Below are 72089 nucleotides of genomic sequence, written 5' to 3' on the forward strand. Positions count from 1 at the left end.
CAGGCAATCATTTTCGGTAAACGGGGTAATCAAGTATGAATAGTGTAAAAGGCAATGTCTTCATTCAGACCAGAAAAGTATGTGGAATAAAATCATTGAAGAAACACCAAATATTGTGACCTTAATCATAACTCTATTTTCAGATGCATGCACAAATGTCCAAATGACATGAAAGTACAGGTAGTTATACTACAGAAATTCCACATCCCATTCACACTCGCAATCTGACACATCCTTCTCACAAGCCCTCTAATGTGAGTGTGAACACAACCTCAGCCTTGCTGGGAAAGTCTCCCCAGGGGTGCTTCTCTGAGTCATGTTGAGGGCGTGGCCCAGTGGTAAGGTACATCATTACGACCCCTCTACCACATAGTATGCAGAAAAGAGCAATCTATCCATGGTCTGATCCCATCGCCATAACAACCACACTGTAGATCTCACACTTGATCTTTATTGTAGCGAAGAAAAAAATTGCACAAGTGCTTTAGGGTCATCCTTAACCACAAAACTTAAAGTTGTACATCACTATCGTAAACAGGGACTGTTTTGATTTTTTTTTTTAAATGCACATTCTCACTAAATACAATCTTACGGCAGTATAAATATATATCACTCCAAATTTTAATCCATGTAGGACAAAAGACACTCTCATTAAGTTAAAACAGGCAACACCAGACAGCATGCAGTTTTACTGCTATGAATAAAAACATAGATTTATGCTTGAAGACAGCTGCAATGTTTTGTTTTGTTTCTTTTCATCATGACTTTTTAGATTTAAATTTAAATTGTACTAACAACCACTTCTTCTTGCTGCATCACTGCTTCACAAAATCAGCTGCTCCTTACGATTATTATCCCCGTGTCAATCAACCTGCTATAAGAAACATGTACAGCAGTGGCCTACTTGATTCTGAGGTTAGTCTTCTATCAAGAACACAAGCAGCTGCCTTACAACATTTTTACTGTCACCACTGAAATCTTTTGTTCTGGGAAATCACTGTCAAAAGTATTGCCAAACTTCCCTATTCTTTTTCATTTTGTCTATCACCCATATGTAAAGAAGATTCATGGTATGCTAACAATTCAGATATGGACATATCACAGCTGCTGTAGGGCTTTATACATATCTTTTGTTTTTCTTTTCAATTGGAAAAAAAAAACAAAAACATCATACAAGCTATGTATACCCAAAAAGTTTTGTACATTTGCTTTTCACGATTGGTAGGAAGCCTTTCAAAACTTGTTGTACAGAGTCACACAAGATTGAGAGGAACTGGCAAGTCTCTCTAAAACTGCTCTTTCATTTGCGAAGACACACCAGATACATGTATCTAATGAAGTGTCTCGCCCATGAATCCGAGAGGAGAACTGGTGTCACTGTTTATGAGGAGAGAAAAGGTGGGACTCGGATGCACCTTCCAGCAGCGCACGAGCATTGCTCAACTCCTTTCACGACCCAAGTCACACAAAAAATTTCGACAGGAAGCACATTTTGCTCTATATTTGATAGACAATGTACACATATTGATACCTTTTCACAAGGAATAATCATTAAATATCTTTGTCATAGAATATGACTACATAACTGAGATTACATAATCTCAGCCTCGGCGGTGGGCCTACTGCTGCAATTCACAATTTGTTACTAGTTCTAGGCATTTTTATATCATTTTTTGTTTCTTAAATTTTGGCATGTTTTGCTTTTTGGTGGGGAGAGATTGACTTTGATGCATACGGAATCAAACCAGTACATTAGACCTGGTGAATAAATGTATGGATGGAAATAAGAAAGTATTCTGAAGTGTCAAATAAGTGAATGACATAATGAATGTGAGTTAATGAATAGATGAATGATACGATGTACATGAGTTAATGAATAGATAAATGACATAAAGAATGAATAAGGGATGGTTCAATCTCTCCCATCCTGATATAAAGTACTAAGGAGTGAGTTTTCCTCAATAGTTCACAACTTTCAATCATTATGAGGACCACAGTTACAGTCACACAGTTGGAATGTACTTCACCGAAGTTTTTTTTTTTTTTTTTGATATCCTTCAATAGTAAGGATTTTGCTGTTGTCGTCGTCGTTGTTGTTGTCTACAATGAACTTTTCTGCAGGTTTTTTTTTACTTTCCCATTTCTTCTCTTTGCATAACTGTACTGCTATAAAAGCTGAACAGATTTTAATTCTAGCTAGTTTCTCAAGATAGTGAAACAGGTACGCTACAGGTCACGACATGCAGGTGCAAGGAAGAAAGAAAATTCGATACATTAATCATTTTCCCACTCCAGCAGCTACACTGCAACAAAATTGTAGCACCATTTCTGTGTGTTTTTTTTTTTAATGGTTTTCATTTTATGTATCAATCGCAAAATCTATCTGTGGGATAGATTTTACCACGGCAAAGTTGCTCAAAAGAACCTTGAAGATGTAGATGAAAGTTCTTCATTCTGTTGTTTCACATCCATTCGATGAACACCATTGCATACAAACCAGCATTTTGTCTTTGTTCTTCATGCCAGAGCCTGAGCTACTCTGGTAAGCTAATGAGTCAAGGACATTAAACCATGTATTGCCTCTCACAACTAGGACACTTGTACTTTCCCTATCTTGCCACTCCTTTCCGATGGCGCCAATTCAGAAACCTTTGTAGCTGAACAATGGTACTATCATGTCAAAGATAAGGAAGTCTTGCTCCACCATGATGCATTCATTGCAAAAAGAGCTGGCCAAGGCATGGTCCTGTTGGGGCGTTCCCATGGCGATCATCTACTGGGTCGAATGTGACCGGAGGAGAGTGTCTCGTCTGCCTCCGGACGATCAACACATTTGGCGGAGGAAGCATTGCCCATTCAATGCGCCACTGGGAGATTCTCCACAGCCAGGGAAGGAGGGACTCCAACCAAGGTCAACAAGCCGAAATCAGCTGTGTGACACATGTGTGAACTCCAACAGACGTGTGTGCTCTTGTGCGTGTTGGAGACCCTAGGTCATCCCCTGAGATGAAAGAACGCCCTCCAGGGTTACGCCGACACTGGTAGTCCTTGAGCGGGCGGCAGTGGCTCCGCTTCCTCCTTGATGATGGGCATCCTGGGGAAAGACTGGGATCGTCTGGCAGGGCTCCGGCTGGCGTGCTGGATGGAGTTCTGTGGGTCTGGCCCAGAGGGGTAGAGCCTTCTGTAGGGGTGCGTGGGACTGAAGGTTGACGAGAACGACTGCAGGAGGTAACGAGAAACAAATGGAATAAAATTGAATTGAATTGAATACAAAATACATAAATCATAATGTTCAATCTACAAATAAACATTTCGGAAAACAATTGGGAAAAATAATTGGGGGAAATTATGTAACTTGTCAAAAAGTATCATCACACGTTATACGGTGGAATCTGTATAAACTCCAGCTTCACTGAAAGGTTGCTATATGCATTCTTTTGATGGTGAACGTCGGAAGGGGTTTAGTGGCAAAGGCTCAGAGATCGGCTACGTCACTCGAAGATAGTTGTAGGAATTGGACACAAAGTTTACAGCCTTGTGGCTGCTGCTTTCGACATTTGCTCCACCTCAAAAGGATAATGTGCCAACGCGGAACTACTTTCCATCAAGTCAATCCCGTTTGTTATGTTTCCATAAAGCAGTTTCATAGCAACGAGAATTTTGGTGATTCATGTCGACTGACTAAAAGCTGTTGCTGACACCACAGGAAGGAAGAGAAACATCATCACATAGTCATATCTGTCAAGATGTAGTCATAAATGTCTCTTTTTCTCCTTCTTCCTTCACATCCACTCATTCTCGCCTACCTGATCTGTCAGCATTCATTTTTTCCCAAAGCTTGCACCAGGAAGCCCTTTCAGACACTTCACCCGACCTTACACTTTTTGCCGTCTGAGATCGCAAGCCTTAAACCCTGATCATGAAATTGTCATTGTTTGTTTGTTTTTATTTCCATCTGACGAGATGGCTGGATAGCCCATTTTCAACTGCATTTAAATAGCTGGTCTTCCATGGGGTCCAGTTGTGAGTACTTGGGATGGACCACTTCACCAGACTATGCACCCTACTCCATGTTATGCACCTTACTGTATTCAGCTTTATACTCGAAAGTTATCCAATATATGTAGTGATCTTAGACATCGACCTTACCCATTACCCCATAACTCCTCACACATAAAGCACAAAAACCCACTGAATTTCTATGGTTGTATTCAATTCCATCCCATTCAATTCACTTCAATTCAATTTGTTTATTCATTTCAATTTGTGATAAAACAATACAACAGCACTGAATTTTACAATACAATACAATCATAATCGATTATTTACCTAATATAATTATGAAAATGAAAAAAAGAAAACTTGAATAAAGCCACAAAGGTCCTGTACAGTAAGTTCCCTTCAAAAAGGTGTGTATACAAAATAACTTGACACAATAAATACAAAATGTAGTATCTCTTTACACAAATGTCACTGAATCTTGCCAATACGAGTAATCCCTGAAGTATTGTACATGTAACAAACTGTAGCATTTTACAAATCATAATGAGACATTGACCTTAGGTCTTTAACCCTTATCAGGCCGGGCTTTTTTGGCTATGCTAAAAGCGGAGGGGGGCGGATTCCGTCTGTAGGAAATGTACACAAAGTCACAAAATTGTGCCTGTTTTGGGGCGACATGCCACTACAAAAATGGGCGTGGCTTCGAAAAAGTATGCCCAGATGTTGCAAATTTGGTCTCAAAAGTTGCGCGAGACTTGTACAAAGAAAGTCAAGAAGCCTCGCAACGCGGCCTTCTCGCGTTACAGAATTATAGCGCGAAACGTCGAGGGGGGGGGGGGGGCAGATTCTGCCTCCCCCCGGCTATCTTAGAGTTAAAAAGTGAAAATGTCAACCTCTTTTGCATGTATGAATATAACATTCTCTATCATATCTATACTTTATATAAACATTGATTATTTCAAAACATTAGAACAGGATAACATCAGCATTGCACTTGGACATTCTTCAGACCAATGCAAAATCAAGTTAATGAAGAATCGCTTGAGCATTCGATAATTTACTGATGCAAAAATAAAAAATGCTGTTGAATTTCAAAAAGATGAAGCTAATGTCTATGACCTTGACCCTTATGTCTACTGCACTACTGCACTGATGTCAAACTCACGTTGTAGTCTGTCACAAGATCGCCATCGGGGTCTCTGTCCACAGGATGAAACACTATCAGCAGAGTTAGGATCGGCACGATGATTTTGAAGAACTGATGAGAGGCAAGAAAGCAGGGGCAAAACACAAAAATCGTATTCAACTCTTTGTAACAGTGATTATTTTTTTCTGATCAATTATGCAATAACATTAATTTGATGAAGGGCTGCCAAACTTCTCCAGGTTCACCCCCTAGAAAGTCACCAAAAAATTTGTTACTAGGCCTCGATAACTGATGAACAGTATAACCCCCTCCCCCCCCCCCAAAAAAAAAACAACAACAACAACAACAACAACAACAACAACAACAACAACAACAACAACAACAACAACAACATCAACAACAACAACATATTTTGAAGGTTAAAAATTTCCATTCATACATAATGTGATATATGTATAAGCATACTTAATCAAATTTCTCAAAAGGAATAAGTATTGTTTTTAAAAAAAACACACACACAAAACAGCTCTGCTGCTGGTAAGCTGTATGCAATGTCTGTTGTGTATTTCTGACCAAACTGCATGTACATTGTAAATCTTCCATAAATATATGTATAATGGCTTCTTCAATCATGTCATGACCATAACCTGATTTTGCCAATGACATTGTACACAGAATACTTGATATGGGCAATGACAGGGTTAGGGTTAGGCCTCTGGCCTGGCATGGCCCCTAGAGGGCGCTCACACCTAAATGCACACATGCTATGGGAAGATGTGCATGTAAAATATTGCATCACACACATTCTACTCACCATTAGTACAAGGTAGACTATACTGTACGACACGTTGCTGTCATGCTGTGGCACAAGTGGGAGAAAGACAAAAACATCATAAGCACGATATCAAAAAATGTTGCATCACCAATATTCAACTGCATAAGGTTGAATTGTATTTGTACATTATCCCATTCTAGGTGTGACAAGAAGTGAACTACCACGACAAAATGTCTGTAGACCAATTCAGTTTGAAGACAGTCACACTGTAACTAGGACCCCGTTTACAGTGCAAGGCTCGGCCGCGGCTGAGCCGCGGCCGAGTCCACCTTCACTTCAGTGTAAACGCGCAAAAGGCCAAATGCGAGGCCAAAGTTGGCCTCGCATTTGGCCACGCTCTGGAGGTGGTCTCGGCCGTGGCCGAGCCGCGGCCGAGCCCAGCCTTTTCTCAGTGTAAACGCAAACTGGGCCAAATGCGCAGCCAATTTTAGTCTGGCTTCCAAACCCTCTGCCTGTACTATTTCGCTGTTCAGGATATTAACCCCCTCAACGTCGAAAACTAGTATAGTTTAAGGTGGTTTTGTCCTGCAAAGGATTTTTCCTTCGGCAAAGGCCTTTGCCCGACCGGCGACTTTGTCGCCATGGAATTCATTTGGCAAAGGGTCTGAAAACCTGATAATACCAAATTGCGTTTCTTTACAAGCAGAGCGCCACTACAACAAAATATTGAAAGGTTTGAATCAAAAGCGCGGCCGAGCCCAGCAGTGTAAACGGACAAAATCGCGGGGCCCGGCCTCACAATTGAGGCTGGGCTCGGCCGCGGCTCGGCCGCGGCTCGGCCCAGCCCAGCACTGTAAACGGGGTCTTAGATGTTGACCATTAGGCCTACTGGGTGGCTTCCACGATAAGAAGGAGAAGAAGGAGAAGAAGAAAAAAAAAAAGATGATTCACCAGGTTGTGCAATGAGTCATGTGCATTGCTATGTCAGTGGATGAATCAATTATTGTTTCTAGGCATAGCCTACTTGAAGCGCCCCCCCCCAAAAAAAACACCCAAAAATATGGCTGAAATACACACAAAAGAAAAAACAAACAAACAAACAAACAAGAAACAGAACAGCACCCAGACCGAACCAGACCAGAGAACAATAAAGACATAGAGCCTTGGTTTTCATGGTAAACGGGAAGAGCTCATCTTCTTGTAATCGGCAAGTGACATGGCAAATTTAGAATAAACCCTGGTGACCTTACAATACCCCTGCCCTGGGATCCTACCATATCGCGCGCTCTCTCTCTTTCCAGTCATTTGTGGTCTCTTAATTTTGTTGACAGAACAAATAGCGATTAAAAAACCCACTACCGAAGGGGTGCTAGTAATAAGGAACGAGCAGTCATTCTGTCATTCAACCAAACAGACACGTCTGCAATGATTGAAGCACACAACTGATAACAGATATTTCACAGGGTAAAGTATCAGTGGGTACTGTAGTCTCTCTTAAAAGTCCTCAACAAAGAGAAATTTCACAAGCAATTACTGTTCTTACAGTTGTTTATACTTTTGAATTAAAGACTAGGTAGTGCAGGCAGACTGTGTAGTGGGAGGGTTGGCCCGGCTGAATTTATCTTCATTTGCCAATTTGTGAGAGAAACGTGAATCTGAATCTTCAAAAATGTATAGCCATTCTAAAGAATTTAGCAAGTTATGAATCAAATTACGAGATGTCTGAAAATTCTGCAAACCAGACACAAATACTGGTGTACAAACGGTACAAATGAAGCTCACACAAAAGATGATTTTTCATTATTATTTTGCTTACTCTGGTACCTTCCACCTAAAATTGAATCTCAAAAATCATAATACACAGATACAGCACGAAGCCATAAATTCTCGGACCACATGCACGTACAGTAATTGTTCCCTGCTCCCGTTAAGTACCGGATTGATACTGACTGATACTGAATCTCGGTCCTTGGGATGGAGGTCAACGAAAAGCCAATCCATGTCAGTCTACATGTATGACTATTATAAATCTATCTAATACAATTTAAAGAAACTCACATAGTTCTACACACCAGAAACACCAGTTATCAAAGCATAACACGAACAAAACACGTTCTTTCACCATCATGTCATGGTGCTCACAGCAGAGCACAATATAACATCTTGAAGGTCTCTGTTATAACAGTTATGAAAATAATGGCCTTCTGCTTCTGAAACTGCTTCACAACTGACCTTTGTGAAACTCATATTGTGCGTGCTCTGTGACATATATTTTCTAACCTTGTCATAAAATTTTACTGCAAGCTGATATACATTTACTGCTAGGTTGTTCGGCATCATTAGACAATAAAATGTACAATAAAATGTGTATTAGCACTATTTACTCACGTAAATATCACTACATGTCCGAAGTCCATCCATACCTGTAATAGAAAGCAAACAGGAAAATGGAAAAATTTTTTAACACCCTGCTGTACCATTAATACCAAAGCTGTATCTGATCTCAAAAGCAGTACACAACCTGCAGATTACCACTATAATGACTGACTTTATACTATGACATTTCTACAAACCACAGACAGTTCCATTTCAACATGACAAGAAAACTACAATAAGCGGTTGCGAAACTGCATGTTTTGACAGAAGAGCAAAGTTTTCATTAGCAAGTTGGTGTGCCATCTGGAAACAAATGACAAATCCAGCAAAAAAATTGTAGCTCCTGTTGAAATGATAAATCCCAGGTACATCTGATAATGGTCTGTTTTTCTTTTTCTTTTCCGGTGTAAATTTAGGAGAGAGAAGTATAGGAGGAGGGGATGGGTTGGGGGAACAGCATCCTAAAATAGCCAACTGCAACTTGAAAGAGTACAAATGATCATGAAACAATGATTGTAATAAAGTAGTTTGCAGATCTAACAGCTCATGGCACACCGATAAAAAACAACCAAAATATAAAGGGTCAGGCTCTTAGCCGGTAATACTTACTTCCGAGCATATAGCTGTCGTAGATCAGCGTTGCTATTGACGACAGTTCGAAGGCAATTATAATGCTGTGTGAATGTGAACGGCAGTGGGATGAAAGGTGGTTAGACTATGGTGAGTGAAGATGTAGGATTTATCATAGCTGGTCTCTGTTCTCAGAACAATCCAGAAATTTGTCTGAATCAAATCCAGAACCTCTGAGGACAAAAGCAACCAGCGAGCTTGCCACCATTGGGCGATATTATCGGCCAGGCAGTCATAAAGCATTGACGCAATAAGAAACATTGCAGTGACTCACAACCATTAAAATGAACTTTCCTGATTTTAATAAGGACATGAGTGTCACTGTATCCCTTTGCACATATTCTGACCATAAATTTCTTCTTATTCCTTCATAAAGACAGTCTGCCATCACACACACTTTGAAGTTTGTACTGCTACATGTGCTTGCATGTTTGGTATCTAAACCTGTCCACTCTAGCAAATTCTGCACTGGCAGAAAATGTATCATACTGCTGTGTGTACATTTGTACACTACTATAAATACTCATGGCTTTTGTATACCATTAAATCTCAAACTATTTAAGATACAATGTAACTCTTCCATAATTGTGAAATTCCTTCATATTTTCTTCCCGTCAGTCATGAGGGCAAATCTAAATATGGCCAACAAACACAATCTGTATCAAGACCTCTCTATGGGCAGATATCTCAAGATGCCTTTGACACTGTTCACACACAAGCTGCCTACAGTAATATGAGGGTCAATGGATTGTGTTTTTTGGTACCGTTAATTCTGCCCTCAAATATTATCAAAACTGAACGTCCTAAGAACAGGAAAAAAGATCGACGTTACCTCCATAAATCTCTCTTCTGCTTCCATCTCGTACTCCTGAGCGTTGTGACCTCGTTGAGTTTCTTGGTGATGTAGACGCCACAGCACATGAACATTTGGACCAGTACACACTCCATTGCAGACAGCATCACCCAGAAAGGATCTGAAATACATCACAGGAGAGTGAAGTTTCATGAATACAAGAGATATCTGTTGATCCATCAAATCTCTAAAATAACATTTCTGGGTCTTGGTCTCTTCTTTTTTTTTTTTAAATATGGTGATGCATTCATCCAATATGACTGTTTATAGCATTTCATGAGGTAAAGTAAAAAGATATCATTCTGGAAAAAAAATATTGGAAACCACTTCTCATTCAAATATCATTTTCAAAAGCCTCTGAAATGCAAACTGATTACTTGATTCTTGAATTGGTAACACATCGTAGAAGATCAACGTTCCTGCTTTCTCTTCAAACCGGCAAACATTTGCAGTGTCTTTTAGATTTTGTGCACATTTGTAATGAACTGAACCACTTCCATCTCATCTTTCTCCAATATCAGGACTGCACTGCCAATTCACTGATGACAAAAAAAAAATAATAATAATGATAATAATCTGTGGCAAAATTCCATCCAGAAGTTCAATTAATTATGCAATGTTTAAGTTCCTATCTGTATCTATGTGGAAAACCACAAAAGGCAATAACAGAAGATTGAGCACTAACACTACTCCATACTGCAAGTGTAGTATGTACAAGTACGCTGACAAACACAAGAGTTTTGTCTTTTCGAGTTGAAACAGTTGCCACTTCCACCGTTGACCATTACAGGTTGCAAGCTTGGAAGAGTTTTTCTACATATATGCAATGTGCTAGAATCACATGCTGTATGACTCTTCATTTACTTTATTCTACTTTATAATTTTTAAAGAAAACAGAGATAGCATGAGCAGTATACATGGCACTTATGACCTACATAATATGTGACAGGAAATTACAATATATGGTTAAAAAGTGAAACTTCTGTACCTGTTCAAACTCACCACTACAAATTTAGAATAAAATGCAAACAAACATACAAAACAAAAGTCTGGTGGGACCTAAGATTATAAAGGATTGGGTTAGACGGGAGAACATGGAAGCTGTGGTATGTTGGAGTTTCCCTTGTTTTCATAAAAACAGTGCGACTTATTCATACCACAGATACAAATGGAATTTATGATTTATCAAAGCCTCACAATCTCACACTGACATTTGTTGCTTTATTCTTTTACTTCTGAAATCAGTCAAAAATATATATAATCCAGTTGCACTTTGAGATGGGACATAATAGCATAATACAAGGGTGTACATATCTACAATAGATCAACTACTGTATACGCACAATATTTCGCGAGATTTTTATTTTCTCGAACTTCGCTAGTCAGGTTTTATTCGCAAAATTAAAGACACACGAAAATAATGACTCTGATCCCGAAATGAATGTGACACACAAGGATTTCTCCATTCAGTACAGTACTGCACGATCACGAATTCAACCACTTGCAAAATCATCGGGAAGTCCTGATTCACAAAAATTTAGACTCGCTAAATATATGGCGTATACAGTACACTAATGGTGAGATGTTAACATCAGTTTAAATAATCATACCATACTGCACAGACACGCAATATGTTCAACATTTAATACAAGAGTGCTCTACACTGTATGGCATGCCCCAACATGGACTGTGTCATTGAGAAATCCCCCATACCATGAACAGTTCACGACTATCTGGGATTTAGACTGCTTTATCAGGTACATACTGGCTTGTTGTGTAAATAGTCTTATCAGTGACATGGGTAACTATGAATAGCTCAATATGTGAACTGATGTTCTGCCTATGAACAATGTCCAGATAACTGAGAGATTATGATTTCTAGGAAAAGACTGATTAGGACAAAACAGTTCCCCCCCCCCCCCCTTAACAAAGAGATAAAAGGAGAAAGAGTTGGAAAAACCAGTTACTGGTAAGAAAACATTTACACACAGAGTAGGGACTTCCATTTATTTGTAGTTGTTGACCTGGATGAAAGAGAAAAAATGTCCAGATTTATAACTGAAAGATATCCACAAGGATACTAACCTCCACAGGTATTTGACAGTGACTTGGTAAATATAATGCCAGCAACTGTGACAGCCAGAAAATATAGACCAAACAGCACTAGTACTGGTAGGACAACACTAAATGGAAAGAAACAAAAATGTAAATATGAAAAAAAAAAATAATGTGAATATTATTTCAAGAACACATCCCTCACTTGAACAGGATTCCATGTGTAAAATGTACAGATGATGTGGAATCATAACTGATTTGATTTGCTTGACTGGGTTTCCCCATCATCATGGTAGGTAGCTGAAGGTAGTGTTCTGTGTGTGATCACCACACTATTCAAGGTAAGCATACAAATCTAATTAATGTGTGAAACATACAAATTATTCAGAATGCATTAAACGTAAGAGAGCTCCTCCTTAAACAAAATCTTGATGTGCTTGCACCCCTTTCATAGATTGAAAATTACATGAGGCTAAATGAGGGTGACAAACAAATGTGATTTGCAACTCTGTGTGACATAGATGTTTGGGCAGCTTTCCATTTGGTTTATACACAAAAATTTACCAATTTCTATTATTCTCCTGAGAAAAATTTCCTCAGACCTGTTCTCGTTACAAAATAGAAGTAATATATGTGCAAGGGCGGGTCCAGGAATTCCGTACAGGGGGGCGGCAAAAATATTTCTGGTGCTAGTTCCGGGTTTCATTTCATTTTTTTTTAAAATGTTCATTTCTTTGTCTTTTGCCACTGATGTGTGTCCTCCTCAATGGATAAGTTTTGTCAACTTGTCAATCAGTAGCAATACTGTCTGTGCTCACATATTTGAGAAAGATAAAAATTAGTGAATTTTTGGTGTACGAAACAGATGCAAAAGTGCTCAACACATAGATCAAACAGAGTTGCCACTTTGTCTAACTCTCCAAACTTTTACAGGTCATAACTATTTTCTTATGTCTCCTTTTATCCCAAAATGTTAACTTTGTTGCTTTTTTACTTTGATAATTCCTAACTACTTGTTTGATTTTTTTTCTGTTTTCATTACAAAAAAAAAAATTATCATGATTATCAAGATGGAATTTTCCTTAAAGTCTTTCAGACAATCTGATCCATGAGGCAATGATGTGGTGTGTGTACTCACAGCTTATTGAGGTACTCCTTCCTCAGTAGACGCACTGAGCGGGCAAGATAAAAGTGGCAGACAATGACCAGCTGGGTCATCTTCAGGAACTGAGTGGCCAGCTCCATCCATGGGTAGCTCATGAACAGCCAGTGGAACATTCTGAAACATACAGCAAATACGGGGGCAAATTTTGATCATTTGTTTCAATGAGCCAAAAAAGGAACAAACAAAATTAATCAAATACAAAACAAGGAAATGAACACACACACACACACACACACATAGTTCATACATTAGTCACACACTTAAACATCGTGAAAGCCTAATTTCATGTGATTTGGGGTAGCAAATATCAACCTACATACAGTCCGACCTCTCCTATCCGGCCTCCCTTTATCAGGATCTCTCTCTTATCTGGATGTGATCTTGGCGCGATTTTGTTTTTTGTGACTTTTTTTGTGTTTTTTCTATCTAATAATTACAGGGAAAGGAGGGATTTCAAGCTCAAGCAAAATTCTCACACAAACTCATATTAAATCAGGGCATGGTACAGGCAACCGTTCTACGGCAGCTGCATGTGTACATGTACGTACACTAAACATCAAGTCTCCCATACCCGGCCAAATCCTTTATGCGGATTGGCATCGGTCATAACATGTCCAGATAGGAGAAGTTGGACTGTATAGAGGAATCTGCATGCAGCCATCTGCAATTACCTCCTAAAAACAGACGCATGCCCCTTTAATTTTCATGAAATTCTACAGACTTCAGATTGCTCAATTTTGACCATAAATCCCGATGTAATGGGCTGTATGACCCAATCAGTTTTGATGATTAATGTTGTTATTGGAGGGTAAATGTGAGCAGTTTCTCTGCTCATGCGATTGATTGAATATCACTTTCCACTTTTGTATAGTTTAATACGGAGCACAGATTATGCACTTGCTATCAACCACTATATATTAAGACAATTATAAATTAGTTTTGATGTTTTTGCTTTGACAGAAACTGAGTACACTTTCTCTGCTATTACTCACAACCAACTCTCACTTTCCACACCTTTTAAATACAAATTCATACGCAGAATAGATTATTCATTAACAAGGAATGTCAACACGGCCAGAGATACAAAACCATTCTGCTAAATACAGACTACAAACACTTGTTGAAATTTGTTAAAAACAGGATGGATGCTGGTGGGTGTAACAATACATTTTGAAAACTTTGTAAAGGATCTCGTAAGTGTGTATATATCGATCCTTTGTACGGTCATTACCATGTTTGTTTGGGTTTTTAAGTATTAATTCCTTCCAAGATCCTGGTTTTAAAAGACTGTAGTTCCCTCCTCCCCCCCCCCCCCCCCCCCTGCCTACGTAGATGAGATATTTTGGAAGATTTGACTTTTCAAAGAAATCTCATTTGAGCACATGAGACATGCACATAATAGGTATGGTGTGTAAATATGCATAGTCACTATGAGCTAATATCACAATTTTTATTTGAGACACCTACACCCCCCCCCAGCCAAAATTACTTCATAAATGACAGCTCACATGTTAATAGTACTACCAGAATAACACAAAGATCAATGTGAAAAACAGGAAATATAATCATAGTTGATCATGATCTGAAGACTTAAAAAGAGCAGTATACACTGCACCTCTGTAAAACATTATTGGTTAAAATTAGAACTGCAATTCTTATGATAACAAAAAATTTTCCCCCAAAAAATATGGGCTGTATCTGACCACAGAAACCCCTAAAATGCATGATTTGCAAATCTACATCTGAGCACATGTTTTATTATCAAAAACATTGTATTTGAAGTTGGTTTTTTTCTCTTCTTCCTGTTTTTGTTTTCATAATTTTCACTTCACAGGATGCAGAATATATGTCAGGATGCACAGTATACAACTGTGCAAACCAAATAAGAAAAGAACTCTGGATCTATTCTTTCATCTTTTCATTTTCTCTGAACTTTAAAGGGACCATACAGTTTTGGTTGAGACCTAATTTCAGGTTTCTAACATTTTTTGGTGAGATAATGAGAAACCTCTTAAGAAATATGAAAGAGCACGTTATTCTATGAGGAATTCAACATTTATTTGATGAAAATTGGTTTTAAAATGGCTGAGATATCCAAAAAAGAGCAATTCTAATAAAGTGTGGAACCCACACTTTATTACAACCGCTCTGTTTTACTTTGTTTTTGGATGTTTCTGTCATTCCAAACTCGATTTTCATCATATAAACATTGATTTCCTCTTAAAATGGTATGTTCTGTACTATATCATAAGTGTGTTCTTGGTATCTCGCAAAAAGTTGAAAGCCCAATTCTCATCTCCACCAATACTGTACCATCCCTTTAAGAAAACAAAACAAAACATCTAATGACAGATTATAAACTCTCTTCAGAATAAGGATTTATAACAACTCATGAAGGTGAGTAATAAAACATGGGTACCAGTCATGAATGTCTCTGAGGAGGAGGAGGAAGAAGAAGAACTGATTGACTCTAGAAATCAAATCTGCACATGTCATGTTTTGCTTTATCTTCTGGTATTCCCCAGGAATGGAATGCTTGCGGTCACAGTCATTCGAGTCTGAGGAACACAAACATCCTCATTGGCAGGTGCGTGACTCCATTGCTTGCCTTCTCTTCTATCACCCCCCCCCCCCCCCCCCCTTGACGAGAATACATCATGATATGCAATCTACTTGAAACCAGGGATGTATGTGTTACATAGATGGGAGTGGCAACTCTTCGTAATTCATGCAATCAAATGTTTGGGTTCAAAGCATTACAATCGGATGTCTAACATCCCACTATGCTTGCCAACACTCTCATAGTTGTAAGACAAAGTTTGAAGACGAAGAATGCATTTCACTTTTCATTGAATTATGAGCTTTATCTCACTGTGAAATTTTAAATGAAATGCTCGAATTGATCTAGAACAGTTTAGGGAAGAATTCAATATTATAAATATGTATTTCTAGTTTCTGCGTACATGCATATATCAAAATCAAATGAAAATTAGGTCCTCTTAAAAGCCTTATATTTTTCTATGATGCGCACATTTGAGCACATTAGTTTTCTATCTTTTAATCTGGGATATTTTGATCTTTAAAATAAAGTACTCAGCTAAAGCATGTTCCAGCGTGCTTTTAAACTTTTTACTGTTTCAACTGTCAGTTTGACACTGCATTTTGATTCACTGCTCCAATTGAAAGCACTCATATTCATATTTTCCATCACATTGAAAGAGAGAGCAAAGTGCAGCAGGGGGAAGTCTTTCCTATGTCAGAGTGCTACAAAGTGTAGTCCCAATAATTGATGCTGTCACAGCACATGCGAGAACACCTGCAGTCGAACACGTAAATTCTTGGTGGTACTGAGCATGACTCGAGGAGAGCAGTAGTTGTCTCTTCTTCTCTAACACCTCCCTGTTGAAACCCTGCGTGCATGCAATGGCTGATGCACTATCAGGCAAGCCTTAGGCAAGCTTTGTGGCTGCCCGCAACAACCTTTCTTCTCATGGTATGCATAGAAATTCAAGGTAAATCCAGTCTAATGAGCACTACTGTACAAACTTGGCAACATCTTCAGAAGAAGCTTCCTGGCATGAAAGACTACATACAGTTTGTATGTAGTGGACACAAGTGGCCCTATGTGCTGTACAGTCTTCAATCAACTACAACTAAAAACTGGGGACTATTTCATTGAGATTCATGTCTGCAATCACTGTGTTATTGCCACAGTTGCAATAGCTGCAGCAACAATATTCAAACACTCACAACTGATTAGTTGCTTCCATGATGCTGCTACACTATACAGTGACAGCAATGATTGTATCAGTTGCAATTTACTATACAGGGTGGCCCAGAAAGAACAGAACACCTAAGATCTTTAATTTCAGCAATATCATTGCAAATATGTCATTATTTTGCATATTATTGGAAAGGCCATTCTTTTTCCAATAGAATGACGCCAAATTCTTTAATTTTAGTTCATGCATTATGATTTTATGACCATTTTTGTCAACCCTTGCAATTTTCAAAATGTGATCATTTTGCACTCTCAGAGATACCGAAACCAGAGAGAATTCGGCTTGCCATACAACCAGTAGCGTTCACAATGTGTGGAATGTGGGGCGTAAGGTGTAATTGTTATTGTCCGTTATCATTGTGAATAATGTGAAAGTCATTGAGAATATCATTGTGAATGCTACTGGTTCTATGGCACGCCGAATTCTTGCAGGTTTCGGTATCTCTGAGAGTGCAAAAATGATCACATTTTGAAAATTGCAAGGGTTGACAAAAATGGTCCTAAAATCATAACACATTAACCAAAATTAAAGAACTTGTCATTTTGTTGGAAAAAGAATAGCCTTTCCAACAGTGTGCAAAATAATGACATATTTGCAACAATATTGCTGAAATTAAAGATCTTAGGTGTTCCGTTCTTTCTGGGCCACCCTGTACTATGGCAAATCTCCCTATGAATTGGGCCTCTATGGCTATGGCACCATTGCCAAATTATGGAATGAGACTGTTTGCATTTCTTATCTCCGCCAAGGAGGTTACGTTTTTGTCAGCGCTGGTTTGTTTCTTTGTCTGTCTTGCAAAATAATTACAACACACACATAAAATGTGAACGGCTTTAGATGAAACTTCCTAGGAAGAACAAAATCACTTTCAATGGGTTATGCAATGAGCATAGAGGTGCATTGTTATATCATTATGTGAGTGTAAAATTCTGTTTTGCTAGGCACACTTGAAGCCCCCAGTTAGAAATTATCATTAAAAAAAAGTATACAAACCGAATTGGTCTATGCTGATGCATGCAATCCTTGCCCCATTTGCATTGTAGGCTGGGGTTTCCCCAGGCATGAAATGACATGAGAGCTGCATATTCAGCACACGCCCAGAGAGGAATGATAGCAATCCCAGCTTCATACTAAACCCACAAAGTAAAATGAGTAGCAAATTGGATGACGAGTACAACCCTGTACACATGCCAGATACTATCAGTACCAGAAATCATGTTTCCTGGAACTACATACCTCCCATGACAAGCAACACAATTACACCTTGTCTAATGTTTACATCGACAGCACAAACCCTAGCTCAGTCCCAGGTAATACAATCCACTTTGTCCCAGGTAACCACATTGAAAACAGGGCAATACATATTGTACATCGTACACAGCATCCTACATGTACAAAATTTTGTACATGTAAGTTAGCATCATCATCCATTTACACCATCTTTCAGAGTGTGAGGGAGGTCTTTCAAAGTAAGGGGAAAAGAATGACTAACATCATTTTAAGGGATGGCATAGTTTGAGATTGAGATTCAGATTGTACTGTAACTTTTTTTGCTAGACAATAAGAAACCAATTATGTTATAAACATTAAAGAGCATACAATTCTAAGAAAAAAATCAAAGTTTAATCAGATTACAAAATGGCTGAGATATCCAAAAACAAAGAGGTCCCATTTCAAACCAATTTTCATCAAACAAATGTTGAATTCCTCTTTAGAATCAAACACTCTATGATATTTATATTAGTTGATAAATTACACCAGGGCCCCATTTCATAAAACTTGTTATCAGAGACAACTGCCACATTTCTATGACAAATTTGCTCTCAGCCAATCAGATGCAAGATTTCAGTAGCTTGTAACAACTATCACAACTTGTCACTGATAACAAGTTTTATGAAATGGGGCCCAGGTGTAAAACAGCAGCAAAGAACACCTAGGACACTGCGGAAACACTATGTAGGATATATGCATAAACACATTTATGCCATCATCAGTAACAGACAAGTCATAGAAAGTGGTGTTCAAAGTTTATGTAAACTTCCTCCACAGATACAAAACCATAGCAACCTCATATCTTCATCAAGATTTGAACACACTGCATGTGATACAATGTAGGGCCTGCTAAATCTAGCTGCATGAATGTGCAAAATGTACAAGCAAAACTTTGTCATGTATCTGCAAGAGCAGGTGAATTGAGTATTACCCCTAAAGTCATCCTAAGTACACATATGATGCATTTTAGCAAGAAATAGCTTTAAATTTGATTGTACAGTTGTGACCTGATACAGTACAACTGTAGGTGCTTTTGTTTGTTTTGTTCTTTTTTTTTCTGCTAAAAGAAAAAAGAAATGCACGAGCTACTCTCAGAATTCATCACTGCAGAGATCTTCTACCTGATACCAGGATGCCTCAATTTATATCTAGACCCATTTCCACGTATATTTAAGATTGTGCCCAGTATTAGATATCTCCTGTGTTTTGTTTTCCAAGCTCACATGGTGGACATGCTGGTCTCTCCCTTTGCGGCACAAATATGTTCACGTGTACAGCATGCGGGAGGCACACCCGATAACAGACAACCTTTGCACCCATATTTTAAGTATGCTATGCAAGCATTTAATGGACACAGGCATTCAAGATATGAATGTGCAATTTTGCACTCTGATATCGTCGGATACCAATATCACGGCTATATTATGGGTGAGGAAGGTGAATCGAATGCTGCTCCTGAACTAGGAAGTTAGCGTCTCACCACAATCCATGGAATTTTCTCTTTTGTTACTTGCAGTTGCATACATGTAGGGCCAGTGACATATCTCATTATGTTTCCTGTACCCCATACAGGATCTGTGCTTCATTTTCTCGAGGCAGACTTGCTAAATTTCAACACTTACATTTCTGTAACATAAGATATCAGAGAGCCAGCTTTATTTGATACTGTCCTTAAATTTCTATAAATCTGTATAATTTAATAACTATGACAGAAATGTAGCACAGACATTCCCAAGTTTAGCACCTTTCAGTATTTGTTATTAACCCTAATAGCAACTGAAGATTCCATACATAATAGCCTATTGTTGCCTGGAAAGTAAAGCAATATTAACTATCATTTCAACAACTTTCTACATTATGCAAAACCGATTACTGCATGTTTATTTTTGTCTATCATAAGTAATGTTTATTTGAAAGCCTATGAAGACTTTACCAATAATTGAGTCTTGTGTGTCACAGAAATAATTCTGACATAGTTTTGACCTTTGACCTCTTTCAAATTATATGAAAATTAAAATAGTAAAGCATAAAACTATTTTAAACAGTGGACGGGAGGTGTCGGGTGGTTTAGGGAGCAATCTGATGGGTGGTTTCGGGCGGCTCAGTTACTAACGGGTTAAAAGGCACTGACAGACAGAGACTTATTTTCAATAAAAAACAAATTTTGTATTCTTTCTCTGGAAAGGTAACCAAAAGCAACCTCATAACTTGCCTGGGCTGCGACTGTAGACTTCCCTCACCTAGCAACAGCATAATGTACACAAAACAAATTCAAGCTGCAGAAGAAGACAATACAAACTGGTGGGCAAGAAGAACAGCCTTTCAGTGCAAACTTTACATAATTTCTGTTGTATGAATACCTTTTAATATGTATTCTTGCTAGAAATACAAAAAGATGCAGAAATGACCCATCAGCAAACCTTGTCAATCTTAAGAATTACTCAAGAACTATTTGAAGATTTTCTGATACAGTATGCAGCAGGTGACACTGGTGAGTGGGTTCTCAGAATATCCCTGGAGCTACAATTTTGTTGAATACAACTTCAGTGGTGACATCTTAAAATCACAAAAGTAAATAGAAGTCAAATCCAAACAGGAAAGAAAGAATATCAAAACCTTATATAACATTCCTTTTTTTTCCTCTCTCTCTCTCTCTCTGGTGGCCAGTTCATGCCGGTAAAATTTTTTAATCTAAAATTTTGGTGGCTCTAAACAAAAGCAAACGTAACTGTCCATTTTGAATCTTAGTTACCCGATCAGGCCACCAAAAGAGAGTACTACTGTTTTGAAATTTGGTGGCAAAACATCAATTTTAACGTTGAGCTCTGATGATAAGAATAATATGTTTTTTTTTTCATATCTTTCCCATGCATAAGTACTGTCTGTGCCAAAATATCTAGAAATAGTGAAAATTGGTTAAAATCTTTATACAAAACACATGGAGAGGTGCTCAAGACCTAAGTCACACAGACTTGCCCATTTGTCTTCCTCTTAAACTATATCTTTTTTGTGTGTCTGATAATTTTCCTCCAAATTTTCATTGATCTACCTGTACTTTATATTTGATTTTTCTGTCAAAGCAGCATAACGTCAGGATGGACTTTACCCTTTAAAATCAATAGCTGAATGAAGAATTAAAATGTGCACCCTCGATAACTATTGACATATTTATTATACAAGGAACACAAACACGGGCACAATGTCTGTGAACCAAAATGTGAAAATGGGTCAGAGTACTGGTGATCAAAGTCTATGGCAGCCAGTACCCTTGGCTTAGAGCAGCACACCTTGGCCGCATGATACATGTGAACTATCATTTCAAAAAGCAAACAAAACAAAAATATCTCACTGATCTAGTCTCTCCTCCAGTCACAAATATGAAAAGCAGATTCACACATTTAAGCACTACCTGGATCAAACAATGTCTTCAAGCAAAAAGACTGCCACTTTGGCAAATATTGCATGTCACTTTAAATCAATTGTGGAGTCAGCTTTTAAAGGGACTGTACAGTACTGGATGAGGTGGGGATTCGTGTTTTGAACATTCCTAAGTGAGATAATGAGAAACCTCATATGAAATATGAAAGAGCATACATAATTTTAAGAATGATCCAACATTTATTTGATGAAAATTGGTTTTCAAATGGCTGAGATATCAAAAAAGTGATAATAATGAAGGCGACAGGCCACGCCTTTTATTAGGATCTCTTTGTCTCACCTTGTTTATGGATATCTCAGCCATTTCAGACCCGATATTCATCAAATATCAACTTTGGATAACCCTAAGAATTGCATGCTCTTTGACATCTCATAAAGTGATTCCTGAATATCTCACAAAACATTAAAAGTTAAATCCTCACCTCAACCAGTACTGTACACATCCTTTAACTACTTACGCAGAAAGATTCAGTGAAACACTCACGGAAAGAGAACACATCCCATAACCTTTTTTCCCTTCCAATTTTCCCCAATGCCAATGGAAAGATATGCGCAGGATCAACAAAACAAAAGACTGAAAATAAGCACTTTCGGCGGTTTTACATTGCACATGGAGCGACGTTTCAAGGACACTTCTGGTCAGCTTTGTTCGTTGGCAGAGGTAGTAAACAAAAGACATTTGTGCACATGTGCCACTTTTATGTTTGACTGTGACATACATACAATTGGATCATTTCCTTTAAAACAGAGACAAAGGATATCATCTGTACACACCATGACTTTCCGGTCACGATCATGCTCTCTTAACCCGCTGAGGACAAGTTGCGAGTATACTCGGGCAAGGGTCTATGGGAAATGCGTGTTGCAGCAAAATCAGCCCGTCCTCAACGGGGTTTATCAAACCGCAAATAACTGGATACCACGCATATAATCACACAGTATGCCTGGTACCTGAGTATCTGAACAATATACAATGTACTTATTTTCAAAACACCCCTCCCCCCACCCCCACATCAGCAACAAAAAAATCATAATAATGGATGTTGATCTACCAACAAAATAACTGGACTGAGAAATGACCTTAAGAGAAAAAAACTTGCGTCACAATTTAGTGTAAATAGTGGGAGGCTCTAGAGTAAATACAAAGTTCTGTAGTGAGAGGCCTGAATTACTTCCAACTAGACGTGTTCCCGAACTCAGCTTTGATGTTTTGAGACAGAATGACAGAAAAGGAAAAGCCAGGACACAAGGAACATTACAGATTTTCCTGAAAATATTAGACTTGCCAGCTTTTTTTTTTTTTTTTTTTGGTAATAATTGCTTGGCAAGTTAATAGCCTAAAACTTTCAGGCAAAACAAAGGGCATATCCTGCACTGGGAACCACAACATACATGTAATGATAAAAGTTCACAGAGTTCATATATCGAATGTTGGGTTTTCAATTATCAGCTAAACACACTCAATGGTGCTATACTTGTTCAACTTGATAGCGGTGTGGTAAAATGAGAATAACATGCCGCCAGATTTCTCTACCACTCCTTCAGGATGTCAGAAAATGTGTCTCTGTCATTCCGCACAACATATTACTTCCTGTATAGACCTTTTAATGTTTTCTCTTTGACAGATATAGATGATGGGGGCATCTACTACATGATTTACTTTAGCCTGAAGGGAAAGTGGGCCATGTCAGAAAACATTGGCAAAACATTGGCAAAACATTCTACTATGTATCCATTGCACGCAAGGAATGCACTTTATCCTATTCTGTGTTTCTGACAATTGTGATACTTCCCAGCCATGGGAAAAAGAAGTGAAAAGTTGTTTATATCTGACTTAATAAATATGTTGTATTGTTGTTATTGTTGTTTTAATTGGATTTAGCATGCTCTACTTGACACCAACAAGTTTTAAGCAGAAACACTTTCTGCCCAAGTGTCATAACCATAATGGATAGTGATGTCAATACAAATATAAAAATTTACCCATCTATAGTATTCAAAAGGACATTCTGTCACTTGCTTGTTTTAGCCGAAGTATTGTAGACTGTTACACCAAGATGGGATTTACCCTGAACTGAAACACAGAATACAAGGTGTCTAGTGTTCAAAGAAAATAGGTTTTTTTACGTGTAGTATTTTAATCGCCATATATTATATTTCAAGAGCATAATACTTCATAAGCTGAACTTCTGCAACAATTCCAGGAAGAATTTGCACTTGAGAACAGTGTTGAAATAAAATGAAGAACAGAATGCTATTCCCTTCACATGAGAAAACTTACCAAATAACCACAATGAAGACCATAAACATAATCATCATTTGCTGCCATAGACAGTAGGTTTGTAAATTGCTGATATCAAGAATATCAGTCAAAATTCAAACTTTGCGAAAAAGAAAACATCTAAGACAAAAGAAAAATTATGGTGTACACAGTATGATGCAAATATTATATGAAATACTGATTACGCTTACATCACCAGGCACTCCACTGATGCTAGCGAGAAGACGGCAACCTGGTGGTATCGCCTCCCAATGTCGATCAACTTCGCCACCTAGTTTGGAAAAGGAAAACAAAATAAAACACATAGATCACCATGAATTTCATCGAGAAACATACGTTTGTACAGACTCTTTGTCAACAAATCACTCAATCTATAAATACAATACTGTAAGTCCATAGCAAAGTGTGCTGCCAAATTCAAGGATTTCAAATTCAAGAAATTCAAAGATATAGATTACATTTATGCAGATCAAACTGCACAGCAGCTTCATCTGAAGTTTGACATACACTGTATGAATTAGTGGATTAAAAAACAAGAGACCCGCGGGTCAAGCGCTCACCCGAGTATCGCAAGTTCACTTTCCATGCATTCTTGCAGACTCTTACCTGAGAACATTGGAAACTTATGGTGGGGGTAGCTTTGAGAATGGGGGCATGGTGCATATTCCATCACACTGGTAAAAATACCTGCCAAGTACACTGTACTTTATAGAATGTTGGATTATGCAGCTTGGGAAAGAAGACTTAAAGCCCTATCACTTTTGATTGGAACTAGAGAAAAATATTAATATTCATTAATTTAGGAGGTTTGGACCCCCTGGGGCCCCCAAGGAAAGCATGGTGCCCATTCAAACACTTTGAGATCTTATCCCTATGGGAATGCTACTTGACAAGTTTGGTGAAAATCCATTATGTTGTTTTCAGCAAAAAGATGAAAATTTAGGCCCGCATTTGGACCCCCCCCCATCCCATCCCACTTCCTTGGGTCCCAAGAGGGTGGAGGGGGTAAGGAGGGCACCCCTGATTCTCCCAGGTGGGGCATGGTGCCCATTTGATGGAATTGAGATTCTATCCCCCTAGGGATGCTACCTGCCAAGTTTGGTGAAAATTAGTGATAAGGTTTTCAAGAAAAAGATGAAAATTTACAATTTCGGTCCAAATTTAGGCCCCCTGGGGCCCCCAGGTGGGGCATGGTGCTCATATGATGGGAATGAGATTCTTTCCCCCTAGGGATGTTACCTGCCTACTTTGGTGGAAATTCATAATGGCATTTTCAAGAAAAAGATGAAAATGTACAATTTGGGCCATATTAGGACCCCTCCCCATCCCCCTCCCCTGGGTCCCGGGGGGGGGGGGGGGGGGGGGGGGGGGGGGGGGGCACCCCTGATTCTGCCATGAACAAACTTGAAACTACAGTCATCAATGTACTAATTCATAGTATTAACTTCAAATAGCTCTATCACTTCTGGTTCTAGAGAAGAAGATTTTTTAAGATTCCTTAATTTTGGGGGGTTTGAGCCCCTCTGGGGTCCCCCCAGGAGGGATATGGTGCCCACTTGAACAAACTGAGATTCTATCCCCCTAGGGATGCTACCTGCCAAGTTTGGTGAAAATCGGTCTAGGGGTTCTCAAGAAGAAGATGAAAATGTAAAAGTTTACGCACGACGTACGCCGGACGCCGGACGAAGAGCGATCGCAATAGCTCACTTGAGCCTTTGGCTCAGGTGAGCTAAAAACCCAACAGAAAACAGATGAAGAAAAGACAGCAGCTGACACAAAAGTTACGTTCAGACGACAAGCCCTAACTGCGATGTGCATCCACACGACGAATCTTAACCTCGAGGTTAAACTCCTGCCCCTTTGAGTTCGTTGATTTTTGTGTCCACACAGTGCTTAACTATGAGTGGGGACCCCCTGCGGCTCGTGGTTAGAGCGCTAACCCAAAAGATAATCATGACTGCCATGGATTCAGCTCCATTTGGACATGAAGCATACTCCTGAGATAAAATGACAGATGTGAAAGGGGTCACAGGAAATGTGTGACTCATGTCAAGAGATGGAATCCCCAGATTTAACCACACTGACTTGCTGGATGCTGCTGATTAACTCTTTCGAGTCCCGAGGACGACGTTTTTATATACAATGTCAATATGATGTTAGGTTGGTGTTCCTCAAAAGCTTAACATACCCATAATGAAAGAAAGGCATGTTGATAAAATCCTCCCATGAGGGAGTGAGGGGAACTTTATACACCTTACATAACTTTGTATATTGCCAGATCTAACCACTTTGGAGAAGGTTGCTGGATGCTGGTGACTAACTCTTCGAGTCCAGAGGACAACATTTTTTTATATGCAATATCAAATGAAAATAAGTTGACGGTCCTCAAAAGCTTAACATATCCATAATGAAAGAAGGGTGATCTAATATTGTCTTCTTCTTCTTTTTTTTTTTTTTGGGGGGGGGGGGGGTGGGGGGCAACTGAAGAGAAAACCTTACACATCTTACATAACTTTGAATATCCCTAGATGTAAACACATTGACTTGGGTAGAGGTTGCTGGATGCTGGTGATTAACTCTTTGAGTCTTGAGGATGACATTTTAATATCAACGTGACAGTAAGTTGATGGTCCTCAAAAGCTTAACATATCCATAATAAAGGAAAGATATTATGTTGAAAAAATTTAAATTTTTTTTTTGAGGGGGGGTAGCAGGGTTCGAAATTAGCGATGGTCCGCTGGCCATTGGCCACCCAAAATCACATCGGACTAGCTAACAAGAGACCCGCGGGTCTAGCGCTCACCTGAGTATCGCAAGTTCACCTTTTACGCAGTCACTAATCTAAATTATTCACAGCTCTACCAAAATTTGACGAGGCATTCTCAAGTGGAAGATGAAAATGTACAATAAGGGCCCAATTTTTTCAAGATTCCTTAATTTGGGGGAATTGGGGCCCCCTGGGGCCCTCTGGGTGGGGCATGGTGCCCAGTTTGATAAATTGAGATCCTGACCACCTAGGGATGCTACCTGCCAAGTTTGACAAAAATCCATCATGAGGTTTTCAGGAAGAAGATGAAAATGTACAATTCAGGCCCCCATTTGGACCCTTCCAACCACCCCCCCCCCCTACCCCCAAGAGGGGCACCCCTGGATCTCCTATGAACAAACTTGAAACTACAGTCATTAATGTACTCACTCATAGTATTATCTCAGCTCTATAACTTCTGATTCTAGAGAAGATTTTTAAAGATTCCTTCATTTGGGGGGTTTGGGCCCCCTGGGGGCCCCCTGGGCGGGGCATGGTGCCCATTTTAACAAATTGAGATCCTAACCCCCTAGGGATGCTACCTGCCAAGTTTGGTGAAAATGGGTCATGGGGTTCTCAAGAAGAAGATAAAAATGTACAATTTAGGCCTCATTAGGACCCCTCCTCACCCCCCCCCCCCCCTGGGTCCCAAGGGGGGCACCCCTGATTCTGCCATGAACAAACTTGAAACTACAGTCATCAATGTGCTAACTCATAGTATTAACCTAGCTCTATCACTTCTGGTTCTAGAGAAGAAGATTTTTGCGGATTCCTTAATTTTGGGGGGTTTGGGCCCCCTGGGGGCCCCCTGGGTGGGTCATGGTGCCCATTTTAACAAATGGAGTTCCTAACCCCCTAGGGATGCTACCTGCCAAGTTTGGTGAAAATGGGTCATGGAGTTCTCAAGAAGAAGATGAAAATGTACAATTTAGGCCCCATTAGAACCCTTCCCCACCCCCCTCCCCTGGGTCCCAAGGGGGGCACGCCTGATTCTGCCATGAACAAACTTGAAACTACAGTCATCAATGTACTAACTCATAGTATTAACTTAGCTCTATCACTTCTGGTTCTAGAGAAGAAGATTTTTACAGATTCCTTAATTTTTGGGGGTTTGGGCCCCCCTGGGGGCCCCCTGGGTGGGGCATGGTGCCCATTTTAACAAATTGAGTTCCTAACCCCCTAGGGATGCTACCTGCCAAGTTTGATGAAAATCGGTCATGGGGTTTTCAAGAAGAAGATGAAAATGTAAAAAGTTTACGCACGACGCACGACGGACGACGCACGACGGACGACGGACGACGGACGATGGACGACGGACGACGCACGACGCACGACGCACGACGGACGCCGGACGAAGGGCGATCGCAATAGCTCACTTGAGCCTTTGGCTCAGGTGAGCTAAAAATCATAAAATTCTGAAGTTACTAGTCCGTCTGGCTAGCCAAAATATTGCTTCAGTGTCAAAATTGATTCTAAGTAGTCCACCTGGCTAGTTGAAAAAAAGTTAAGTGCGACCCCTGGGTAGATGAAGAGAAAATAACACCTCACACAACTTTGTATAATTCAGCATTTTATTATTGAAATTTCAAAAGGCTTTATATAACACTAACAGAAAGCAAAACTGAAACAAGTACTGATGTGATACATTTTGTTGCACTATGGATGCCTACAGATTTTGAATCACTGAGTATGCTTCACACAAACTACTGTACACTCGTGACACATAATTAGACATCGATCACAACAGTTCACATCTTATTGCTATTATCGCAAAATTTGTTCATGATACCCTCCCCCCTGGTGTGCCAAGTCTGTAATTAATCCTGGGATTTCTCGGCTGACTGACTAATAATACTGGCGAACGGAACATGTGGAAGGACAGAGACGGCCCGGTTTCCTCGATCCTCTGAAATGCCAACTGGATTTCCCCCCAACGTTTCCTTCAACTGCCATCAACCCCTAACTACAAGGCTACACTCATGGCATTTGAATTAGAAACTGAGTAAAATCTAGTGTACATTGTATTATGGTAGGGAACACACACACCCCTCCTGGGGTTTTTGCGGACATGTCTCGTCTAGATTTCACGCTCAATGTGACATGACCTTCGCTCAAGAGTTCAAATCATATTTTGTAAAAAGAAAAAACAAAAACAAGTCCAACTCTATGGTTACATGGCTTTGTAAATAAATGCTTCAAAGAAAGTATGCTAACAATGCTCCATTATTACAAACAGTATGTAGTGTACAGTATAATAACCTGCACCAATGTTGTACTTACGAGAAAGTGAGATTGTGAGCAGGTTCACCGGATATGGGGTTCGGAGGGAAGGGGGTGGGGGGTGTCTTGTTCCCTTCTGTTTGACATGTTTGTTTCTTTTTCTTTTTTACATACAAAACTCTTTCTTTTTCATCTGTCATATTGACAATGTGGAATTTAGGTCATTATCATGAAATTTGTGTTATCTTGTCATCAATTAATTTGCATATTGTTTATATGAAAAAAAAGGTAAAATAAAAGATTGAAAAAAAAACCACACTCTTTCACTGCTCAGCAGGGTTTAATACACGTTTATAATGAAATGTTGATTCAGCCGGAAATGACTCGGTCTTGGCACAAGATCATGTTTCATTTTATAAATTACCAACCCTCCCCAAAAACACACACACACAAACATATCTACAGAATATCTACGCTGCACAAGTACAAACAATATTGCCTATAATGCTTCAGTCCCAAACAAAGCTGTTCATATCACAATTTTCCACTCTCCATGTGATAGTTTTGTAATTGCCAACCTGAGTAAACGTTCCTAAAACTTTCCATTGCACAATATAAATAAACTAACTCTGGAAAACAGGAGGTCAATGACAACTGAAAGTGTGTTTTAACAGTTTAGATATCTTATCGCCAACTCAATTCACCATAAAATGGCCATCATCTGGACATAATCTCCTTCTACCTTTGACCCACTTTGTAGGGATGCAGACCAATCTAGAGCAGAGTGCAAGTACAGTACCTCTTCTTCATAAGTTGCCCAATTGGGCCACCAAAAGATAATCTTGTTGGAAACTTGGTGTCCCGACATCAATTTTTAGTGACCCTGGGCCACCGGGCCACCACTAATGTTGAGCTCTGTTTGTATCCCCCAATGGCTTTGCTACAGACACGGTAAAGTATCATGTAATCTGGGCATCAATGCCACTTTGTCTCCATTAATGAAAAGTAATAGTAGAGTGCTGTAATAGTGGAAATTTTCGTGCATTTCATGCAGCTAGAAGCTAGCACAAAAATAATAAAAGCACACAAATACTTTTGCTTGCCATATATATCTTCCAGTTGATGATGCCTTGATTCCAAGGAATTAAAAACATGTGAAACTCATGTTTACCTAGATGAGCGTGATATTGACCGATTCTGTGACGCGCTATGTGTATTTTTGGCGTGGGCGCAGCCATAGTGGGTGTATCAGCCGACCCCCCCTCCGCACTCCCCCACCCCTCTCCCTACATTAGCACGCGCGCAGAATGAAAAACTGCTTTAGCCAATAGGCGTCTCGTACTGAGTGCGCGAATGCTTGCTTAGTGCGCGAACCTTTGTTATAAGTGCGTGATAAACATGTTGCCCAGGGGTGGGGGAGAGCAGGGGGGGGTCGGCTGATACACCCACTATGGCTGCGCCCTGTGCCGTAAAATGTCTGCTGCCCTCAACAAACCCGAATCGGTCAATATTACTTACACAAAAATATCCACTTTTACAGTGGGGCCTACATGTTTGGTATGGCTCAATCTACCAAGTTTCACTACACTTTATCTGCATTAAGATTTTATCATTTGTTTCCCTTTGTAGGCATGTACATAGGTGAGTACTGAAATGAAAAAAAAAAAACCAACAACAACAAGAAACAAACAAACAAAAAGAAAGCATTTTCTCCAATTTTCATATTATTGTTGATCTAAATTCCTCCAAAAAAGGGAGCGAGATCTTCTGAGAGACATCTCATATTTTCCAGAGACGATCATATCACGCCTTTTATCTCCACATAACTTTGTGTCTGAGTATGTAATAGGTATACTCACCCTCACTAAGCACAATACGCCCATTATGACTACGACCAGCGACAGAATGCCATTTCTGAAACAGAGAATACAGCAAAACATTGAGGACATTTTTTTTTTGTGGAACAGATTGGGAGGCAGGATATATTTCATGCATTTTATACTTGTTTGTACATCAACAACATTAAAAGAAAGAAAGAAACAACAGGAATTTACATTTATAGCATTGCCTATACTGATAGAGATTTAGAGATGGTTTGCAAGAATAATTAGCAGCAAGCTCTTTGGAGGGGAACGATGTTACTTGCTTTCGAAAGCCTCGCGCAAACTTTGGCAATACGGAAGGTAACACTTTTGTATTAAGGAAAGAATGCACAAGATTTGTAAACATTTGCAAACGATCATAAACAGGTCTGTAGCAGAGATAAAGCACACCACCCGGTTTCAGCAGAAAATCTATTTTAACAACGTCAATCAGAAACTTCATTGGCACAGGATTGTGTAGTCTGATGCTTCCATACCTGGCACAGGCCAGACGATCAAATTGACAGATGCACCCGAGAACCGCGACATCCACGTCGGTCGTGTTATTGCTGGCCATTATCGTCATCGCAGAGACAGCCTCGGTTACCAGCGGTTTGAAGACCTCTATAAAGTCGGACTGGGTTACCATGGCAACAAACTCTGGTTCCTAATCTCTCTTTCCGACTGGTGGGCAAAACTCCAGCTTAAACCCCCGGCTCCTTTCTGCTCTGGTTGCTCTCATTTGCGAGGACAGTGAACAAGGCATGGATGAAGGAACGCTGGACATGCTGTGTGGCTACATCTTGAAAATCTACACATTGTATGCAAAATGGAAATGAGAGAGGAGAAAAACAAGATAAACAATTTTACCAAAATACACATCAAATAGGCTCATCAATGCTATTGAGTACACATAATCACTGTCCCATAAAGATACTGCATTGCACTAGGTGTGCCAGTTTTATTCAAGCAAGCTGCCACAAATATCTGACAACTTGTTTTACAAAGTGCATGTGTACACTTGAGTGTACATCGTACCTTCTTGTATTACCCTTCACTCGAGTTTGTCCACTAATGGGTTGAAACCAAGATACATCTTACAATCCATAAAGATGTAGTACATGTGTAAAGGCATACAGTACATCTATTGCACTCACATCAAATCTCAACTCGGAACTATACTCGTATTTCATCACAGTCTTTTCAAGAAAAACTCCTTGAAATCAATCTAGCCAGCCTTGGAGGTTTAAAGAAAGGTGACAAGTGTTTGAATGACGAAGACAAGTGTTAATTTCCCCGTTACAAGTATACACCCTCTTTAAACAAACACTGTCATAGAGAGCACTTGGCAATGCGCCCAGGAGACTTTCAACCCAACGGCGAACTCTGGCGAAGAAAATATTGATGTAATCTTTAATAACTCTATATCTACCGGCATAACACTGGTGTTTAACTTCTCATTGCTGGGTTGAAACCAAGATACATCTTACAATCCATAAAGATGTAGTACATGTGTAAAGGCATACAGTACATCTATTGCACTCACATCAAATCTCAACTCGGAACTATACTCGTATTTCATCACAGTCTTTTCAAGAAAAACTCCTTGAAATCAATCTAGCCAGCCTTGGAGGTTTAAAGAAAGGTGACAAGTGTTTGAATGACGAAGACAAGTGTTAATTTCCCCGTTACAAGTATACACCCTCTTTAAACAAACACTGTCATAGAGAGCACTTGGCAATGCGCCCAGGAGACTTTCAACCCAACGGCGAACTCTGGCGAAGAAAATATTGATGTAATCTTTAATAACTCTATATCTACCGGCATAACACTGGTGTTTAACTTCTCATTGCTCACTCTTTGGTTGTGCCCTAAAGCACACAACTTTATCAGCAGAGTCACCAATTGCGTGTTTGACAAGCTCCCGTCCACTGACAGGTTTTAATGAGTACCTGTTGTCTCACTTACGATAATCCCATCCAGTTTAGAACATGTACACATTTCTATCAAGTACCCATGCATAATGAGGTCCTATCACAAATGTACTTGTACAGTACTTGTACTGCACACATGTACAGTGTTCAGTATGCATTTTCACCTTTGAAATGGTAAAGTAATCAGCATTATTTATCAATGTAAATGACTGGTGGAGTTTTAGAATTGTAATCACAGATCTTCACTTCTTTGGATGGAAATGCACAATGTACCGTTTCCTCGGGTGAAGGTAAAGGAAATAATCCTTTAGGAACCTGATCCCTGAGATTGTAAAAGGTTCATCTGCACAACTTAGTACAGAGTACTCTGTCAAGAGCTGGGAATTTTCTTTTTCCTGTTGTGTGCTACTGTAAGGTAGAGATGGTAATTTACAGATATAGTGGATAGCTGGTAGGTCTTTATAGCATGTTTACCAAAGGATCTGCTAACTTTTCTCAAATTATTCTTTACCCAGGAATGATAATATACAAAACACATAGGAAAATATGAGATACTGCTAGTTACAATGGAAAATCCCTCAGCCATTACTGCTGTGCAATGTTCCTCATGTAACATGAAACATCATGACATCACTACCAGTGATATTAGAGGGGCTGATTTTCTTGAACTACACATGTGACAGTCACAGATGGACAATATTACACATACTGCACACCCTAAACAAACAGAAGCTAATTCTGACATAGAATTTATGAATGGTCATATCTCCCCCTCCCCCTCCCCAACTGTCATCTTGTAATACACGCACAAGCACCACATAGGTGTACATGTGCAACACAGAGACTCCAACCCCAAGCACCTTCTGATCAGGAGATTCTCCCTCCTGACACCCCTAGCGAACAGGGGACTTCAACTTGATGTGCGTGAAGCGCGAAGTTCTAGGGTTCTAGATGCTCTCTCGTGCTATCAAAGGCTTACGTGAATGTTCCAACATACGATAACACTACTGTAAAAGTGGTTTCTTTCGTGTTGGTTTTATTTTCGCGCTTTTCGCGCTTTGAGGTTGAACCGCGAATTTAACATCACGCGAAAATGTTTTGAACTCGTCGCTTGTACAACGCTATCATTACCGACCGCGAATTTAAGCACACACAAAAACAGTCCGCACCGATGGAAACCGCGAAAGTTTCTGTACGCAAAAGAAACCACTTTTACAGTAAGTAAGACATCATTTCAAGCGGGAGACACGGAGCCAGGGCGAGAGAAATTAAATCTCTAGCAGGAGAACAGGAGATTTTGCAACAATGGGCTTTCGGTGGGAGATCTCCCGTCGAAAGCGGGAGAGCTGGAGTCTCTGACAATAATGTACTACTTTACAGCTTGCTCAGCAACATTGACATCAACAGACCACAAAACTGTAGAGACGGCTAAATTTTTCCAGGTCCCTAAGGTACAACATCTGACCGACATTCAAACCAAAACAGTAACATACGAAAATCTGTTGCCTGATATTCTCTCAGTACAGAGAAAAAAAAGGCAAAACAAAAAACAAACAAACAAAAAACAAACAACCCCCACAACCCCACAACAACAACAACAAACATAGACTCAAAATTAAGAACTACAGCCTTCAGTCTAAGGGATTTGGTGATTATCAACTCTTAACACAAATAATAGCTTGTACATAAGTACAGTTGAACCTCTCGTATCCGGACAAGTCGGGACCGGGGCTCATCCGGATATTGTAAAGGGATGTGGCCGGATACGGGAGACTCGATGTGTGTGTACATACACATGTACTGATGTAGCCCATTATAGTACCACATGTAGTATGTGTATACTGCAACCTTTTCATTGTTACATTTGGGGATGTTTGGGGATGTAAGCAATTTGGAAGGAAATTTGATGTAATGTATGTTAATCATGTTGGAAGTAATATGTAATTCATGTGTGTTTGTGTAGGAGTTCTCAAGGAGTTGGGAATCCCCCTTTCCTCCCGTAATTATTAAAAAAAAAAAAAAATCACGGCGAGATTGCGTCCGTATTTAATAGAGAGATCCGGATAAAGGGAGGCCGGATAATAGAGGTTTAACTGTACGTGTACATACTGTACATGTATAAATTCAAAAAAAAAAAAAAAAAATCTTGTGTCCCCAAGGAGCAGTAAAATTTCACTCGCAAAAATTGCACTGGGTCTGGACAGGGAAATAATGTACAGTATGATGCGCTGCCAGCTATGTACAAATGTAAAACAGCAAAACTCCTCAACTGTATACCTTCATGAAAATGTAAGATAACTGAATACAGAATGTACATTGTATCGATCTCTTTATCTTCTAAGGGGATTTAAAAATTAAGAATAATTGACTTCATCTATCTCATACACATGTACCATAATTAAACACTCACACTCATCTCAAAACACACAAACATACAATACATTGTACATATGCAATGTATCATGTACTGTACCTATGAAGCATCATCCCCCCCCCCCCCCCCCAAATAAAATACATTGAACATCTAAAAGAAAAGCCAGTCCAACTGGTAAGATGGGGTGGAGAAAACAAAATTGTACTACTGCACAGGACAAGACAGAAACAAGGAAAATTGCTGTAAACCCAATGATAATACAGTACATAGTATGTATATGTACAAGACATTTCTTCACACTACTGTATAAACAGTAGTTCCAGGTTGCAACGTGCCTTGAGTCACCACGCAGTGCAGTATGGCACATCCCAAGCAATGTGATTGTACAATGTATTGTACGTGCAATGACTGCCGTGCTTAAATAATTTACATTTTGATGGGTAGCCTGGGAATTCAGGGGATAAATGTCATCATGAGCAGACTGCAAAGCACTTCATGCAATGCAATACAAAAACATACTGTTAAATAAGATCACTCAAGGTCTATCCCACTGCGTATTTTGTGCTCTTTTGAAGAGAGCGCTAAATTGCATAAAAACACACATTGCTGTTGTTGGTAATCACAGCAGAATTTGTAAATCTTGAGAGTCAGTGGTTGTGGAGATTTTCAAGAGTGTGACCTTTCATCTGCCTATTAAGATCTTGTTTTCTTTTTGTATGTAGGACATCGACTGTAGTGTGCTACAATGTATTTCCAGTCATGTACAGTACTTGTACACAGAGGGAGGTAGTCATGAGCAAATCCTTGAGTACAATGTATGCCAACTTTATGCACAAACCAGGTTAAATCCTCACAACAGAAATATCAACTCTAATAAGATTCAATTGAAAAACGGGGTCTTTAACTCATTGCCCACATCTTACAGAAAACCCCATTCAATTTGCTTCAGTGGTCAACGAGAAACAAGGAATTTCGTAGAGGATGTTAGGAATCTCTTCCCTCCAAGTTCTGTCTATTATTCACAAACAAGAGCATTGAATTGCTAAAATTGGAAGAATCAGACTCATGACATGCTTACAACAATCCACATTTCTCTGTGACCTCTCAACCAAATCGAACGGGAATTTCTGCAAAATAGAGCTAAAATGTTATATTTTAACCCTAACTAGGCCGGGCTATTTACATGTAGATGATAGAGCCGGGGGCCTCCCAGGCCCCTCTCCAGATCTCGGCCGTCGACCGCGCGATCGCGGCGAAAATTGGCACACACATTGCCTATGACGTAATCTAATTCCAAAGTACATTGTACCATGAAGTTAATTTTCACAAAAATTATCATTTATGCTAAATTATGCTAATTTATGCATACCGATGTATGAAATCAGACAATTCGGTATAAATCACTAAATAAAGCTCAAAACAGGCACTTTTTTATGTAAATATTCTTTTTAGTGCCCTCAGCAAATGTAATTGAGAAAAAAATTGTGCTATCAGAAAAAAATTCCTTATGTATTTTATTGTTTTTGAATTTCTTATGTATTTCTGTTTTTTCGACTTTATGTTTTTCATTGTTTTTCCAATGAAATTTGTCGGTGACATTGTTCCGAACAAGGAAATATGTTATGTTATTGATTTTAATCAATAAAACCCCAAAATAATCATGCTTTTATGAAATTTGCCTGCAAGCACAGTTTGCATTGAAATTGTACACGAATTGACGTTTTTGACCAATTTTTGGTCTGACATGCACGTACATATTTATGTGCAACTTCAGAACCGCGTGCCCGGGCATCGCAAATTTGGTGTCAAAAGATGCGGGAGACTCGAAAGAAAAAAGTCAAGATATGTCGCGGCGTTAGCTTTTCGCGATAGCGATACATCGCGCGGAACGTCGGGGGGGGGGGGGGCACTCCGGCCGAGTTTACAACGGTTAACACTCTGAAGTAGCATTTAAAGAATAATAATCAAATTGGGTGTTATCAAATCGAAAATTTAATTGTAATTTTAGGGGACATACTGCAGGTCTATAATGCATGCCCAGAATGGTTATGGAGAGCTACAAGAACGGCATATAGGCAACTGCCAGCAGCTACTACACACACACACACACACAGACTTTGTTCATTCATAATCATACATCGTGGTCATGGTTGCAAGTAGTATGGCGATTGAATGGGGAGAGACACCGGCGCGGCGGAATGCATGCACGGTGACATTTCACGACTGGAATGCGAATGTAAGCGTTAAATTTACATATGTACGTTAGCTCAGCTCAGACTACTTGGTAAAAACAATTATAATATACTATAATTTCACGATAATAAATAGCTTCTAGCATGTCTAGACAACTTTTTCATTGATACTCACTGGTGAAATCTACGTTGCTGTCTAACGTTTATAGATGGCAGACCGTGTCTGGATGGTTCTGGATCTACAAGAAAATATGTAGCTTCTACTACTGTAGGGCCTACTTGCTGACTAGATCTAGATCGACAGTCTGTTGGAGGAATCAAGAAAGCTCCCGATCAAAAACCCAGAGACATGCAGGTCAGGTGCAGTTCGTCTCAAAGTGGCAATTCCTTGACTAACGGGCAAAACAACAGCCTGTTTCTTTGTGATCGTATGGCACTTTTCCGTGATTTCAATCGCTGCTCCGCTGCCGACACACGAGTAGACTCTATCAGTGTGTGTGTGTTTTGTAAACAGTATTGTTGCGCATGCGTGTTACAGACCGGTGGGCTGCATGCATGCAGCGCAGTAGTACGGTACGTAGAGAAGATGCCGCCCCCGGCACCTGGCGCCGCTGGCAAACAAGATCTCAAACTGTAAGTTTTATGGCATAATAATGGCCTATTTATAGATTATAAAAACTTACAAATGTCACGTATTGCAAAAGAAAGATTAAAGGGACTGTACAGTTCTGGTCGAGATGAGGATTCAGCTTTTAATGTTTTGCGATATAGATATAGATATAGAGATATAGATCTAGATAGATAGATAGATGATAAGATAGATAGATCCGATAGATAGATAGATAGATATTTCATTATCTCTGTCGACCCCCTTCAGGGGTATGAGAGAACACATGTTCAAAAGTATAACACACGGGCTATATACATAGTTACAATACACAGGATATAATACTGTAATAAAAACTGGCAAGTACAAATAAAAATACTGTAGGCTATAAACTACTGAACGTACAAAATGATGGCTACAGATCTAGGATATCACTTGACCGAAAGATCGGTCTGTATCTGTCCGTCGGGGAATGTTCCGCGGAGACTGCGTCTGGCTTCACGGATCCCCTCCGTATACAGACCGAAGTCAATGATCCCAGCTCCTGTGTGGAGCAGTCGCGCACAGATCAAACGTTACGATAAACCAAATTTCAGACAGCTTTTTTACATTCAAACAAGTATGACATGACATGACACATTATGCAGCAATATTTGGGATAAATTTCTCACATTGTGCAATCGAAATACTCACATAACCTCGGTTATAATGCAGAAATTTTATCGATATCGCAACATCGCCGTTCGCGAGCAGTAAGTCGCCATTTTGAATCTGTAACAATTGCTAAGCCAATCACATGCGAGGTACGTGTTTTAGTAAAACAAATACGTAGAAACTACCTCGCATGTGATTGGCTAATAGATTCATAGTGTATGTTTCTGCAGTTTGAATGTGACGACGCGACAGGCTGTGTTTTACGATGAAAATTCTCCTAAAATGTTGGATTATTCATTAATCTGGTGAGTGTAACGTATTCTTAAAAAAATAATTTCACCATACAAGCTTAAATTTGCCGACCTAGGGCCGTGAATTAGACGCAATCGAGAAGGGTGAGGTACCTCACCCAATTTTCCATAGAGACAGTGGTTAAGAACATCCACACAGCAATGGGTACTGCAACCTTCCGTCTGTCTACGGAGGACAGCGTTAATGGCAAAATATAAAAGAGTCCTCCGGACAGACGGATCTTTCTGTCTAGGATATCACGTGGTTTGGTTTGCGAGATATTCAGAAACCACTCTATGAGATGTCAAAGAGCATGTACAATTCGAACGTTAGGGGGAATCAAAAGTTAATTTGATGAAAATCGGTTTTGAAATGACTGAGATATCCAAAAACAAGGTAAAACGTAGAGATCCGAATAAAATGTGTGGTCTGTCGCCTTTTATTATAATTGCTTTTTTTTTAAACCATACTTTTCAGCAAACAAACGTTGAACACTTCTTGAAACTTCTTGAAATTACATACTCTTTCATATTTCATAAGAGGTTTCTCATTATCTCACTAAGGAATGTTATAAACCTGAATCCGCCCCTCAACCAGTACATGTATAGTCCCTTTAAAAGAAACACAAATATGGCTGTTTTCTTGGTCTCAGTATTTTGATAAAATGATCTTTTCCACCTCACTGGCAAAACTTAATGACAATTCATCTGAATCAGTTGAAATAAAAATGAATGAAGGTAGATACAACGTGTAGGTCTTACATTAAGGCTTTGAATTTTGAATTCATTCTTGCTGCAATATCATATCCTATATCATGATGCTAAGGTTCTAGTCAGTATTCATTTAGGCCCGATACTGATGTAGGCCTATTTGATAACCTTAATATTGTTTATTCAAAAAGTAAGTGCCATCTTGCACTTTAATAGTGTGGGATTAGAATGTTCAAACTGATCACTTGGATGGCTTTATGGTACCGTATAGTATTGGAAAGTATTGTACGCTAGCCCAATCGGAAGCCTCGGGTTTCCGTGCATCAAACAATGTATTCGGCACATTTTGAAATCATACGATTTTATAACAGGTAAATTTGATTTTAACGTTGTTCGTTAACAATAGTGGTAGACAGCTCGTTGATGTTCCCGAAGTTTTGATTGAAACATTTTGTGAACGGAAGATTTGGAATGATTCCCAGATTGGCTGCCTCACTTGTTACCTCCGCCAAGGTTGTTTTCATCGGCGTTAGTTTGTTGGTTTATTGTCTGTCTGTTTGTTTGTTTGTTTGTTTGTTTGTTTGTTTGTTTGTTTGTTGGTTGGTTGGTTGGTTTGCGGATTTTTCTTTTTTTGTACGTGTGCAAAATGATTCAAAAATTTGTTAACGGATTTGAATTAATGAAACTTACAAGGAAGGTTGAGAATGACACAAGTAGCAGATGATTAAATTTTGGTAGTGATTCGGAAATTTTTATGGATTTTATGACGGATTTTCAATATTTTGGCAGGTAGGGTCAATGAACTTGGGAGTCCAAGCTGCGTATTTTTGAGGTTTTCATACGCGCAATTATAGTCACGAAAAATATGCATAGATGACTCAAGGTAAACTCAAAAGAGGGAGGGCAGCAAGACATCGCATGACACTTTAAAATACCCATCACATCTGATAGGCATACAGCCGTATAAAAAGCCTTTCTTGTGGCCATGATGGTATATGAAATCTGTCACTGACAGTGATTTTCAACTGCAACAATGAAATCAACTCTTTGAGTTTGCATGCATTTCCATTTCACGGGCCTCATCACTTATAACGTGGACAGCCATTTAATGTTTGACATAGATCTAACTGGGATTTTATATTTAATTCCTGAGCTTGCAGGTGTATATATTACTTGAAGCAAGTTATAAGTGGAAATTGAAATAAAAAAGGAATTTGTTCTCAATCAAAGGCTTTGGGCATGTTATTCCAGATTTTAGCGGAGAAAGTGCGTTTCCTGTGACATATCAGGTGTGAGGGAAATATCTATAAACAAATTGCTGACCATTTTTAATATTATCTGTATAGGGTTGATTTTTATGTTATAACTTCCTAGTTGGGGTGATGCAAGGATTTGAGTCATATTCTGCTCTTACCTTCCTTTTATTTCAGATGAAGACACGCATTATGCACCTAACAGATCGAAAAATAGTATTAAGATGAAAACATATATTGTGTGCAAAGCGCATAATATTTATGTGGGGGATATATCTATAAAATGATTGTTTTGTGGTAAGTAACATGCATAGATCTTTACAGATAATGACATTCCTACATCCGTCCATTCAATGATGCAGATGGAGAATTGTCTATAAAAATTCATTTTGTTTACTGGGAGCTCTTGAGTGGCCTTTATGTACCCTTGATAACAAATAGTAGTAACGATAATTTGCCTCTGTGTATTGTATAATGTAAAAGACTTTTCGAGTGCTTTACAAAATTTCCTAAACTTCAGAAAAAAAGATTTTACTAAGTGCTTATAAAGTGTCTATCTCAGTCATAAGTTATGCTTTATCAAAGTAATATCTATCATAATAAGCACATCTCCTGTCACTATTGAATTTTCGATAAGATATACAAGTTAGTGTCCATGAATATTGATTGTCCAGGACATACCATTTTGGGTTGTGCGACCCTTCTTTGCCCTGTTGTATTATCATTATACATGCATGCGCTGGGTGGGACTAATGTCGGGTGATGTTCGTTATTCCGAAGGTTCTATAATCTGAAAATGAGATAAAGTTAGTTATTCCGAAGGTTCGTTCTTGCGAAATGCTGAAACTCCCTATACCGTTGATGTTCGTTATCATCCGAAAATGAATTAGGTTTCGTCAAACCGAACTTTTGTGGCTTTATTACAACGGTCTGTTATTCCGAAGGTTTGATAATCCGAAAATGAAAATAAGGTTCGATATTCCGATGGGTTGTCAATCTGAAAATATAAAAAGGTTCGTTAATCAGAAAATGAAAAACAAAACAAAACAAAACACCAACAAAAACAATAAGAGAGAGAGAGAGAGAGAGAGAGAGAGAGAGAAAAGATGCGTGCCAATGAACCTCCGGAATGACGTATTTTCGAGAATAACAGCCTTTTTTTTTCTTTTCTTTTTTTGTTCGTTTTCGGAGTAACAAAGCATCAGAAGAGTGAACCGCATTTCAATTTCGGATTAACGAACCTTTGGAATTATGAATCTTATTTCATCTTCTGATCAACGAAATGTCGGAATAACAAAACTTAAATAGAAATAACGAACTGTAACTGGGACTGTCAATACACCCGAGAGGATTTGATTTAGTTGCAGTACGGCCAAGTTTTGAAAGAAGTCAACCAAATGCCAATCTGCTGCCATGGTTTGACGATCGAGTCTGGTAGTGTGCACTGTAAATCTAGGTTTCCTTCTTGCAATTTTTATGATAATGTTTGTCTTTGACAGAAACTCTTACAGCAACATGCTCAAGATTTGTCTGATTCAGCTAATGTGCACAAAACAAAAAGCTGGAAGTGTCTTGAGACAAACTAAAGTATAATTATTACATATTATTTCTCTCATTGATAGCGCTACTCACAATGAACAACAGAGATCTGTTGGCCATCCATGTCTAAAATACTTGTCTCTATTACAGTGTGAAGTCCCCCTCTCTTTCTTTTAGCCTTGCTAAATGGACGTAAGCTACAAAAACGCAAATAAACAAGTATCAGTACTCTTGAATAAATGAAAATGAGGCCGTCATAATAATATCATGCTTTAGTTGTATTACAGGGAAATGTATTGAAAGAAGCTTGATTGTAAAAAAAATTCTGATCTTTTGAAAAAGAATAATGATAACAATGTCAATAACAATAATAATAATAATAATAATAATAATAATAATAATAATAATAATAATAACACTGATGATAATAATAATAATAATAATAATAATGATAATAATAATAATAATAATGATAATGATAGTAATAATAATGATAATAATAATGATGATAATAATGATAATGATAAAGTAAAGCACTTGTAATCGATCTGGTGACCAATTCTAAGTCGCAGATGAACATATTATATTATGCGAATACATGCATTCTTACATTTGAAAGTGGAGAGGACACGAAAAGAATAGAAATAGCTTTACACGATCCAACAAATATAAAACCAAAAACAAGATACGAACATAATATGACGTCAGATTTTTTTTTAATGTTTCTATGGATTATGCTAATCGGATCCTCAGTAGAAGAGAAATCTAGAGAGATGGGGCTTCAGAAATAAAATCGCCATCTCGGAGAGTTGACATTGTTTTTTGACTGTTAATTGCATACCATTGCAAGAGCGGAGATTTCTGCCAGAGCATGATTATTTTGGGATGAGGTTTTGCAAATATTTTGGAGCCGAAGAATGTATTACTGCTTTTCATGTGTGCAGAAGAATTTTAAACTCCCCCTCCTTTTGGACACTGGTAGCCAGTGAAGAAACTTGATTTTTACTGGGGAAAAAAAAGAATGACTTGATATTTCGAAAACATGTTTGAATATCTGCTTACCTTTCCGCTAATTTGGTTTCCAGACCCTTTGCCAACTTTAGTTCCTTCCACAAAATGCGCCCACGACGGAATAATTGTCGCCTTTGCCCAAAGGACCAGCCAGTTCAAGCTGTTTCTGCTTTCGTCGTTAGAGGGCGTTAATATTCTGAGAGGCAAATAATCAGGACAGGTGGTCTGGAAGCCACACTACCTCCCCCTTTTCTTCTGTTAACTCATCTTTCGACTTGTTCTATGCTAACACCTTCCGCGCCCGTATGTACAAATTTCTGTAAGCTGTTGACCTGCATTGTGGCTACACATGGGCCGGGCTTCCATGCAGTATACCATACATGTTTTCAGGAATATATCAAATATTGAGGAATAAAGGAACAATGGCATGTTAATTTGCCAGGGTCAGGCTGCTGATTTCTTTGTCATAGCCATGTAGCCATAAGTGTTTTGTTAGGAATGAAGTATGATCTGCACTCTTGTATTGCTCCTTTGTCATTTTGGTTATGTTTTGTTTTAAACTTGTCACATCCGTGTTATTTATTTTTATTGAGATGCAGAATAAATACAAATAAAAGAACAAATGAGATAAATCTTGTCTCTTGAACAGAAGAGGATGAGAAAGAACCAGAAGAGAAAAGGAAGAAAAATATAAGAAGGAAGAAGAAGAAGAATAAATGGAAAATATAACTACTGTGTAAGCAGTACAATGGGCAACCTCTAGCATATAGAAAAGCTTGTATCAATGTAATATCTTTTCTGGGACAAAAATATATCTCCTCACTGAGAGATTGTCTTGTAATAAAAGGAAAATAATTGCAATAATAATGTGAGACACATTTTTTTCTTTTCATGGAAATTTACTGACTGAAATAAATATGCTACTTTAAGCTTAGACAAAGTAAAAAAGATGACAATACCTTGCCTGTAAAGCACTCATTTCTCTGAAATGCATAAATATTTTCTATGGATGAAAATTAATGCACTAAGGATATATTTCCCACATTATGTGTGCATGTATCTATATATCTCTCTTCCTATCATTCTCTCTCTCTCTCTCTATATATATATATATATATCTATATATATATTTATATAATATATACACACATATATAACTAGAAAAGCACTCTGAGCGCAGACCTCCGCCAAGCATGCAGCTCATTTCCACCACTGATTTTGTTCTTCCATAGAGATATCAGTGATTTCCACCCATACGTACTTATAGCATTGTGTGCTGAAAGTCGCCTGATTTCCCAATATAGAAGCCTTTGTTACGTCATAAACCCTCAGCTGCACGGCGCGCCTCGCCCTAGCAGAAACTAGAGCGCGCACTTTAGTGCGCCCATGCAAACCTCAAATACGCGCAGCCTGAACTCCGAAGTTCATTGACCCTACCTGCCAAAATATAAAAAATCCTTCATAAATTCGCCAAAATTTCTCGGATCACTACCAAAAGTTAATAATTTGTTACTTGTGTCATTCTCAACCTTTCCTGCAAGTTTCATCCAAATCCGTTAACTACTTTTTGAGTTATTTTGCACACGGACAAACAAACAAACTAACTAACACTAACTAACGAACGAACAAACAAACAAACAAACATAACCTCCTCTCTTGGCGGAGGTAATAAAAGTGCACATATATACAATGAATAAATAAATAAATAAATAAATATATATATATATATATATATATATAAAGTAACAGTAAACCCATTCATATTGTAGCTACAATATTTACAAGAAAACAAAGCAGTTGTGGAAAGACAAGAAATGAATATCTCATCTTCTTCTGCATGTAGCATAGGTTGTTTTTAATGATTTATTCTGATACATCAGTTGCCACAAAGAGTCACACATTTAAAAAGATAAGCCAAATACACAATATTAATGGAGATATTTTTGACCGTGATTGTTTTTTTTTTCTCTCATAAGACTCGTACATATTACTCCATACACATATCGTTTAGTGAAGAAGTATATTACATCAAAGTATGTGATCACATACACTTAATATGATTAGCGACACGAGTACTGTACTAAACAATGATATCTGAACAAGTATGTACAATGACATCTCAATGGTATTGAAAACTGCATGCAGGGAATAATCCATGCATCGGATGCGTTAGCATACTAGTTGTTGAGATCCTATGGTGTACCAGAGTCCATGTGCCTTATGAATGACGACCTGGATGTAAAGTGTAGAGATTATACATTTTGTTTTGTTTTGGTTTCTTTTCTTTCTTTTTTTTTCATGAGAAGGGGAGGGGGGGGGGGGTCATTTTTATGATTGCCCGCTGCCCCCTGAACCATGACCATTGAGGACGAATGAGCTCCAAAATAGCCTTCACACCAGAAATACTACCATAACTTACAATAGAGAAATGTACAAGACTCATCAAGACCAGACAAAAAAAAAACAAAACAAAACAAAAAAAAACTTTCCTCTTTCATTTGTTGTTTCACGCCATGTGACCCTTCACAACTGAACAATCCCTAAATTGGCAACAACATCAACAACAACAAAAATAATACGTGTAAACAAAATGGAAAAAAAGAAGAAGAAGAATAATGACATATTACAGTCTATGTACAGTATAAAGATTGCATCAGGAAGAGACATGGTAAGGTGCATACCGCGTAATACCAGTTGAAAAAATTAATTAACTTAAAAATCAGGAGCTGATCCACATTGTACATTAGTTCTCCTACAGAGTTCTATTGATTGAATTGTGTGACTCCACAGGTAATCAAAATTTCCCTTTGATTGGCATCTATATTACTCTTTTATTTTATCGTACATTGCAAACACTTTACACTAGTTACAAATACAGCGGGTAGAGATATGGCTTTGGAAAGGAAGTTCAGAAGATTATGTACTTGTACTTTATGAAACGCAATAAACATGCAGGATTGTATCCTACCACAGTTGACTGAATGTGACTGAAGGTGACTGAATTTAATCAAACATATCGTTTCTATTCGTCTGTAGGTCTGCTAATAATCTAGATGCAAAAAGCCTGAAGGTTGATTAGTGTGCACTGAACAGCAAACAACATTCAAACAAAATTTTGCATTTGGAACAAACAAAAATCATCAAAATATATGTTCACTTCTTTTGTTTTCTTAGCAGCAAATATAAGGTATAAAAATAAGTCAAGTTTGAGTTGAAGATCTGTTCAGTATACACTCACAGATATGAAATATATTACCATCATTTATTAAGCAACATCAAAATACACTGTATCCAAGATAATTGTAATAGACATGGACTTGGCAATCAATACTCAAGTGCATTTAGTACAAAGGTTTCATTTCAATCACATGCATTTAAATTGTCTTATTTGTTCACAGTACAAACTCACATGATATATGCACGATCAGTGCAGTTTTGATACTAATATGGTTGCTTTACACTCAAATAATTATAACTGCACATCTGTTTTGATACTGAAATGAGTACAGTGAAATAATTGGTACACAAACACCATCAGAGTGAGCAAGGAAAAAAAAAAAGATATTGCACAAACCTTGTCGTAATTTCACCAAACAATTTACAGTGAAACACGTCAAGAGTATCAGCCATTCCAGAACAGCGAGGCGGTAAAAGTTAACTTCAAGACAACCATACACACTCATCTTAATATTTCTTCAACTCCTTTAATTTTAAATATAAAAATACGTCTGCAAGTAACACAAGTTGTCAATCCATGAGAGGTTCTCAAAGCAAATATTCTCCTCTCGACATTTGTCCATGGAACTAATTTGGTGACTTCTCATATATATATATATATATATATATATATATGTATGCCAAGCTCTTGATGTACACAAAGATGTACACATAATTCCCACATGTTGATATAGCAGCCAAAATGGAACATCCACATTTACACGCATAGCTGTCATGAATATAAGCAGCTATCTAGATAAATGACACCGGGCCTATGTAACTGATTTGTAATCAACTGCCGTTCCACCTGGCCACACCGCATGCTTTCAACTTTACAAGCGTATCCAACAGCTTTCGTTCGGAGCACGTACACGTACGTCCTCAGCAATTACAAGGTATTGCAAACCGAGCGTACGAAATTGTCATCTGATTCGGTGATGCTACCCAGATACGTGTATCTCCAGCACATGCATGTACAAAACTCGCAAATGTACACTGTGACGACTCTCACTTTGGTGCGAACATCATCTACACACACAAAAAACCCTCATGGAATGTGTTCTGAACATTTAGTCTTACTATATCTGTCATATGCCTATTAGAATAGAACATAATCCTGCCTAACTTGGCTGCCTTCTGGTAAAACAGCAAAGAGGCTTGTGCTGCCTTCAAGCTTCTGCTCATATTTTCTATGGGTGTTTTTTTCTCATCATTACCAAACAGGCAATAAAAAATTAAAAAAAAATTGAAAGAAACTGAATAGAGGGACTGAGACCCACATACTACATGGGTATTCCGCATCTACCACAGGTGAATTCATGTATTAGACTGACCAGTGCTACATCAAATAAGTAACAACATCACATAGTAAGATATAATATTGCATGTATGAATCTTGGATCATGATCCATACAAGTTGTTCACATTCATGGTATAATTACGCTCATAAAATAACCATAGAAAAAAGGGAAAAGCACAATGGCCTTACAGTCCATTGTACATGATTTTTCTGCATGATTATTTACAATTGGGGTAGATTTATCGCATGTATCTACTAAAAAAGCGTTTGTAGTCTCAACTCGGGCGCTGAAAAACACTGTACAATTACCTCTGCTGAATATTCTTTTACACAATAATGTAAACGGTATGACACAAAACATAACATACGAAAAAGATCGCTGCACATTACTCTGTCTTCTTTGCTTGTGTCCACCACTGAGCAAAGTTGCACACGTTGAACATGGAATGTCTCATGAAGAACAAAAAAAATCTTGTGGCATTACACCATAAAAATCAATTCATCTTAAATGTAACAAAGGTCTTATGCTTCTGTATCATCAATAAAACCACCGATAGATTTCAAACGCAGGCATATGCTTCACATCCTTGATATATAAAAAAAGAGAAGAAAACAACGTGTGAGGATGATGGCACACCCATTCACATCTGAAATGAGATGTATTCAACCCATTCACTTCCAAATATTGCAACTCTTTACGTGGCTATTGCATAGCACGCATAATTTTCGCAACCTGATGGGTTATTTGTGAATCTGATTATACGTGGTACTGGGGAGTGTCGCGGCAAAGTCGCAAATGAGAAATATGATCATTAGCACTCCCTCTTTTAACGCTTCATTTTCCCTCGAGAGGCGATGTCAGATGCTAAATTATGATGAACACTTTCTTCAACCCATAGGAAGGGTCTCTTGCTCTGTGATTGAATCCATTGTTTTGGGTTTTTTTTTCTATTGTGCAATTGATTTAATTACCGTGAGTTTGACATGAGTGTTCTATTGCTGTCTAGCACTGAGTAGTGTATGTTTGTGTATCCTTTTCAATTGCATTTCACTGCCTTGTCTTTTGCTAGATGCGAGTGTCTATCTTCTGGTTAAGGAGGTAAGATTTGCTCCCACGTTTTTTGATTGTTTTTATTTTAAACAACTGATAAGCATGAAAATAAAGGAAAAATTGTCAGTGAGAACATCGAGAAGTATGGCTCGAAAAAATGTCACGCGCACCATCTGTAATCATTCAATTCCAAAGTAGGTGTGAGTGATTTTGTAGAGTTCAAAATACGACACACAGCATAAAGAGTGCTTGCAAAAGAAAGGAAGGATTGAATAAATGTTGGCAAAATGGGCAACCAACTCCTAGCTCTGTACACTAATCACACATGCATTGATCATTGTTGCATCATTACCCCTACACTTGTGAAATTCGAGACACTGGGTACCGACGAGGCAAGTTGTTTTTTTTTTTTTTGCAGTAATACTTTCAAACTTCCAGCAATATTGCACAGTTATGAGGGATGAACATTAAAAAGAAAAAAAAAAAAAAACCTGTCAAAAAAGAGAAGAAAGAAGACAATATGAAAAAATCAAATGGAAGAGGTAGTCTTTGTTGCTATTAAGTAGACATAACCACATAATATCAAGCTGCAGTGGTGCTGTGTTCTGCATTATCTATGATCTTTACCGCTATTTCTTGTCACTGTAAGTTTTCGTGAGACATGCAAGTTTTGGGCTAATATGTCGCCAAACGTACAAATGACAAATAATTCATCTATGCCATGATGCATGCAGAAACAGCGAAAATTGCACGGCATCTTTGATGACTAAGAGGTACTATTTTGCAAGAACGATTTACCAGTAAGTAGCCACCACACTCTTCTGTGCCATCCATGCACTTGCAATGTTGCACATTGGAATATTCTCCCTGACACCAGTTCATCCCTCTCATTGCAAATTTAATAAAAAGCGCTGAAGCTTCGAGGGCATATATAGCGCTCACAGTGCATCCCTTTGCACAAAATAATCATTCAAAAAATGAAGCCTTTCCCTAATTCTCTCCATTCATCGTATTAATGGCATTTCGAAGCTCTTCTTACTGACTACTGATAACTGGTGTTCATAAATATAGGATACATTCATGGGAACAAACAGCACATTCCTAGCTCACATGATACACCAATGATTATTATATTCGTTACCCATACACGTTTTCAAGTTCAAATAAATTCACAAGTTGAGCATTCTTGTTAAGTATGTTACTCCAGGAAGTTCACAAGACACTTCTCTCTTGAGAGAGTTTTCATATTTCATTTCATATGAAATTCTAAATTTTCTAAAAAGCAATAGTCAATATTGCATGCCATCCTGAAAGAAATCTCTCCGTAACTTTGTTCTATCAACAGACTTTTTCCCCCACACAATGCATATTTTAACCCGTCGAGGACGAGCGGATGTTGCTACAACATACACTGCCCGTAGACACCTGCCCGAGTATGCTCGGGACTAGTCTTCAACGGGTTAAAGAGTGTGGGGCTTCTGTATGGGCACATATTTCAACATTTCGACAACACCTGCCCACAAGTTCAGCTTCTGCATCAACAGATTGAAGGATGCAGGGCATTTTTGAAACACTTCATCTAAAACAGCACCGAGATGGCCCATACATGCAAATTCAGATCAACATAGGCTCTTCCTTCAGACTGAAGCTGGGTGCTTGCATCAGCGCAAGTCAACGGGGTATTTCTCACGTTCTCCAAAGCGAGGCAAATTTCAGATTGGCAAGAGGAATGCAAATGTCTTGAGGAGAAACAAAGATTGCACAGAAATATTGCCAATGAAGGTGCATAGTTTACTGACATTAGTCCATTTTTTCCGAGCTGGTCTTTTCTATCAAACATCTATCAAGCTTAGGCATTTAATTGTTATCTATCAATTTTTCAGCATTACAACAATGGTACAATTTATCCCCCCCCCCCCCCCCCCCCCATATTTGTGGGTATGATGTTGACTACCTGTGAAAGCTAAGGCAAGACTTCTGCTGGCCAATGGATACAGAATGATATGGGTACTGCTATCTAAATCTGCTGATGTACAAACTTCATACCTACAAATGTGGAAACTAACTTGTGATAATTTTTTTCTTTTTTTTTTTAAAATGTGCAGGGCTACTTTCCGTGAACTTTGCATGTGTTTAATTATGTGAATGACAGAGGTTTTGTATATGATGTAGGACATATGAAAACCTACTTTGTGTGTGACTATCTTTGCAGCGGTTCTGCGGAGTGGGAACTTTGCCTACAATTTTCATGCAGCAAGATATGTCATGTTTATGGAGCAGTGAAACTCTGAAGAAGCAGGAGCACGTCATGAGCACCTCTCGCGGTTCAATAGCAAGGTGATGGCGTACTTTACCCTGGATTTCAGACCTATTTCAGTGACAGTGGCTGCTTGAGAAGGTACAGTCCGACCTCTATTATACGGCCCTCTCTTATCCCAACTTCTCTATGATCTGGATGCCTCCAAGCAGTGAAGGCCAGAAAAAAAGCGATATAAAACACAGTTAAAACGCCTACAGAACTCACAGAATTTATCTATTATATTCCCTACAGAAACATTTTCCAATTTCATGACTATGATTAATTAAGTAGACGAGCATTAATTACAATTTTGTTGTAATGTACACTACCTACAGTGTACATTGCTACACTGGGTTGGCAGCGTACTTTTACTCATTGTTTCTCCCATATCCATCAAAATCGCTTATCCGGATGGGCGTCGGTTCCGACATGGCCGGATAACAGAGGTTGGACAGTAGATGGGTAAAGTAGTATTGTGTGTAGTGTGCTTTGTAAACCCTGGTTCTATCGCTAGATGTTGCATCAATGCATGCACACTGGCATGGCAGTACTATTGACCTAGATCATACATAACTTATTCATCACAAGATTCCTCTGACAGATGATAAGAGTACAATATGCCCCTACTAACAAAACTAAATGCAGCTGTCATGAAAAGCAGGACAAGTCAGCTAGGAGATAAATCTCAGCATTTACTTCTCTGATGACAGGGTAAACAAATACTTTGTTGGGCTTGCAACTGATCACAACATTGGCAGCAACCCCATCCCCATCCCCTCCTCCTTCCTCCAATAAAAAGAAAGGAGTACAAATCAAATGATGTTTTGCATTCTGGGATTATGAAAATGTCACTGACACAAACAAGCCACTGGGAAGCTAAACACATCATTTCAATCTATGGATCGAATGACAAAAAAAAAAAGTGTGAACAGACAATGACAGCTCTGATAAAGTCCACCAATATCAGCCCTAAACATTACAGTTCGTCCATCTAAAATGTTTGCATTGCCCCTCCTCTATACACATTACCACAATACACGACTTGTTTGTCTCCTGATAGTCCTTCTTTTTACTTCACGGACACTGAGCACGTCATCCTTTGATCTACAAGCCCACAGACAATTAGCTTTGTGTGTGAATGCAACACGCATCCTGCAACTTACTGTGTGGTATTGCTGCTCTTTAAAAAAAAAAAAAATGACAACTGCATATTTTGCAGATGTTTCAGTTTCTATTTTTGACTCCTCGGCTACAAAACCACTGTGAAATCAATCTCACCAAGTTTTGCTCACATTACCATATTTTTTACCACTGTAGCATCCTCCTATAAAAACGAATCACACTTTCATTGTCGAGTACTACATGTACAGCATTCATGTTCTGCCCTATGAAATCCGGCAGTTCCCCACTTCTCCATTCAGCCTGGTAAAGGATTAAACATAAAATCTTGACAACGCCTTGAATTGAACACCATCAATTCACAGTGAAATGATGCACGTTCCCCTTCAACGACTCAAAAGTCTCATAGTGAGTTCAAGCTACCAACGCTTATTCATCCCCTCTGGGAGCGGTGGGGGTGGCAAGAGGGCCGGCTATACGATGCGACACACCCCCGACCGCTTGTTGCGCTTCATCTTGCCCGTGGAGCCGTTGCTGGAGCTGTTGTCCGAGTAGCTCTGGTTGCGTCCCTTCTGGTTGTTGGCCGCCTTGATGCGGTTGGTGTCCGGCGCCGAGCTGGTGGACTTGCGGCCCACGGCAGGCATGTGTACAGACGTCTGCTTGTGGAGGAGGGGCGGGTGGGGCTTTATTGGCAGCACTGTCTGGGACTCTGTAGGGGAAGTAGAAAGAAAACTGCATTATAACTCTGTGGTGGACCTCCTCCAAGCCTAAGGAAAAACCACTTAACACTCACGTTTTTACTGTCACAATGAAATCAAGACATCTGAGTGCTTCTTTCAATTATCAAAGTGAAAGTACACTAAATGCTTTAAAGAAATACGTCACATACAAATCTCTAAATTTTTTGTAGTACAGAAAAAAAAGAAGAAATATTATTGACAGAGATTACTGACAGATATCTAACCACTATTTCAGGCTTGTTGAAGAGAAAATAAGTCAATGGGGAGAAACAAAGAAATCAAACCAGGCTAAAAGACAATACATAACGCACCAACTCAAGCCCATTCAAAGTTCCTCCTGTTGTTGTAAAGTTCATACCAGCTGCATGGTATGCACAGCAATGGTCAGCTGTGCTTAATATACTGTAAAACAAAGAATTTTGTGCTTAAAACTTTTCCCAATTTCACAAAGAGCCAAATAAAATGCACATGATTTTTTTTTGTTCTACACAATGCATTGAAGACCAGTATAATGCTGTACAACATCATGGTTTGCAATTAATGTAAGTTTCACGGCATAAAGAAGGCCGTTGGTACCATTTGCGGAAGTATCACGCATGGTACATTTCTGGTTTTACAGTATAAGATGGTAACTGATGCAGCAAGTCTTCTTGAGACAAGCAGAATGTGTACACATTCCATGACCACAGGTCACTCTTCACTGACCTTCTTTGAGGTCAATGTCCACCTGGCTCTGGCTCTTGATGTCCGAGGCGGGGCTGTTGTGGAGGCAGAGCAGCGGGGTGTTGCCCCCCTCCACCAGCTGCAGGACGATGAAGCTGGCGTCGAAGGACATGTCCAGTCCGGCCACCGCCTGCCTGATGTGAAAGGAGGTGATGAGGACCCCAGTCTGCACCAGCCACACCCGTATCGTCCCGTCGTGGGATCCTGCCAAACAATAATAAATACACAAAATGTGACCCTGCACCTCAAAACAAACAAAAAGTCGCCAGACATGAATTTTTAGTTAAGACCATATTCTGAAAGAGCAGACTTTAAGCTTTAAAATGATGTATAACTCAAATCAAATGGACTCTCCTAGCCTATCTAAATATTGGAAAGAAAGCACAAACTCAGGAAAACTGTGAACTGAGAAAAGAGGCTCTGAAGTACAGTGTTAATCTTTTAATACCAAACCGTGCTGGCTGTGCGATGAATGGGACAAAAAACAGGAAGTAAACTACCAGAGTAACAACAATGAAGGGATTATCAGATTACACTGAAATTAAGCATGCCTCATTACCACATTCTGTCCATATTCAATGCCAACTTTCAAAGCAGTAGCACTATCCTTTCAAAAGTTATTAGAGTTGAAAGTGAAGAGTGTGGACAAGGGTTTTCAGAAATTAAAAAGGGATTCTAAAGACACACCTAATCACACTATTCTACCAAAAATGTACGAGATAAACTGCTAAAAAACACACTTTCCTGCCCGTTTTATGATACCAAATTTTAGCATAATGTCAAAGAAGACCCGCTCTTTCAGAAAATATGAAAAAGTCAAGTTCGGCTAGGTTGACCCATTTCACTTATTTTCAGTCCTCACGCAAAATCAGTGTGTGCGACTTTATGTTCGTTTTGAGGTGCAGGGTCACAAATTATATACTGCGCACTCCTATTATTACAAACATGGTTATAACAAAACTCTTGTTGGAAAGAAGTGAAAATCTAGCCCCCCCCCCCCCAAAAAAAAAAAAAAAAAATATTGTCTATATAATATGTCCATAAACTTTATTGTTCGGCTATAAGGAAATTTGCTATAATGAAAGAAAACAAATTTTTGCATGAATGATTTTTCACACTCTGCTGGTTTAGATGAATAGTTTTACAAATAACAAGCAAAAATATTTGTGTACTTTTATTCTTTTGCTAGTTCCTGGTTGAGCAAAATGCACAAAAAAATTATCGCTTTTACAGCATCATATTTCCAAAACTAGAAAAAGAACAATTTCAAACATTAAGATACCCCCTTCCCTAGCCCCCACCCCTTTCATCCCTCTGCTCTCCCCCCTCCCCCTCCCTTACCCACCTGAAACACAAATGCTGCCATCGCTGGTCATCTTGCAGCAGGTGACGATGCCTGTGTGTCCCTGCAGTGTCTTCTCAATCTCCCCCGTCGACATGTTCCACACGATGAGAGTGGAGTCCTCCGAGCCTGATATCACGTGCCGGTTGTGATCCGCCGTCGTCACGCACGTGACCTTGTCATCGTGACCCGCCAAAATCTGTTCCATGAGCGAATAAGAAGGAAAAAAAAACTAGATATATCGCTACGGCTACTGATATGCCTCCGCCATAATGCATGGTTCTCCTAATAGGTCTATAGTACAATGTCTTGACAATGTGTGATGACAGTTTCACACAATTGGCAAAATATTAAAATGACAGGTTTGACACAAATGTGCTGAATGTTCACTTTTTCTAGAACTAGGTTCAATTGGATGAATGATTAAAATGTCCGAGTGCAGGTATTTGGGGAACTGATGATTTTTACTTGACTTTTGACCCTTTTATAAGTCTATGCATTGAGTAATTTTCAAGGTATTGAGAAAAAGCATAATTTCAGTATCAAATGGGAAAATAGCATTATCTAAACCTGGCCTTTGACCTTTGATCTCACAGTTCCAGAGAGAATCACTGTTAGGTTGAACATGCATAAATATGTAAGTTTCATGACGATACCTTGAGTTACTTTCGAGATATGGAGGAAAAAGTGCAATTTAGCACTTTCACTTGACCTTTTACCTTTTGACCTTTGACCTTTTGGCAAGAAACTTCCCCAAAAATATATATTGGGTAATACATGCCATACATCAAGTTTGAAAAAAAAAAAACCCTTCAGGCATATTGCATTTTAAGGAAAGTAGTGATATTTTGAGGAGTTGACCTTGACCTTTGACCCCCTGACCTTTGAACCATGACCCCAACTTCCCTAGATAATCACTGCCCATCGGTACAAGCATATATACTAAGTTCCATGAAGATACCTTGAACCATTTGCGAGATATGGAGAAAAACATGAAATTTCAAATTTTTTTTCACAAAATAAACTGTGACCTTTGACCTTTGACCCTGTGACCTTAAAATCCACACAAAGTATCATCCCCCAAGGATATACCCTCATACCAAGTTTGATGTAAAACCACCACACGGTTCTTGAGATATCGACAAAAACAAAACGGGACGGACGGACGGACGGACGGACGACCCGAAAACATAATGCCTCCGGCCACTTCGTTGCGGAGGCATAAAAATTAGATAAGAGACTTTGTTCATTGATATGGAATACTTTTTTTTTCTTAAATGGAAAAGAATACTATGCAGGAGATGATGATATGATGCTAATATTGACCACCTTCTGTAGACAGCTACTTGATAGAATAACTTGCACAGTATCTCCATCAACAACAATTTTCTGTTTCTTCTTTTTTTCACTTTCCTTTCCTATCTAGTTTGTTTTTTCCTTCCACTTCTGCTTCCGCACCCTTTGTGCTTGTAAGCTTTTCAATGCTTTTTTTCTTTCTTTTTTCTACTGAGGGACCTATAAAGATATATGCTGCAGCCGAATGTCTTCAAGGCTGCCATAAGAGGCTCTGGAACCACCCCTTGTAGGTGATTTTAGAACCTGATTGTATCAGATTGCCTTTCTCATATTTTGTCTGTTTATACTGAGCTGAAAGACTGCTCAAGGCTGCTTGAGGAGGGTTCAGAAACCAACTTTTGCACTTTTGCCTGGAAAAAATGGGGCATTAACTGACTGCAGCCTCAAGGACATAGGCTATTGCTGGTAGGGACATCTGAGCTCTGAGCCCTGATACTGTGAAACATTACGGTAGAGTTCCCTGCTCTGCATGGCTGGCTTCACTGTACCTGGGTCAGTTTCCCCGTCTTGGTCTCCCAGATCTTCAGGGACATGTCCTCTGACCCCGTGATGGTGAACTGACCATCCCTCGTCACCGTCACACACGTGATGACCTTTGGTGCCACACGGGGGGAAGGAAACATACAAAAATGTTGACTGGTCAATCAAGGTCACTTGAGGAGTGTTTCAGTTGCTGGCTGGCTTGTATTTGTTCTGAACTGTCACCCTACAATATTTCAGACACATCTTGCTGCAAATACCACCAGCCCATACCAAAATCCCCATAGACTTTCTACAGACCCACCAGGTTTCAGCTGGTAATGAGTTATATAAAACATGGGGCTATAAAACAAGCCACCTTTACATACCAATACTGACTCAACCAAATGGCCTGGTGGAAATGTGGACTCTAATGGATGACAAAACAGTTCTAACCGCTGAACGTAATTTAGACAACTGATGCAGGGTCCTACGAACATCACATTAAAACTGTCACGGGCACATGACTATGATGTCATGACAAAGTAATTCCCTATTGTATCTCTTGTGAAACATTGTATTAATAGCATACTTGCTCAATCAAGCCATTTTTTCACATTTACTTTGCTGGAGCTGTGTCAAGGATATGAAAGCTCATACAACTCTTGGAGGTACAGGTGGGAAATCAATTTTACCAAGACTTTCCTGGTTGTTTTGACCCAAGGTCATTCTTTAACCACAAACGGTCACTCACCTGCACATGGTTGATGGTCTTCACAGACTCCCCACTGCCCGTCGTCCAGATCTTCATCAGCTCGTTGCGGTCACCGCTGATGGCGTAGGTGTCGTCCGGCGTTAGAATGACCATGGCCGAAGGACCCATGCAGGACAGGAGGACCTGGCCAGAGAAGAAGAGACAAGTGTATACTCCATTCTTGCATGTCATAAAAATGTGAAAATTCATTTTGTACCTACTGCAAGACTGCAAGACTGCAGGACACTGTGGGACCCTGTCTTTGAATAAACAATGATGTTGAAGATCAATGCTTGCAACTAAAAGAAGGGCACTCTGCGATTTTGATTGACATGATAATCAAGTGCATGCATTATCTTGATTTTCCGACACTGATGTCTCCACGTAGGGTCTAGGGTTCATCAAGCATTCTCTGGCCAAGGGCAACAAATTTCCAATGAATCCAGATGCCATGGGGTAAGATTTCACTTTTTTTGTGTAGGCAGGCAATAAACGCAGATAACTGGTCGGAGGGCCAATGTGAACAGGTAACTCCTTCATGGATGGGCACGCACAATTATTGACTGTCTGCCATCCAACAGACAAGATTTGGTCAATTTTTTCTCTTGGAACACAGTCTAGAAGTTAGAAACTCTCTTCACAAAGACCTACCTCACCGGTAGCAGCTACCCACAGCTTCATGTAGTTGCTGAAGTCGGCGGAGAGGATCCGCTTGCTGTCCGACGTGATGAGAACGGAGGAGATCGCGTCCTCGTGTTCGGTGAACGTGACGACGACCACGCCGCTGTCTGTGCTCCACACATTGACTGTGCCATCCTCAGAGCCTGCAAATCATGATAGAGTGGTATTTCAGATTACTTTCAAAGTCAGAGTATTCAACAGTTTATAGAACAAGGAAAATGTAAACTGTTGACTATCATTCCCAGTCAAGTTGGCCAGGTAGTGTGCACTACAAATGCTCTCATCCCATCAAATTGTGATACTTTTATTATAAGACTTCTAAGACCCTTAACACAAAACAGAAATTGCATAAGCAGCAACACAATGTCACAAGTCTTTTTTATATTTACATCCAATCCTTTTCCATCTCATGAAATATCCTCTCGCCCCTCTTTTTCTCTTTAATATTATTACTCTTTTTCTCTATCATTTTAAAGCGACACTTCTACCATCATCAATACTGCAATCTTCATCACAATAACAATTGCCATCATTATCACAAGCATTATGCCACCACCTCTACTACCATCCCTAACATCATGGTCATTGATGCAATTATTAAACCCACACTCTAAATCTTGATCAAAACCAATACATGCACAATGGCAATCATTATTGTCACCATCACTGTCACCATCATCATCATCACATCACCATTATCATCATTATTGTCATCTTCATCATCATCACCATCATCATCATTACTACCATCATATCACCACCACCACCACCATCATCATCATCATCATCACCATCACCATCATCACCACCATCACTAGAACTACACGGTAGTATCATCATCATCACTGTCACCATCATCATCATCATATCACCATCATCACCATTATTATCATCATCTTTGTCATCATCACTGCCATCATCATCATCACCACCATCACCATCATCATCACCATCATCACCATCACAACCATCATCATCCTCATCATCATCACTGCCATCACCACCACCAACATCATTATCACTGTCATCTTCTGTCATCATCAACATTATCACCGTCATCATCATTACTAATAGCATCACTTTCATTATCATCATTTCTCACCTGAAACAGCAAAGCTGCCATTGTCCGCCATGGCAACGCACGAAATTGGTTTGGTGTGGTCGCTGAAGGCATGGATGATCTGGCAGAGGTCGATGTTCCACAGTTTCAGGCTGAAGTCAGCCGATCCGGTGATGGCAAAGTTTGCATCCTTTGACATGGCTGCCACGAACAAAATCAAAGACATAGAGAATCAGTAAGTCTGATATTTATGTGCCATCACTGGGTACTTCTGGACAACAAATGTCCCTTTGGCAGTGGAGATGGCTTTGGAAAGAAACGCACACCAGAAATCATACTGCTGTCTAAGGCTTGATGAAACACAATATTAATACTTAATCCATGACAGTTCAATATTAACTGCACCTATGTGTGTTGCATATCGGAAGTTAGAGTCAATTATTCTAGAATAAGCAGTGACGTACTCTCATATAAAGATATCAATTATCACGCTTTATCAAACAACTATCTCAGCCCAAAATGTGTAATTTTGACAGATGTTGGTGACTATAATCAGTGTTATGATTTTTTTTTCTTTTTGGCTACTGATTTGTGCAAAAATATTATTAGTATCTAAACCTTCTGAGAAACCCCTAACTTTCTGTACCCCGGTATCACGGGCATGATACCCTCAAGCCTATGAGGAAACTATAATCCCACTTACCTATACAGGTGACCTTGTCTGTGTGTGCCGACTTGCCCTCCCCTTCCTTCGCCTTGGGTTTTGGCAGCAGCCACACCCGAACGTTGCCGTCTGCTGAGGCGGTCACCAGGAAGTGACCGTTGGGGGTGATGGTCACCCGTCGGATGGGGGCCGAGTGGCCGGTTAGCGTCTGTAGGAGCTCCTGGGAGCGGATGTTGTAGACGTAGACGACCTGCTCCGACGTAGCCACTCCGGCGTACAGGCCCTCGGGGCAGAGACAGATGTCGACAATCTGGGGGAGGGTGGGGGTGGATCACAGGGGGATGGGGTAGGGAGGGAGGGACAAGTTAGTAAAAATATTTTATGATTGTCTTTAAGAAATTCATACTTCTTCATAAAATGCCCTCCTTAAAAACAAGGAAAAGTAGAAATTACGCGGTGCGTAAAATGTGTCCCCGCCGGAAGTAGCATTTAGTAGCAAAATGTACAATATCGGTAAAAAATCAAGGTCAAAGGTCAAAGAAGTCAAAGGTCAAAATTCTGTGTAGAAGTTTTGAAGCCCTCACCTAGTGCCATCACAAAAAGCAAACGGAATCGAAATCGGGAGAAGTCAAAGGTCAAAATTCTGTGTAGAAGTTTTGAAGCCCTCACCTAGTGCCATCACAAAAAGCAAACGGAATCGAAATCGGGTTAGAAATGGCAAAGGAGTAGCATTTTCTAGCCAATGTACAATATAGGTCAAAAATCAAGGTCAAAGGTCAAAGAAGTCAAAGGTCAAAATTCTGTGTAGAAGTTTTGAAGCCCTCACCTAGTGCCATCACATAAAGAAAACGGAATCGAAATCGGGTTAGAAATGGCAAAGGAGGAGCATTTTTTAGCCAATGTACAATATAGGTAAAAAATCAAGGTCAAAGGTCAAAGAAGTCAAGGGTCAAAATTCTGTGTAGAGGTTTTGAAGCCCTCACCTACAGACTGTAGTGCCATCACATAAAGCAAACGGAAATGAAATTGGGTTAGAAATGGCAAAGGAGTAGCATTTTGTAGCAAAAAGTACAATGCAGGTCAAAAATCAAGGTCAAAGGTCAAAGAAGTCAAAGGTCAAAATTCTGTGCAGAGGTTTTGAAGCCCTCACCTAGTGCCATCACATAAAGCAAACGGAATCGAAATCGGGTTAGAAATGGCGAAGGAGTAGCATTTTGTAGCCAATGTACAATATAGGTCAAAAATCAAGGTCAAAGGTCAAAGAAGTCAAAGGTCAAAATTCTGTGTAGAAGTTTTGAAGCCCTCACCTAGTGCCATCACATAAAGCAAACGGAATCGAAATCGGGTTAGAAATGGTGAAGGAGTAGTATTTTGAAGCAAAATGTACAATATAGGTCAAAGGTCAAGGTCAAAGGTCACAACTGAAATTCTGTGTAGAAGTTTCAAAGCTCCCATGTAGTGCTATCATATAAAGCAAACAGAATCAAAATTGGCTCATAAATGACAGAGAAGTAGCAAATTGAATATTTTGATCACACACGGACGCACAGACAGACAGACGGACGGACAGACGGACGGACGGACACACGGACACACACACGTACGGAGCCCGTTTCATAGTCCCCTGCTCGAACTCGTTCGGCGGGGACAAAAAAGGAATGCCACAAAGAACGATCTACTAGAATTAAAACATATATATACTTTGCATCACAGAAAAAAATACATCAAAGTACTAATACATGCATATTGCACAACCAAAAAAAGACAGTATAAACATTTCTTGAAAAAAAATAATGGGAAAGTTCTTCATCTACTGCAAGAAACCTCTCCTTGAGGTCTACAGATTTCCACTGTCCAATGTCTTCAGAAAGATCAAGTTATTCTGACATCCTAACTGGCATCACAGCTGATATGACTTTACCTTTTCATTTGACAGTTTGTGATTTTTTTGTCAAGTACTTCTTTTGTGTGTAAATTACTACAATTCATGACATTTGTTTCCTGTTTATTTGTTTGACTTCATTGTAATGTCAGGCAAATGCCATTAAATGTTTATCTCAGCATAAAATGGCTGATCTACACATCTCAAATATCCACAGAGTCAACACACCGAAATAAACCAAATACACACAAACATGTCTCGCACCCACCTTTCCTTTGTGTCCCTCCAGTGGGTGGACAAATGTTCCCGTCACCAGGCAAGACAGGTTCAACCGAGAATCCTCGTATGCTGCCAAAGTGAAATAAGAAAAAAAAAAATCATTTTACTAGTAAAACTACAATAGCACTCTGAGAGCGCAGACCTCGGCCAAGCATCTAATTTCCACCCATACACACATGCTGAAAATAATCCCATTTCCCAATTTAGAAGCCTTTGTTTACATCATCAGCTTCCAGCTGCACAGCGCCTCGCCCAAGCAGAGCACGCACTTCAGATTGCGTATGCAAACCTCAAATACGCACAGCTTGAACTCCAAAGTTCACTGACCCCATCTAAAAGATATAAAAATCCTTCAAAAATCCATAAAAATTCCCGGATCACTTCCTTTTCACTTTCCTGTACGTTTCATCAAAATCCGTCTACAAGTATTTGAGTTAGTTTGCAAACTAACAAACTAACAAACAAACTAACAAACAAAAAAACCAATGCCAATGAAGACATAACCTCTTTCGTGAGAGGAGGTAATGATATAACTGGGGAATAGTTTAGGATGGCAACAGCTATGTCATATCATCTTGACATCTTCTCCCACTATCATCCATCTAGTAGAGATTCTATTGCTCCATAATGACAAAATGTGAACCTAAATCATCATGAATCTGAATCTCTCACTTTATTCTCTTTTCACCATAAACAGAGCACAAACATTTATGCTACATACCCTTTTATTCAACAGTGGACACATGGAATGACTTTGTAAAGCCTATTAAACATTGTCTTCAAGAGCATTGGTAAAAAAAAAAAGATATCACCAAGTTTTGGTTACAGAAAGAAACTAGCGCACATGTCAATAGGTGTGACAGGCAAGTAGTTCTGTCACAGCTAGTAAACAAGCAGGATAGGGGAGTTACGCATGTGTATATGTGAGGAATGAAAATAAAACGTAGGACGTGGGGATGGCGGAGAAATGGCACTTACCCCTCAGGAAGAACATGTCGTCCCCAGACAAGGCCATCTGAGACATGACCCCTCCTTGACCTTCAATCACGTTCAGCTGAGAGAAATCCCTTAGACTCCACATCTGGGGGTAAGGGGTGAAACAGAGAAACAAACCTTTAGAACTAATCACACCCTATTCATAATAATCATTTTCTGATTATATTAAAAAGACATTACTGCCTTTTGTCTTCTTTTGCAGTGGGAAGTTGTACATCAGCACTGCTAAATACACATCTGCGAGTGTGTGTGATTTTGTTTGTTGATTATACAATACTAATGAATTAGCTAAGTATGGATTGTACATGTCCCTGCACCTAAGGGCATGAAAAGCATTGCTTTTGGCAATGAGATGATTCCAACTTAATGTTTTTCAACCAGACAGAAAGGAAGATGTTAACCTACCCGCACTTTGCAGTCTGCCGAAGCAGCAATGAGGATATCGCTGTACTTGTTGGATGTGACGGCCACGACTGAGTCCATGGATCCAGTAAGACTCCACACTAGCTCCCCATCCTCTATGTTGAACACCCTCACCATCCCATCCAGCGTGCCGCTGACGACCCGTTGACAATCCGGCGTCACGGCAACGCAAGAGATGGCACCCTCGTGCTTCTGGATCGTCTTGAGCAGCTTGCCGCCGTCCGCTGTCCAGAGCTTCAGGGTCTTGTCCGCCGATCCCGTCACGATAATGCGGTCGTCCTTGGAGACGGCGATGCAGGTCACGTCCTCCCCGTGGATGGCCTTGCAGGACCAGAGCTTCTCGCTGGAGGCCAGCTTGTAGCAGGCCAGCGTCCTGTCATTGGTCGTGGCGAAGATCTGCTGGTTGTCGTACGACACAGCCATCTTGACAATCTCGCTGCCGCATTGGACCGTGGAGATGAGAGAGTCATGTTGGGTGGGCAGCCAGGAGGTAAGTGGAACCAGCAAGGGGCGGGTGAACTGGTCGCACCATTCCATGGCCTGTGTCACCAGCGAGTCCAAGTCACGTGGGTATTGACCTATCGAATGAAGGGTATATCAAAAATTTAAGCATTCTTTTCATGAGCAGCTACGGTGTACATGAAGCATTCCCAAATTTGCCTGGCATATGATAGATGATACAACTTGGTGATAACAAAAAAGATAGATGAAGACAAAAGTTTTGAGAGAATTCACAGCCTTTCGTCAAGGTAACAAAATAACAACTGCCATCAAAATAGATTTCATCTTCATCACATACCCAAACTTAAATCACTAGTTTTCAGCATGGTAACAAAACAACTACTGCTGTCAAACTGAAATCACTGGTTTAACGTAATGACATTGGCTCATTACATGTTAAGCCTGAACTTATTGATGCTGTACCACTCTAGATGACATCAACATACAGTACATGTGAATAAACACTTGGAGAGTAAGGAACCAATCAGAACACACAATACGGTGTTTCACTTGAAACACTTTCAATACAAATATTGGCACACAGTTTCCCAGAGCCAGATACATTTGTGAACAAGAACATAATTGACTTTTACAATGGAAATACCACTCCTAGATGTCATTCAATAGTACTCGAGTGTCCTGTTTCATTACAGGAGGAAGTATGAAGAAAGAAATATTGATGTTCAATGTACAATGTGTCAAGTTGCAAGGAAAGACAGATTTCCGCCAAGCGAGATGTTTAGCCTTTAACAAAGACAACATGAGAGTCAATATGAGTCTTTCCGGATCCGACTTCAGAATGATAGCAGTTAACTCATCATGTGCCACGGTAGAAACCCCCTGTGTGCCACACTATTTTGAGATACCAACGTTGTCATGCTTTGAGGAAACATTCTATTTTTCAAATCTATGTTACTTCTATAGATTTCTGTTATAAGGCGGACGTATAATAGGTAGAGTTGTAGAGAAAATGCCAAGCTTTGCTTTGATGTTTTTCTTTCAAATGACTAGTCGATCTTGAGTAAATTACTGTTAAGGCATGACTTCTACACACAAAACAGTGACAGAAACTGAGAATTTACATGCAAATCTGGTATGTACTGTAACATCACTTGTTAGTCAATCACCACATAAAATGCAAGCTTTATGTGAGAGGAACGGAAGTGCGAGGACCGCTTTCATTGTACTGCGGCATTTGGCGATAAATCGATCGGTTTGGGTGAGTTTGTGTGTTTGAGCAGAATATGTGAAGTTGGCACGCCGTCAACTGAGTCGGCTGAGTCGGTCGTGCGAACATGGCACATAAAGAGTTAAGTACAAAGAACAAATTTGTTGTCATTAGTTAAGCAAAAATAATGTCAAAAAATATGAAACTTGGAATCTAGTGACAAGTGAATATGAAATCTGTGTGAAAATGAAACAATGGTACATATATAATGTAATCAGTCTTAAGTGTATGGACAAACTAATGCGACAAACAAAGTGGTAAGACCAGTCCTATTACACAAACTGCACCAACAATGAATTTAGGATGTTTTTAATTTTGTGGACAGTCATACTGATTGAACAGGCACTTATAATAACTCACTACTGTGAGGGCAATTACCCTCTTTGGCAGCAAATACTTTGGTAAAAGGTAGCTGGTACAAGGAAATTCAGCCATGCTACAGAACTAATGAATGCAGAAAAAACTACAAACAACATACCAGATAGAGCCCTAAAATACAAGCTAAGTAACTAAGTACAGAAAGGATTAAGTGTCTGGGCAAAAAAAGGGTTTATCAGCTTTTATATGTCTTACTGTTTGTAATGCTGTCTGTTTCTGTTATCTGTGTCTTATAGAAGTGTTAAATTAAAGAAAAAAACTTTGACTCGATAGCTCAACTCAAAGTGACGATGATCTGGTGATATGAGAGCTGCTTTCATGCTGGCATATATCTGAGTAAAGGGCGAAAATGAAGGGGAGGGTGTGGGGGAGGAGGGGTGGAGGGGAGGGTGACTACAAAGAGGAATGGGTCACACTACCTTTGAGTGGGAGGAGCCGCCCAATCAGCTCCGCCGCCAGCTGCAGCGGATCGGCCATCAGCGCCTCGGCCGACTTGGCCAGCGCGGCAAAGACCAGGTCTATCTCCAGGTCCAGGACCAGGCAGCGGATGGTGGCCAGCTCCTGCAGCACGTGGTGAACGGACGAGGCGTGCGTCTTGGCCAGCAGGTACTCAAAGTTGCAGACCACCGAGGACTTGAGGGTCTTCAGGTCGCCTGGAATTTATCAGCACGAAAAATGCATGCAAAGAGTCAGGGCCAGAGAAGGACCAAATATTTCTATTGTGTGAGTGGAGGCTGGCAAACTGGCATGTTCTCATGCTACTACTTTGCATCCCTCTAAATAATTTCAGTGACTCGGATGACTACATTGACAATAATGACTATAATGACGATGATGGTGGTGTAAATCAAGCTCTGTGGTTATTTCTAACTCAGTCAAAAAAAATTCCTTGATCTTCTTATAGGCTGTTGCACAACAGCCTCTGAGTAGGACCACATTCTTCCTCAAAACAAGCACGCAGGTCAAATTCATCTTTGTGACAGCCTGCACAGCCCCTTGAAGATTAAGAAAGAAGAAGACTGAAATCATTGCTTCCCTAAATGTATTTACCTCCCATCAACACTTTCAATGGTGTTGTTTCCCCTTGACATTATGTACAATATGAAATTATATCATTTCATTTTTCTAGCTTCTCCATTTAAGTATTGATAGAGTGAGATCATAAATCAAATGTTGTTATTTGCCTAGCTGTTGTGGCATTCTGGTCATTAACTCGTATGAGCTTATAGTGACAGTAATGCTGGTCAACATTTCTTTTGGCCGATGAATGCAAGTAGAATCAACTCGCCCTCTCAGACGATTCCAACAGGTAATTAGGCATCTACACATGTATCTTCAGATTATTCAAGGAGCATTTCCAGCACTGCAGATTCTGACATGCTGCATTCTGTTCCCAGCTCCTCCTAATGAGCAATAAATACATTTGAGCAATTCAGAGCTCTCCACCTTCACAATTAATGAAGGTGCAAATGATGTACCTGCATTCGCCAGGTGGTACCACAGCTCGCTCAGTCGGCGCAGGTTGTACTGTGTCTTGCCGTACAGCAGGGGCTGAAGCGAGATGTACCGGCACCCATCCACCTCCTCTGAATCCTCCATCTTCCTGTCATCTCTCTCCCACTTCTTTCCTGTAGGGAGACGATACCACCGGTGGCAAGAGGAATTAGGGGATATGAATCTATTCAAAGTTTACATATGCATGACAGATTGGAATACATGGTATAGATATATTGAAGATGTCATGTCACTTGTTTGTTTCTTTGTTGGTTTGTTTCATTTCCATCTGAGAAGATGGCGGGATATCCCATATTCAGCTGCGAAAGCTGGTCTTCCATCGGGTCCAGATGGATGTGAGGCGGGAGCACTTCACCGGGTTAAACACCCTGCTCTTTGCAATAAATAACACATGATTTATGAGTAGAAAGAGAAATATGAACATAAACAGGATGTCGAAAGTTTACTTCACACATTAATGTAAATCCGACACAGTTAGTGAAACTGCTCCCCGTCATGCATGATTCCTGTTTGCTCCTAACAAGCTAACTCTCATGTATACAAGTAGGGAATTGAGCAAAATACTTAATATGTTGCCCAGTTATACTCCATTACATCTACACGGACCTTGCCTTACTACATGTAAGTGATTACTAAGTAAAAATCAACACTACACTTCAATGCGGATGGTTGACCTAAAAAGATGAAACTTTAGTTCTTGAAATGTAAATTTATATCTCCATTTCTTTCTCTTCTTTTTTCATGCTGACACAACTTGCAGGACACTTGTTGGTTTCAATGCAAAGCACTCTATCCTGGCTGTGCTTGGAATTTGTTGCCGCTCTGCACATCTTTACGCATAGATGGCCATGTGGCCTTTGTTCCAGGCTTTCAGACATATAAATACACAAGCGGAACACTGTGAATGGGAAGCCGAGAACAACAAAGGAAAATATTCTATGTTATGCTAGAGGAGGGGGTCACATTGTACCTTTCGTCCAGGTCTCCAGGAAGAGACTGGCAAGGTGTTTGTGTGCCTTGATGCTCTCCGAGTTGGAGCTAAGGTAGCGTTGCTGGGCAACCTTCTGTATCACGGAACTGGACCAGGTCATGAGTGTCTTGTTGTCAAGGTTACGAATGGCTATCAGTGGACCTGGGTGAAGCGAAAAAAAATTAAAAAAAAACTTTAAAATCAGAAAATAACTCGGCACTCTGTACATCTAAAGATATGCACTTACAAAACAAAATGAAAACACATCTGATGGGTACTTTCTCAAATCTGATGAATTCTGAAAGTGGAGATATCTAAATTATTACATGAAACTGCAAATTGATGTAATATATATAAGTGTCTCAGAGTCAATATCTGTGACATATTCTCAAAAAATATATAGATAATAGTTTACACTCGTGATATGCTCAACAATTTCAAATTGAATCTATTTTCCTTTTTAATTGACAGAAAAAAAAGGATCATCCAGCATTTCCCAGTCTCAGCTATTCCCTTGATGAGCTGACGTTACCATTACACTAACCCTTGGGATGACCCCCCCCCCCCCCCCAGCCCCTACACACACAAATTGTCATAAAGCAACCACCTATATAGATAAGAATACTGTTCACAACATTAAGCTACGTGTGACCATAAGGAACGATGTTAATTGTTGGAGTGATAATGATGGCCATTTAAGATGCTGGCCAACGACCCCCCCCCCCCCCCCCCCCCCCATGACAACAACAACAATAACAACAAACAACCCCCTCCCCCAAAAAAAAAACAAAAAACAAAAAACAAAAAACAAAAAAAAAAACACATCCAAAATGGCAAGTAGTACATACATATGAATCATATGAATTACCGGAACATCAATGGAAAAATTGTCAATATAAAGACATACTATTTCTTGACAAATTAAATTACCAATATAAATTACCGGAACATCAACGGAAAATTTGTCAAGAAATAGTATATCTTTATATTGAGATGAATTTGTGCCACACTATCTTTTTTTTTTTTTTTTGCCATCACTTTCTGATCTTTGTGTGATTTGAGACATAAGGTTTCTAATTAATTTATCTATTTTTTTTTTGTTGTTGTTGACTGACCGAGGTCGATCCTGATGTTGATCCAGACCCTGTGTGGGAACCGGAGGACCCGGGGCAAGGTGTGGGGATAGACCAGGGCCAGGAGCTCATCGTCACACGAGAGGAGGTCCATCAGCTCGGCTTCCGTCAGGCCGTAGCGGGCCGCGGACAGGTACCTGGGTGGGCATGGCAAGGAATGCAGGCAACTGACTATTGCATCACTTTGAACCGAGTGCAGTTCCACTCTCCGAGTTACAACTAAGCAGCATCATCTTCCACCTTAAAAAAAGTTCTTACTGCTCACTTTCATGTTGCTTCAATTAGATTTCTCTCCCTTTTTTGTAGTACCAGTGACACTGTTGGTTTAATAGGATGATTGTTTTTCATAAATTGTTCACTTTTTGGATTCTTTCTTTTTTTCATCATAAAAGAAGCTCCTGCATGACGGTAACACCTGACACTCACTTTCTGAACTGAAAATGAGAAGCACTGCCCATTTGTGGACAACCTTGCATTCATTTCAATCATTAAAGCTACTATGAACTCAAAGAAAAGAATACAAAACTTGCGATATCCAAAAAAACTTGAAAGAATAAAGACATACACCATGAATAATATTAGTAGCGAGGTGTGATAGGGAAAACATTACTCTACACACCATATTTTTCACAAGTATAATATTTTGTGAATTGAAATTGGTACAACAATGCCTGTGCACTGAACTTGTGATAAAGAATCGCAGTAATGGAATGAAAAATATTTATCATTCATTTTCAGGAGAAGAGTTAGTGATTTCCCTCCACCCAATGGTGACAATATTTTTGAGAGTTGTTAGGTTCGCAATTATCAGTCAACATGCAGAATTGGCGCAAATAAAAAGGCACCATGAACTATACCACGTTTGCAGTATTTGATGTGAGAAAACCTGATCAAACAAGTGGAACACTGACCTTAAAATTCGAGAGGTGACCTCAGGGCCATTTCTCTCTTCAACGTGTTGGAGAAGAATGCTGGCTGCATCCACGGGGGAGGAGATGGGGTCTTTCCCGTTCCCTGACGGGTTGATGAATTGAGTTTCCCGGCAGAGGAGCTTGGCAAAGATGGGCAGTGGATGCCTGGCTCCCGCCCTCGTCACGATCTTGACTTGCTCCGGAACGAGGAGCCTGCTGTTGTCGGTGAGAAAGAGCCTCACCATCTCGGACAGCTCGCGGTCGTTGAGCGATGTGACGCGGATCAGGTTCGCCTCGTCTGCGATGCGCTCTCGGAACAGCTTTAATGCCGGGCTGTCAGTGAGGGCGATGACGATCGTCGTCGACGCCTGAAAGTTTGTTGGCAGCCAGTCTAGATTATCGCCTTCGAGCTCCTCGACAAATTCTGCCGGGAAATCCAGCACAATGCACAGCGGTCGGTTGGGGGAGGGCAGTTTGTCAATCAAGTTCTTGAAGTACGGAATGAGCTTCTCCAAGTCTTGCGGAATGTCGCCAAATTTACTCTTCTTGGGTTTGTACACCTCGTATACCTGGTGGCACACCGATTCCAGCATGTCACGTACAGTCCTACAGGTAGTGGTGGCCCCAAGGAATCTTGGCACAACAATGACAGAATCCCCTAACCACGTGGGCATCATCTTGACGATCTGGGACGTGACCACTGTCTTGCCGCTCCCTGGTTCTCCGTGCAATAAGATGGCGTTGTACGCTTTGTCTGACTTCCCCTGCGCTTGTTTAACAAGTCTCTCAACCTGGTTCACGACCGAGTCGCGTGACACAAACCTTTTGGTGTAGCTATCAGCCACTTGCAGGTGGGACAGCACCTCGCTGGTCAGGCCCGCCCCCTCCTGCATCTGAAGGTTTGACTTCTCCTTGACCACAAACTTGTCCACGAGCTCCTTGACCTTTGTGGTGAACTGCCCGCAGAACTCCTTTAAGTACTGTTCATGCTCCTCGCAGGTGGCGGGGTCGATGCCGTTGGCCATCCAGGGGATGCAAAACTTGAGGATGTTTTCCTCCGGCAGCATCGAGGGAATCTTCGTGTCTTTCAACGCCTTGATGCGCTCCTGGGCCTTCTTGTAGATCTTTGGACGGTTGGGTTTGCGGATGTCGACGTAGTTGTGCATCTCCAGCGACTCCACGTTCTGCGGGAGGTCCTCGAAGGAGCGGTACATGCAGATGCATCGCTCAGCGGAGCCCTCGGTCTGGTACACAGCACTGGTCAACTCATTCTCAAGGGCTGAACAGAGAGATCAGAGGAATAAGAGATGGATAATGATTGTATCTCCACGTAGAAACATCAAGGTGTATTTGTGGTATGTGAGATGGGTAGAATACTGGGTGGTCTATTTTTATGCTCACTCTTTCCCCCAAGTACCCCTTGACCAATGCACATTAATTTGCAAGCTAGTGTATTTACTCCATACAGTACAGAACATTCTTTTTGTTTCATTATCACAATGGGCAAGTGAATGAAATAAAAATGACAAAACATGATACAAAATGCTTTATGAGAAGATAATTAACTCATAATTTTGTAGAATGAATTTAGAAAAGTAACAAAGTAAAACAATTTGACTCATTATTGTGTCCTGAAACTTGTCCTTATTCCTTGTCAACCTGCACATTTCTTAACCCAGTGACAAAGTAATTCTGACAAAATACAACATGGTAGGAAAATAATGAGAGACTCACAACTATTTGACATGCAGAAGATAACTGTCTCGGTCATGTAATTATGTTATCACCTACTTAACTCTTACCTCACTTTTACTTCAACCTACTCCACCTCTATTACAAAATGTATGCAAACAAGAATATCATTTTGAGGCATCCATAGG

At 39.6% G+C, this 72089-nt stretch overlaps 2 protein-coding genes across 2 annotated transcripts in view; both read right to left on the reverse strand.

The window, feature by feature from the left end:
• Nucleotides 1-2547: 2547 nt before the first annotated feature.
• On the reverse strand, nucleotides 2548-37615 carry LOC139729449 (uncharacterized). Its single transcript, XM_071640374.1, has 12 exons — nucleotides 37340-37615; nucleotides 31162-31475; nucleotides 30662-30716; nucleotides 23968-24047; nucleotides 12977-13117; nucleotides 11869-11966; nucleotides 9763-9904; nucleotides 8910-8974; nucleotides 8313-8347; nucleotides 5964-6008; nucleotides 5168-5260; nucleotides 2548-3219 (listed from the first exon to the last, which is right to left on the reverse strand). Exons 2-12 carry the CDS (start codon nucleotides 31311-31313, stop codon nucleotides 3028-3030), a joined length of 1098 nt encoding a protein of 365 aa, XP_071496475.1. The 5' UTR covers nucleotides 31314-31475; nucleotides 37340-37615; the 3' UTR covers nucleotides 2548-3027.
• A 14985-nt stretch (nucleotides 37616-52600) lies between these two features.
• Nucleotides 52601-72089, reverse strand: part of LOC139729452 (NACHT domain- and WD repeat-containing protein 1-like) — a 36979-nt gene continuing 17490 nt past the window's right edge. Inside the window, exons 7-22 of the mRNA XM_071640375.1 lie at nucleotides 70210-71488; nucleotides 69281-69435; nucleotides 68166-68327; nucleotides 67159-67308; nucleotides 66100-66333; nucleotides 63556-64151; nucleotides 63133-63235; nucleotides 62144-62223; nucleotides 60033-60303; nucleotides 59372-59530; nucleotides 58240-58412; nucleotides 57589-57732; nucleotides 56864-56968; nucleotides 55023-55218; nucleotides 53660-53881; nucleotides 52601-52923 (exon numbers count right to left, since the gene is read on the reverse strand). Coding sequence (XP_071496476.1) covers nucleotides 52688-52923; nucleotides 53660-53881; nucleotides 55023-55218; nucleotides 56864-56968; nucleotides 57589-57732; nucleotides 58240-58412; nucleotides 59372-59530; nucleotides 60033-60303; nucleotides 62144-62223; nucleotides 63133-63235; nucleotides 63556-64151; nucleotides 66100-66333; nucleotides 67159-67308; nucleotides 68166-68327; nucleotides 69281-69435; nucleotides 70210-71488 — 4265 coding nt within the window. The 3' untranslated portion in view covers nucleotides 52601-52687. The remainder of the gene's footprint in view (nucleotides 52924-53659; nucleotides 53882-55022; nucleotides 55219-56863; nucleotides 56969-57588; nucleotides 57733-58239; nucleotides 58413-59371; nucleotides 59531-60032; nucleotides 60304-62143; nucleotides 62224-63132; nucleotides 63236-63555; nucleotides 64152-66099; nucleotides 66334-67158; nucleotides 67309-68165; nucleotides 68328-69280; nucleotides 69436-70209; nucleotides 71489-72089) is intronic.

Source organism: Diadema antillarum, unplaced genomic scaffold (genome assembly GCF_040938485.1).
Source record: "Diadema antillarum isolate AM-2024a unplaced genomic scaffold, OU_Dant_1.0 seq00000243_RagTag, whole genome shotgun sequence".
Lineage (NCBI taxonomy): Eukaryota > Metazoa > Echinodermata > Echinoidea > Diadematoida > Diadematidae > Diadema > Diadema antillarum.

What these genes read in the sequence shown, in the direction of transcription:
- LOC139729449 (XM_071640374.1), bottom strand. Translation starts at nt 31,313, where the DNA reads ATGGTAACCCAGTCCGACTTTATAGAGGTCTTCAAACCGCTGGTAACC. An exon ending in GCGTATTGTGCTTAGTGAGG is followed by an intron (nt 24,048 to 30,661) that starts GTGAGTATACCT and finishes TTTCCAAACTAG; the next exon opens with GTGGCGAAGTTGATCGACAT. An exon ending in ACTGTCAAATACCTGTGGAG is followed by an intron (nt 9,905 to 11,868) that starts GTTAGTATCCTT and finishes GATGTATTTCAG; the next exon opens with ATCCTTTCTGGGTGATGCTG.